At 45.2% G+C, this 70179-nt stretch overlaps 2 long non-coding RNA genes across 2 annotated transcripts; one reads left to right on the top strand and one right to left on the bottom strand.

The window, feature by feature from the left end:
• The first annotated feature begins 15967 nt into the window (after positions 1-15967).
• Positions 15968-40809, top strand: LOC143443966 (uncharacterized). Its single transcript, XR_013113424.1, has 2 exons — positions 15968-16019; positions 38413-40809. It is a non-coding gene; the product is annotated as an uncharacterized LOC143443966 (long non-coding RNA).
• A 4453-nt stretch (positions 40810-45262) lies between these two features.
• On the bottom strand, positions 45263-61741 carry LOC143443965 (uncharacterized). Its single transcript, XR_013113423.1, has 3 exons — positions 61608-61741; positions 53372-53499; positions 45263-45919 (listed from the first exon to the last, which is right to left on the bottom strand). It is a non-coding gene; the product is annotated as an uncharacterized LOC143443965 (long non-coding RNA).
• Positions 61742-70179: the final 8438 nt, after the last annotated feature.

Below are 70179 nucleotides of genomic sequence, written 5' to 3'. Positions count from 1 at the left end.
CTGAATCAAGTCATTTGCATCTTCCTCCTTGTTGAAGACTGGCCACAAATGAACATGCTGTCCTTGTCCTCTCTATGGCCATCATTGCTGTGGCTGATGTCACCCTGTGGGTTACTTATACTTTCTACCTTAAGGGGACAGAGGGCCTTGGCTTCCTGCAGAGGCAAGCAGATGGCCCCTGTTAGGGTATTCTAGGGATGAAGCAGGTCTGCTCCCCAGAGCCTCCGTATGTCTATTGAGCAAGTCTGTGTCTGTTCTTCCTCAAGGGTAGTTGGTAAAGACACCACTGGCTACTTCTCTGTCCCCCTGTTCCCCTTCACTAAATATGTCACCCAGCACATCTTCATTTTAAATATTGACTCCCTCAGAGAGGATGTGGCCATGTGGACCTCAGATCTACCAGCTGAAACCCCTTCTTTCTTATGTGAACTTTACAGCACTGTCCCATCCAACAAGGGACAAAGACAGCACGTCATGTAATGTCTTCCCAGACAGCAAGTTGGCAATTTTGATCAGTGACATGAAGTGTTTCTATCTCAGCTCGGCACTTAAAATCCCAGGAGTTAAAGCCCAGGAGCAGGGCGGGTCTGTGAGCACTGGCTTCCATTTTTAAACATATGGAAAATAAACAATTTTAATATCTAAGATAGAGGCATCAACAATAAATTCTGTTATGTATATACATAAAATATTTTAAAGCTATTAAAATTGATTTAGGGACTTGGAAGCTATTCCAGTTGGTGAATCTAGACTCGATCTGCAAGCAGGAAGACCTGGGTTCAGATTCCCCAGCATAAATGTAAACACTGGGCATGTTGTACATCTATAATTCCAGTGCTGGGGGTAGGGGTGCTACAGGGAGTAGACACAGACAAATTACTAGAGCTTGATGGACAGCCAGTCTAGCCAATCGGTGAGCATAAGTTCAGCGAGAGATCTTGTCTCTAAAATGATCCAGGAAATCATCTGACATTGAGTTCTGGTCTCAATGTACACCTGCATTCACATGTATGCATATGCACACAAACACACAGATGAAAGTTAAACTATTATATATAATAAAACATGTACAAATATATATATGGCATCTATATTAACTCATGAAGAAAAGAGATGGGGAAAGAGAGAGAGATAAAAAGAGAAAGAGAGAGAGAGAGAGAGAGAGAGAGAGAGAGAGAGAGAGAGAGACTGACTCTTACATGAACTTTCTGGATAGTGACCACATGTGGGCTGGTGGGCTCATAAGGTTAATATGGAGCTGGAAAATTCCTATCAGCCAGTAGCAGCTTGGTCACATTCTCTGTAGTTCAACCCACTGCTTAAATTGCTTATGCATTTGTCATCAGAAGCTTGGCTGCATATATGAATACTTAACATTGCATTACAGCTGCCTACAGCATCCAGTGTGACACCACTGTATGGGTGTCCAGCTTAAGAGAAATGGGCTGTGCTGTGCAGCTGAGGCATGCGGCACTGTCCCGTCTAGCTTGGTGTGAGTACACTCTGGGGAGTTTACACAGACACAATTGTGTAACGTCCATTTCTCAGGATGGATTTCTATCATTAATATATGCACAGCTGTATGTATTTGTGTGTCTCTGTGACTGTGTGTGTGTGTGAGTGTGTGTGTGTGTGAGTGTGCATCATGTGTCTGTGTGCCTCTTTCTGTGTATGTGTAAGGAAGAATATACCAAGACATGGAGAATGGCTCTACCTGGCCAAGAAACATTTGTAACCAATTTCCTTTTCCTTTCCCAGAATGCTCTGCTTTCCCTGAATTTTCTAAAATGATGTCTGACCTAGAAAATATTTCCAATTGATTCAACTCACAGAAATGACTCAGCCACTGAGAATGCAGTGTGTGTCATTCCAGATCTCTTTCATGGAAACCTCTGGAGCTTGGTCCCTCACCCTGGTGTTGTGGACTTAGGCAAAGGTGGGCTCCAAAAGCCACTGCTCCCAGACATCTGGGGCCAGAATGAGAACTGGCCTCCTGGCTTCTGCCTCCTTCTCTGGACCAGTTATGGATCCAGAGGGCAGTTAGAAACAGAGAGGAACACACTGTGGATCTAGCCAAGTCTGAGCTGGCATCCCAGCCCCATCGATAAATGGTCTCTTATCTCCTAAGGCCTTGCCTCATCTATAAATTTGTGAGTAATTCCACACATAGAATCAAAATGAGAGGGGAAATAAGAGTTCAGCACTATCCCCATACAGCAACTAGCCTGTGTGTGTACAAGCATTCCTGCAGGTATCTGTGTGCTCTCTCATCTGATAAAGGGTCCTAGACGGGTTTTGGCATGTACTTCTGAAAGCTTTGGATAAAATTATGAATTCTATTTTATAACTTGCTGGCTCTGTACTAGGAGAGGGTTATGGGAGTCTCTTGGTTCTGTGGGAACTGGTTCATTTCTTCAATGTTCTCTGAATTTGCTTTCTTGCCTGTCTGTGATGTGTGCCTGTGTGGAGATCAGAGGACAACCTCCAGTGTGAATTGATCCTCACCTTCTACTTCATGTGAAACAGGGTCTCTTATTGCCTGTCCCTGTGTGTGCCAAGCTTCTGGCTCGCACGCTTCTAGCATTCTCCTTCTCACACCTCCCCCTCACTGTAGAAGTGATGGGATTGATTATAGATTAATGCTACCATTTTTGGCTTTACATGGGCTCTGGGGACTCAAATGTAGGTTCTTTTATTTGTATAGTAAACACATTACCCACTGAGCCACCTTTTCAACTCTGAATCTACTCGGAAGATTTCATGCACCTCAGCCTAGGTGCATTTGATCAGTGGAAAAGGCAATAAGCAATCGCAAAGACGCACTCACTGTCCCCAGTGAGAAAAGAGGGGACCTTAGGAAGGCTAACACCATTGGCATCACCTATACGCCATCATCATCACCAACAGTATCTCCTGCATCATCAGCAGCATCATCACCATCAAAACATGATGACCACATGACATCGAGTGGAAGGCTTCACTGGAAACGTCCATTTGGTCCTTGGTTCTGCACCCCAAGTACTTGGAAGCTGTCACATACTCACCTCACAGTACCCCTTTAGAGACCAGTGTCATTGCAGTTAGGTGACTTGGCCAGGAAGGAGGGCATATGGGTGATGGGACTGTCCTGGCAAGGAGTGTGTGCGCCACTGCAGAGTAATCCTGCACTGGCACCACCGGGGCAATGTGGGCAAGAACAACACAGCACAAGGCCAAGTGCAAATTGTTTTAAAATGCACAAACGAGCTTGGTTCAGGTGCTGCCAAAGAATTCTCCATTTCAGCAGAGAGTTATTTTGTACACTTTTACTACGCTTATCCAATAAAAGCACAACTGTTCATGGAGTCATTAAGCTGTGCTTTTAGGAGATGCCGTCAAGGAAAGCAGGCCACAAATTGAGCCTGATTTGCTCAACTGGTTTGAGTCGCTTTTTGTCAAACCCACATCAAACCTGCAATCTGCGGGCTCCCCTTCCCTTGTGAAATTGTCACTCTGAACACTTGGAATCTTTTTTTTTTTTTTTTTTTTATCTTTTTGGTTCTAGGAGACCTGTCGTCATTCAAGTGCGCTCAGGCCTGTGACATGGCTCCTGACTTCAGGGAGCCATGAAGGAAGCAGGATGCCAGAGGAAAACAGGTGGTGTGGGGCGTGGCTACTGGGGGGTGGGGAAGCAGGGCATGACGTCGTCTATTAGAAACCTTTCTCTCTGGGGCTTCACTTCAGTGTTGTGCTGTAACAGTGTAATGGACTGTTCCATGGTTATCACAGACCTAGCTGTCGAAAGCAGGATGAAGGTTATCGGGGAGGATGGGAAGACATTCTGAGACCCGCTTTATCTCGTTTTGTCCAGAAAAGAAAGTTTTGTATGCAATCACCCAGATCTTTGGTCTCTTGGCCAAAGCTGGGTGACATTCTATACTGCTAGCTACAGGGAGGCTGGGAGAGAGCAGCAAGAATAGTAATAATACCTTGACCAATTGTGCCCAGCACTCGGGGCTTGGTCCATGGCCTCTCTGACCCAAAGAGGATTCTTCTAGCTAGGAACAAGGGACCAGAGGTTATCAAGTAGACAAGTGATGTCCACCACAGTTTGCAAATAGTTTGGGATGAGGGAGGTGTTTATAACAGGTACATAGGTAGGGTTTTGGGTCTCCACTGAAGGATCAAGAAGAGGGATTAGGGACCTGAAATCCTTTCTTATACAAATAAAACTAGATCATGCTGCCCTGAATGTGCCTGATCTCAACTGCTGGGGTGAGGAGACTCTAAGGACTGCAACTCTTCATCTCCAAGGCCTACCATGTGGAGGCCTCTCACGAACTGTTTGCTGAAAGGACAGATACATCTGTACTACTGGCAAGGGGTTCTTCTTAAAGAGAATGGTAGCGGGAAGCCAGGAAGCCCTGAGATGGTATGCTGGGTGGGAATGGGGAGCCAATTCACACACCCCTGGGATAGAGGTGTGTTAGCAGCTGGCCCAGGTCAAGTCCCTCAGCCTCTCTGTGCCTACATTTCCTCATCTGTAAGGAGAGACAGCAGTGCATCATGGGAAGATCGAATGAGCAGGTGTGCATTGTATATCATGTACCTGGCACAGAGCTGGCATGCCAGACACAGCAGCTGTCTGTATTTTAAGCTAGACACTTGTGAGCAATGAGGAGGACTCAGCTTTTTGCAGCAACAGGATCTCTCAGCCACCAGCAGGCCCCAGTGACAGTACTCTGGCAGCATTTGGAGATTATAAAGCTATCCTGGGTGTTACTTTGGGTGTCTGTCACTGGGGGAAGTCATATGCTGACCTTAGTGAGCAAAGATGCATTTCAGATGAGGTGCCCCTTGCTCTTGGGGTTTGGTACTAGCTGCTCAGTCTACGGAAAGTCTAAGGACTCACTCTACCATATAGATTGAGGTCTCCGAGCAGGGTGAAAGACTGTCCTTGCTGCCTGCTGGCTCTGTCCCCAGTGGCTGGCCCTCTCATTTTATACCACTTATTCCCATCCTGACATCCCTACTCTTCCCCTTAGTTGGACCGCCTTAAAGTTTAATTGCAAGCAATAGAAACCAAGTGTTCCATTATTGTAACCCAATTCTGAAAAAGAGAATCAAGAGGAATGGGCATCTCCACAGGGTGTTAGCAACAGCAAAGGCTAACTTAATCAAAGAGCAGCTTTGAGGCATGGGCAGGAAGTGAAACAGCTTTCAATGGCAAACATTTCTCAACCATTCAGTCGACAAGTAGTCTTGGCATGCTTACCCCATTGTCCCCTTAAAGGAAGAGTGCATACACAGCTAAGGTAAGCTGGGGGACAGAACAGAGTCCCATGTTGCCACTGAGCTCCCTGGGAAGCTGGTCTTCTCTCCCAGGAGCTCCTAGGAGGCTCAGTGGTTCAGGAACATAGAGTCTCCGGCATTTTTAATCAGGTGGCCCGAGCCCCCGAGTGGTTTTGGCATATTGTCCAGTTCGTATTGGTTCCACCCACCAACTGGTCCTCCCAAATCTGTTGTGAATGGGGATACTTTATCAGTGGGAACCACTACCATAGCTCATAAGTGCACCCCCATTCGCTGGGGATGGAGGAAAACTAGTCTCCGTTGAAGTCATTCACCGCTCTTGCCAAATGCTGCTGCTCTGATTTCTTCCACAAGTCAGGTTCTTTGCACAGAAAATAAAGCTCCAGGGAAGTGTGACCGGCTAGATATTTTCCTGAGGAATTTATTTCCGGGGCTCCACACACTGACAGAAATACGGACGTGGAAAGGAAAAGCAGACGGTGGTGCTACTGGTCGCCTTTTCCTTAGCTGCATTTCTACAGATTTATTTACAGATGTCAAACAGGATATGGCACCTGGGAGGAGCTCAGTAAATACTCCTTAATTGATTACAACACGAAAATCTATCTGAAGATCTTGAAGGAAATAGGTTACTTTGGTTGTTTATTTTTTTCAAAGTAGTCCTCGATTTTAATCAGCAGCAGAAGTGGCAGTACGTAGAGGTGCGCTGCTTCAGCCAAAAGCAGAGAGAGCACGAAATAGCCTGCAAAGGTAAAGAGTGGCCTTAGTATTTTTCTTAAAAATTCTCACAGTGGATGAGAGCGCCTTCTCCTGAACTTTACTTCTGGTTCTATATTATTGGACAGCAGGCATTCTAATCTCTCTCTCTCTCTCTCTCTCTCTCTCTCTCTCTCTCTCTCTGGTATGGTGTGTGTGTCTGTGATATGTGTACACGTGTGATATGTGGTGTGTGTGGTATGTATGGTGTGTGTAGTGTGGTATGTGGTGTGTGTATGTACAAGGTGAGTGCCTGAGAACTTCTGGGGAATTCTCCTGTCCCCTCCTCCAGTGTCACCTTAGAAACACGTGATTATAGGCATTTGCCACCATGCCAGCTCTAAGTGGGTTCTGAGGCCTCTAACTCAGGCCCTCACACATGCGCAGGTAAGCACTTTACCCATTGCCCTGGCTTCCGTGGAGGACATTCAAATGAGGCCCAGGGACTGGAGGGGCTAGAACTCTCACTGCCGCACTTCTGGTAGTACCCTCCCTAACCCTGTAGTGAGATCCCTTGGCCTTGGCCTTGAACTTCCAAGTGTAGCCACGGGCTCCCCCTCCTCTTGTTCATGTGCTGGTATTCACCCTGGAACTGCTCCCCACGAGCCCAGAACAGAGTCACATGTATTAATACCCAGTTGTTCCCATAGTGTCAGGCAGGGAAGAGTTTATTTAATAAATTCTGGGTGGATGAATGCAGAGCAGATCAGGTCCTTGGGGAAGCACCTCATTTCGCTTCTTGGCCCTGGTGGTTTATTTCCAGCTTTGCATTCTGCTTTCCTGAAGACAATAGCAAATCCAGATTCCTCACCTTGTGGAAGGTTAAACTTACGAAAGCTGTTTTAAGGGTTCTTTTGAGAGACATCTTCCCTAGGGAGAAGCCTAGGTGAGGGGTTGGCAAACGTTGCTGGCCAAGCAAAAAGAACTTGTCCTTGAAGTTGAATGAAAGGGGTTTGTGTCTTTGTCCTTTAGTTTCAATCCCTGCCATTGTCCTTTGTCTGGCAGGGCTGGGAAAGCCTGGTGCTCACAGCACCTCGACTCCCTGTGTCCAGATAGAGTTGATGATTTGCCCCATCGATTTTCCTGCCAAATTACACTTAAAATGACCACCTCGAATATGACACAGGCCAGTGGCTAGCAGGTGACCCTGGTTAGGTTCAAGTAACCTTTTTTCTTTTCTTTTCTTTTCTTTTCTTTTCTTTTCTTTTCCCTTCCCTTCCCTTCCCTTCCCTTCCCTTCCCTTCCCTTCCCTTCCCTTCCCTTCCCTTCCCTTCCCTTCCCATCTTTCTTCTTTTTTTTTTTTCTTAACCATGACAAGAAGTGGCTGCATCCTCAGGTAAAGCTATTGTAGAAACCCTGAAACAAATGACCACACTGGCTCATAGTGTTCCTGAAGCTACCCACAGGCCAGGGTCTGACATCCTGGCCTGTTGATGTCCTTCTTACTTCAGTCTGGCAGATGATTCCAGTGTTCATCAGACCTGATGCTCTGCCTGATAAAACCCCAACCGTTAAGGGGAAGTATTTGTCATCTCAGCACCTGGTTTCAGGAACAAAGTTCTCGGCTTGCTGCCCTGCAAGCCATTGCAAAATCACCTTTGCTCAGAGATCTCTGGTGTCCAAGTGCAGTGGGGACTATCCTAGGAGCTGGCTGGGTAGGTGGTGGTGGGGAGTTCAGGTGAGCAGGACTTTTAGGTTGCCATGGAGATTATCAATCATTCCAGGAAACCTGCTGGGAAGGGTGGGAGGTGAGAAACCCTGAGCTAGTCATCTGCCATTTACCAGTTTCTTGGCACCTGGTGTATGCAGGCTGGATCTGGGCTGTCTCTGGTCTTTGTTGGTGGCTACTTGGCCACTGGATTCTGGGAACAAAAGGGAAGCTAAGCATTGTGACTTCTCTTGAGAAATGTGCCAAATTCATACTTCTGGTTCTCTCGCAATTCTTCAGGGGCCCACAGAAACCAAGGGTGATTTTGTGGGTGCCTAGGAAGGGGAAGGTGCCTCTCTCCAAATTTCGTCTGTGGGGCCCAACTCCCAACTGGCCCTGAGAATCTCACCTTCAGAATTTCCAGTCACTCACTCTAGTTAGGGGACCTCACCACGATGATGATCATTCATTCCAGTATTAATAGCTGTGATGGTCAATATTGACCATCAACGTGACAGGATCTTAAATCGCCTTGGAGCAAGTTTCTAGATGACCTGACGTGAGAAGATAGACCCAAAATATGGGCAGTACCATTCCATTTCCATAGGTAGGGTCCTGAACCGACTGAATATAAATGAGAGAGAGAGAGAGAGAGAGAGACAGAGACAGAGAAGCACCAGCAAACATGTTTCTTTGCCTGCAGATGTCATGTAGTCATCTGCTTCCTGTCCCTGCTGCAGGACTTACTGCGCCTCACACCATGAGTCAGAAGAAACGTTTCCTTCCTTCAGCTGCGTGTGTCAGGTCGTTTGTTACAGTACTGATAGAACTGCTAGCATCATGGAAAGCTCTGCCTACATTGTCTCCTGAATTATGGCGTCTTGAGGAGGTAGCTGTTAGTATTAACCTCATTTTACAGCGGTGAGAACAGAAGTCCACAGGACAGAAAGCCACTTCAAAGTCTCAGATCTTCCAGCTCTCTGAGCAGCAACCATCTTGCTGTCTCCGCCATAGCACCTGCTCAGAGGCATGCCAGAGGGCCCCGCCCCTCGCTTCTCCCCCCTGGGTGGGCTTTGTTTCTAACAGCAGCTGCCTTGGATCCTTGGGGCTGACCTCGTCCACCCCTTGTCCTAACCAATTCTCTGTAGCTTTTGTCTTTTGCTACATTTCCACTTCCTTAAAGGGACCAGCCAGGCCCGGTTCACCAAGTAACACCTGGTCAGGAAGCTCAGGTGCTGGCCACCTGGGCACTGGCAAGGGCCAGGTACACGTGATTAGCCAACTGCGCTTGGGTTTTGGGGAAGAGCTGGCCTGGAACCCGAGGCCCTGGCTCTGTAGGATGTCTTCCAGCTGAGAAGGTCTGTGCTTGGATTGGTTTTTTTTTTTTTTTTTTTTTTTTTTTTTCTTTCCTGGATGCTGTAGATTTTGAATCTGAAGAGGCAGGCATCGTAATTTAGAGCAGTAGTTTGTAGTTTGAGAGCAGTTAGCCCCAGCCCCAGGGAAGGGATGATGGCCCCACAGTGAGGTCCCTGCTGATTGAACTTAGATTCCTTTGTCCTGAACTTTGTCCTGTCCACTGACAGGTTTCGAGCCAGCCAGGCTTCTAAGAGTCGTCTTATGACAGAGGGAGGCAAAGCCAGGGGCCTCTCTGACATACCAATGGGCCTTGGCAAGGAGTCTTGGAAAAGCATGTTCTTTCTTCCAGAGCCACAAAGGGCACTGCTGGGAGAGGGCTATGGAGAGGCAGGGTGCCAGATAGCCCTGGCTCTCCCAGAGTTGGGGGTGGGGGACAGAAAACATTTATACCTTAGCCTCATTCTTTTGAAAAAAGAGAAAGAAGATAGAAAAGAAAGAAGTGGATTGTTTTTAACAGTTCTTTGAGAATTTACATGTTCTAACTTCATGCCCCACCCCCACCTTCATTCCAAATTGTGCTGCCTATGAAGGCAGCAAATTGAAACGAGTTCAATTTACCAGGGGCCACACCCTTAAAAAAACACAAGATCCTACATCCCTCCACCAGCAGTCACCAACTGCCAGTAGCTCCTCAGGTACAGGCAGGGGCTCAGGAGCCCTGTAGAATGTCTTACAGCTGTGATCCGTGCTGGAAGTGTCAGACTGACTTGATCTTGTGCAGGTCTTGTGCAGGCAACTGCAGCTTCTGTGGGTTCATGGGTGCAGCAGTCTCATCATATCCAGAAACCAGAGGTTTATTCTGGTCCTTCCTGACCTCTGGCTCTAGCTCTTAGAATGTTTTTGCTCCCTCTTCCACAATGGTCCCTGAGCCTTAGTATGCATGTGTGATTGCACACTGCAGGGGAGTGTTTGAGTATGTGTGTGTGTGTGTGTGTGTGTGTGCGCGCGCGCGAGAGAGAGAGAGAGAGAGAGAGAGAGAGAGAGAGAGAGAGAGAGAGAGACAGAGACAGAGATGTTCCATTTCTGCATTAACTTCCATCTACCGTAGGAAGAAACTTTCTGCTGATGTCTGAGAGCTCAGTCTCAGTACGTCTGTAACCAGGGAGTGAGAATGTCCATGTTCCCAGGGTAAAGACCAAAAGAACTCACCACCAAGCAGAGGCTCCACTGCCATTGCTACTGTTGCTGGTATGAATGAAGGTGAGGGGCTTGAAGTTAGAACACGTAATATTCTCAAAGAACTGATAATCTCATGCTGTCCACTGCTCCAGGGCCCCCTGAGCTCCTGGGAGCTAAATGGGCTCAGCTTTGAAGTTTCTTTCCACACCCAGGAAGCAGTCAGCTCCCCCCCTCTGTCTGTCTGTCTCTGCAGCACTTTGTCTGGCTACAGAATCTGTGAGCCACCTTGTAATAGAGAGGGTGTATCATTTGACTATTAAATTGAGGCTGACAGACGTCAAGGGCTAAGAACAATAAGCCGAGATTCAAACAGTGACCCATAATCATTTATCCTAGGAAAATGGGAGAAATAGTGTCAGGTGGCAGTTTCAAGTTCTCTCAACTTGAGGACTCTTCTTTACCTTTGAGGTAGAAACTGGAGGGTCTGGACCATCTCACACTGGACCCAGGGGACAGGCCAGACCCCCTGTCTCCAACACACTTCACATCTTATAAAGAACTCACTGACTTTGCTGGTTTCCTTGCTAGTAGATAGTGGGGTTTGGAAAGCTCCCCAAGATTCAAGTGTCAAAACAGTAGATAGCACATGTACAGGGAAGTGCTCTGAAGGTGTGGGGGCCCACAGGAAGTGGAAGCTGTTTCTATCATGAAGGATGTGGCTCAAGACAAGGTCTGAGAAATGAAAGTCAAGAAGGGAGAAGAAGTGGGATCCTGAGGTGCCTCGAGGACAAGGAAGTGGCTTTGTTGGCAAAGGTAGGCAAAACAAGCAGCTGAGTGAAGGTCTGAGGTGAGTGTGGCCGCCATTTTCCTTCTAGTGAGGGATTTCTGAGGAAGATATTGGCACCTGGAGATTGGACATTTGCATGTGGAGATTCTCAGGCAATTCTCAGAGCCCCTTCACAGAGACCACACCTGAGGAGAAATGTAACTGGTAATATGCTTCATTAATAGCCTCTAATCAAGTTGAGGATTGAAATGGAGCATAGTAGCCACAGAAGGCCAACTTTCAAGGAGTCACTCAGAACCGCTGTTCAATAGCACAGCAATCTTAAAGGTTTCTCCTGCTTCTACTAAGTCTATTGACGATTTTCTCCTCTGCTCCAACAGTACTTAAAAAAAAAATGTTCCTTCATGGAGAACCATAGGCTCAAAAGAGTTTACACAACAGTCTCCAGGCTACCTGTTCATCGGGTAGTAGAGTTCCTTTTTTTTTTTTTTTTTTTTTCAGGACTCAGTTCATGGGGACATATTTGCTCCACTGGTACTCAATACGCTAAGTGGATTGCACATAGTTTCCCCTGTGCTCCCAGGTCCTGGCAGGCAAGATACCTTTAGTGGGCAGGCGTGCAGGCTTTGATAGCACAGAGGCACTAACCTTAAGAAGAAGGAATAGACGGCGGTTATGATGAGAGCAAAGGGCTCTGGTTCAGGTTGCATAGGTAGGATGGATCTCTGCCTCTGGGAATGGACCAGAAATAAGGGTCATTAACCACTGTGATGGTTGGTGTTGTAGGCTTGACAGACTCTGCAGTCACCTGAGAGATGGGCCTCTGGACATGACTGTGAGAGTTATCTTGGTTAAATTAGCAGGAGTGAGAAGACCCACCTACTATGGGTCACAGCATTCCCTGTGGGACACTGACTCTATGAATGGAGAAAGGGGGCTGAGTAACCATGTATTCATCTCTCTTTGCTTCCTGGCTATGGATGCCACGTGACCAACTGCTTCAAGCTCTTGCGTCCTTGACTTCTCTGCCATGACAGACTGTACCTCTGAGCTGTGAGGCAGAATCAACCATTTCTGCCTTCAGTTGCTTTTGTTAGAATGTTTCTTTTTAATTTTAATTTTTATTGTTTTTAATCACAGTTCTTATCCAAAGAAATGGAGACAGCACCCTAAGGACTAGAGGAGATGTTTAGGATTTGAAGACACTTCATGAGGTAGGCAAGGTGCCGGGAGCCAAGCCCAGGAAATTACCTGCTGCTTTAGAAAGTCAAGTACAAGGTTAAGAAAGGACGTTCACAGGTCTCAGGTCCCAGGAACCTAAAGAACGTCTGGCATTTCCTTGGAGCAGGTTATGACAGTGGGATGGTCTAGGGCAATAAGGTTATGACAGTGGGATGGTCTAGGGCAATAAGGTTATGACAGTGGACTGGTCTTAGACAGTAAGGATTCCATAGTAAGATAGCCCTAAGCAATGACCCTCGCCCAAACTTCCTGGTTTGCTGTGTCTTTATAACCTGCCCCCAAAATTAAAGTTTCAGAGCTTGATCAGAACCCAGACTTGCTCTCATTCTTTGTGTCTCTTGTCCTTTCATTCGTTCGCCCCCTTCCCTAAGGTCTCGTCGAATCCCCGCGGGCCGGGGCAGCAAGGGACAAACTTAGAAGGAAGTGGGACTAAAATGCAGGAAGCAGACCCCGGAAGAAGGAGACAGTAACTCCAGCCTCTGAAAGAGATGCCATGTGGAGCTGTAGGCAACTTGTAGGTGTCTCATATCCTGTGGTATTCTTCTCTTCCTCTAGCCCTCTCCCTCTCTTTCTCAGACATGTAGTGACAGATGAGGTACTTTGGAAGTTGTAAGAGCAGGAGTCAGCATCTTACTTTCTGGGCTCTTCACCTCAGAGACCGATGTGGTTAGACATCAAACTCAGCCACGTAGCTTTTGACAGCTGCTCTTTCTTCTCAGGTACGGCCCCTTCTCAGTTAGACTACAGTCGGCCTTGCAATGAATGGGTCCAGGCTACCATGATTAGCTAGGCAGCCACAGACAACAGAGTCATTCAGCTTCTGCCTCCTTCCTGAGACCAATCTGCTGGACCTTGCAGATAGGCCTTCTTCACACTTCACATCCCCCAAACTGGAACTTGCTCGTATTAAGAGTTAAATTATAATTTGCAGTAAAGAACTGAAAACAACTTCTAAACACATATCAACTACAGCTGTTTGGGAAAGAAGGTCTTAGGAACCCCTAACCATAAATTTATTTTTATTGATACTTCAAAACTGCAATTTTGCTACTGAACAGTGTCTCAGTTTCTAAGAACAATATGTGTTTTCTAAACATTGATACCTACAGATTGAGGACTGCTGGTTTAGATAAAGAAATATGGAGAGGAAAAACACAGGAGAAAGTCTTTCAACATTGGATGAGGGACATGACCTAAGTATGTCTGTCAGTCTGTCTGTCTATATATGTATATGTGTACATATATATGTATACACACACACACACACACACACATATATATATATAAATGATATATCAAGTTACTGAACTTGGTGCTACAATTATAATCCTTGGGTAATAAACATAAACACAGTTATATACTGTGGGATATTTGTAACAAATACAAAAAGTGAAGAATAAGTGCTAAGAATGTCAGTTAAGCCCAATGCTAGATGTTCGGTTCGTGATACAGTTCTCTGGGAATACACACAGAGGACAGAAAGCAGGGCCGGGTAGGTCTTTAATACTCACAGGAGTGTTAGCATTGGAAACAGTGGAAACAAGCCAGGTGAATGAGTAGACAGACTGGGTCTGAGTCAGCCTGCTGGCAGAGGGGTACCCTGACCCATGCTTCAACATGGGTGGACCTTGAAGACACTGCTCCATGAAGACACACGGTCACAAGAAGTATTGCATGAATCTACTTCTAGTTCAGTTCATGGAGAAGGAAAACCTGAAAGACCAGTCAAGACAGGAGAACATGTTCACCCCAGGGAGACAGATGCACAGCAAATCAACAATGTGATTGTATCTCACACCTATCAGATTACAAATCCCAGGTCTCCCAATGCCTGGAGATGGGGCGTGAAGCAATGAGAGATGTCACATGTCATGTGTGATACGTGAAGAAGCAACTCCCTACACACTTTTTGCAGGACAATTTGGCAATATCTGGAAGATATAGAGAAAGGCACACCTCTGTATCAGCATCCCCTTCCAGGGACATACTCTAGAGAGTTTCTCACACCTGTGGGTAGAATTATGCACACTGAGGAAAATTTGAAACCATACTCACCAGTGCTAGGATGAAGGATAAACAACTTGTCATTAAGTAGTAGAATACTATGCAGAAGTTAAGATGTCCTATGCATGGTCTGCCTGTATGTGGACAGATCTTTCAAACACAATATTTGATAAAGACAGACAGGACATGGGAGGAATGGAGAGATACTATTTGGTTGGGACAGAGTTTCAGTTTAGGAAGATGAAAGTTTCAGTTTGGAGATGAATGATCTCTTAAGGTTTCCATTGCTGTAAAGAAACACTATGACCACGGTAACTCTTACAAAGGAAAACATTTAATTCTGGCTGGCTTACCATTCAGAAGTTTAGTTTATTATCATCATGGCAGGAAACATTGTGGCATGCAGGCAGACATGGTGCTGGAAAAGGAGCTGAGAGTTCTACATCTTGATCTACAGGCAGCAGAAGCAAAGTGTAGTGTAGTGTACCCCACATTGGGTGTAGCTTGAACATACGTGACTTCAAAGCCCACTTCCACAGTGACATACTTCCTCTAACAAGGCTACATCCCCTGATAGTGCTACTCCCAATGTCCAAGCATTCAAATACATGAGTCTATGGGGGCTATACCTCCTCAAACTACCACATTCCACTCCCTGGCCCCCATAGGCTTGTAGCCATAACACAATGCAAAATGCATTCAGTTCAACTTCAAAAGTCCCCACAGTCTATTACAGTCTCAAATTTATTCAAGAGTCCAAAAGTTTGAAGTCTTTCGTGAGATTCATGCCATCTCTCGACTGTGATCCTCTGTAAAATCAAAAAGCAGATGACATACTTCCAATATCTAATGGCCCAGGGTATATCTGAGTAATTATGACTATCAGAAAGCATGTGCATTTATTGAGTATATAGTAATAAGAATGTGTGGGATGAATAATAATAACGACAATAAAGAGAGCATGTGACAAAATGCATTGGAGACTTGCTTTTCTGTTCACTGAAAGTTGAACCTTTTCTCTATAATGTCTTTGATGCTGGCTAAACCATAACATTCATTCTAAACTTAAATTAGAATGTATAAATGTGTAGCATAGCCATATAGAAAAATCCTTTCGAAATAAAGACTGCTGGGAAAATAATGTCTCTAAAACTGGCCTGTAGAGTCTGTGCAAAACCATTAATATTATAAAAGTCTTACTCAAGAGTGCTATAAATGGGGGCTGAGAAGATTGCATGGTGGGTCAGATTGCTTGCTGGGATAGCATGTGGACCTGAGATTTCTAGGATTCTGATATCCATAAAAGCTGGGCATGGCCATGCATGTGCATGTGACCATGCATGTGCTGGGGGTCACCAGAGTTTGAAGGATTGAGGAGGCTTTGCTCTAGGTGTGAGACTCTCTCTGAAGGGAATGGGGTGAGGGTGAGATTTGGGCACATTATGCCATCCTCTGACCTCTGCATGGTAGATTTACAGGGTTGGAGGGCAGGTCTGCCCACTACTGCCTGGGCTCAGATACACACGAATGGATGAGTGTGTCCAGTGTGACCACCTGAAGTAGGTGTGCTCTGAAGGAGGGTTAGGCCCATCAGTGACTGCCTCTGGCAGATGTGCTCTGATGGAGGGGTGGATGCAGGGTGATGGGGAGTTGAAAGCAATAGCAGAGAACTCATGGTCTTTTTTTTTTTTTTCAGAGCCTTGCTCCAGAGAATAAAGAGAAGAGCAGGACTGATCCAAGTCTGCCCCATCACAGGTACTGAAACTCTGAGAGTTGGGTGCTTTCTGTTCTCAGAAAGTGGTAGGATGTCTTGGCAGAGAGAAGAACATTTCTCTCCTAGGAGAACTGATCCACCTTACGTTTTGCTAGGTTAGCATGTTATGTCATATGCATGTGTGCCTCTTGGTCACTGCTCAGACTCTCCAAGCCTTCAACTGTCACCCCTCTCATTTTATTCTTTATGAGAGGATGGCCCTTAAGCCTCCATTTTCCTTTAGATGAGTCAAAGACTGGTCAGCATAATCTGTCTTGAGCTTTGTCTCCATAATTAAACTGGAGCTGTTGAAAGTCCACACAGACTTTAATGACAAGTTTGAGGGCCATGGGAATCACCACAGCTCCACCCTCAGCCTCAGTAATAGTAGCTCTCCATACCCAGCACCTGTTGTGGCCCAAAGCAGAGGAGTAGGTCATACAGACATGAGAGCTCATTTAAGTCACCCAAGCAAGGTGACTGAAGTTGAAGAGAGTTCGGTGGAGTGGTTTACTTAGACTCACTCTGCTCTCCAGACTCAAAGAAGGTCATGGCCAGAAGCATTTCTTTTGTGTTTTTATTCAATCTACTTTCAGGTGCCAAGTAGCCATGACATTATACACTGTGGGTCACCCACCAACATTCTCTGAGTTTAACTCACAGTTAAGTAGTAACTTTAACTCTGGCATCTTCTGTATGCACAGGATGGTGCACAATGCTGATAACCCCAACATCTTCTGTAAGATGTCACACAGTAGTCATATAGGGTTGCACACAGCCATCAGTGCCCCAACATCTTCTATCTTCATCTTCAAGAAAAGACAAAATTAGCTTTCCAGGGTGATCAAACTTGCCCGGGCCTTGTCTAGTTGATACCAGTTGGCCTGACCTAGGTCCTAGTACTACCCATAGACCAGTTCTTCTGGTGTAGGAGATGACATGAATAAACCACAAGTTCAGTTCCAGTATGGACCAGTTGGTGGGTGACTGATAAGGGCAAGGATCATTTTTCCATAGAAAATGAGAGGCTCTGCACATCATTAAAAAATGATAGAGACCTGGGAAGAGCTAGTGCCATGCACTGGATCTAGTGTGCATAGGGAACCTCCCAGAAAGCACCAAAAATGCAGAGTCCTGCCCTCAGACTTCTGGAAGAGTTCATAGGATCCAGTGTTGTAAGTAGCCCTGTGATATAAATGTTCCTGGTGATATAAATACCCCCTGGTGATAACCATGATGGCACCTTGAGTTATGGAGAGGACCAGCATTCTGTCCTGCTGTTGGGGGATGCTGGAGATACAAGTAGACTCCATCCAGCTTGATTGAGTTTACTCTTCAGACCACCTCTGGGGATGGTGGTCAGGGTTAGTCCAAGAAAGCGTTTCCTTTTCCTCTCTGCCTTAGGCTTTGGGTTTCTTTCCAGGATCCACATCCCATCCTGTGTATTTAGGTAGATGATATAAAACATCGCAATACAGCTTTGCCTACTCTTTCTCTCTTTAAAGTTCTCAACAAGCATCCTTGGGAAGGCGGGACTCACCACCACACTGCTGTAAGGAAGGCAGGGTAAATTCCTGCCAGCTAGGGATAATGCTCTCACCAGCTGACTTTTCTGCAGTTTCCTCTGTCTGCTTACAAAGGAACTGCCAGTTAGAGACTGACAGTGGTTGGAAAGAGCTAAGCCACCATCTGGTGGGGGCTTAGTGCTTCTCCAAGTGTCTAGCACTACACCTGGTTCCCTTGGGCAGGACCCAGTAAAGAGAAAGACATAAAGACATTGGCCCTGCCCACTACCATCCACTTAGGGAGACCAGAATAACCCACATGCAACCGTGGGGAACAGACAAGACAGGCTTATAATTAAATGCTAATTTGAAGGTCTAGAAGTGATGTTGGGATCCAAAGCGGAAGGAATGAGGAGAAGGCTGGAAGAGGCGACAGAGGCTCTTTGGAGAAGGTGGGACCCCGTGGAAGTTTTAAAAGATTGGCAGGTTGGAGCAAGGTAGGGGAATTTGGGGCCAGGACAACATCAGTCCTTCACTGCCTACCTCTTGTCTAAGAGCTGTACTGTGGCACCATTTGTGTTGGGGTCTGTGATGTCAGGGTAGGTAAGCTCCTTAGCTGTTGAAAGGGACTATATATTTACCAAGACTCCAAACTGGTAACAGCAGTTTCCAGAAATTTTCTTTGGATAACAATTAGTTTGGAAGGTCTGGTTCTTTTCTTCTTTTTCTTCTTTTCATATATATGTGTGCTTGTGCATGTATATGCAAGTGTGTGTGTGTGTGTGTGTGTGTGTGTGTGTGTGTGTGTGTGTGTGTGTATTTAATGGAAAGGAGTCTGCAAGTCAACAACTCAGTTGCTCATTGTCCTCCTGATGGGGACAGGACTATGGAGGGGAAGGAATGAAGATTCACTGTTGAGAAACAGTCAGGGGTAGGCTTGGAATCCTCTCCAAAGAGAGGGGTAGACCTTGTCTTCAAGGCAGGAAGCCTCAGGCAGGTAGCAAGTCTATGTTGTTAGACTAAGGGGCTTTTGGCTGAACTTCAAGGAGAGGAGGCAGACTGGGTGAGAGAAAAGGGAAGGCTCTTGTTGCTATAGACGTCAACAGCCAGGGAATGGTGCGAGGGACAGTGTGGGGTGGGAAATGGCGTCATAGTAGTGGGTATGACCAAATGTACTATGTCTCACGGGCAGAGCCCAAGACAGTGTCAATTTTTGAAAGAGTTCTCAGGAAGGAAAGTCAACAAATGAGTTTTTTTCTCCCTCACTGTGTCCTGTTCCTGCAGCATCTCTTATCCTTTGATGATCTAATAATGACAGCTGCTCATGTCCAGCTTCCCTGACAAAATTAAAGGTAGACGTCCTGGCTGGTTTTATGTCAACTTGACACAAGCTAGAGTCATCTGAAAGGAGGGAACCTCAATTGAGGAAATGGCTCCATAAGATCCAGGTGAAACATTTTCTTAATTACTGAGTGATGGTGGGTGGGGCCATCTCTGGGCTGGTGGTCCTGGGTTCTATAAGAAGTCAGGCAGAGCGAGCCATGGGGGGGTGGGGGGGGTTAGTAAGCAGTATCCCTCTGTGGCCTCTGCATCAGCTCCTGACTCCGGGTTCCTGTCCTGTTTGAGTTCCTGTTCTGACTTCCTTCCATGATGAACAGAAATGTGGAAGTGTAAGTTAAACAAGCCCTGTTTTTCCAAGCTTGGTTTTTTGGTCATGGTGTTTCATTGCTGCAATAGAAACCCTAAGACAATAGAATTTTTGTGACTTTTTTTTAATGCAGTAATCTACAAAAGTTTCAAACTCCCTCCTCCTCAGTAGCTGCTTAGGAACACACACACACACACACACACACACACACACACACACAAGAACAGCCAAGAAAGGAGACAATTGACAATATCCCTGTTGATTCTTTTCTTTCTTTCTCTTTGTCTTTCTTTCTTTTTTTTTTTTTTTGTTTGTTTTTTGTTTTTTGTTTTTTGTTTTTTGTTTTTCTAGACAGGGCTTCTCTGTGTAGCCCTGGCTGTCCTGGAACTCACTCTGTAGACCAGGCTGGCCTCGAACTCAGAAATCCGCCTGCCTCTGCCTCCCAAGTGCTGGGATTAAAGGCCTGCGCCACCACCCGGCATGATTCTTTTCTTTATACTTGGGTTTTTTCATTCACATAGCAAATACTTCCTGGCCCTGGAATGTGTGCTTCTTACTCAGCCTGGACCAGGAAAACTTTTGAGGCCCAGAAGGCTGATGAACACAGCTGTTCTGTGAGCCCTTTTGTTGGTTTGAGGACTCTGGGCCTTGTGTTGGTTTGAGGACTCTGGGTCAGTACCTTCTGGTGTCCTCAGGGAGGTACTTTTCTATCCATCAGACAGGCCTGTCCTCATACATGGAATTCCTCCAGGATAAGCAGAGGTATTGAGCATGAGAGAACCAGGAACCCACACCAAGCTCCCTGATTAGGATGTTCACCTGTGGCGACCTAGGGAGACTGGGAATGGAACCTGTTCGTGTCTGTGGTTGACAGAATGGTTACTGGGCTCCAAACAGGAGCCACATACTGTTGATAGACAAAGCTGAGTGACTCAGGGATGACACTGTTTCAGTGCAGCAAGGGCCAAATGAAATTGAGAACTGGCCCAAAGTCATTGCTCGTCATTTCTGAGTGCCGCAGATCACTGGTGAGTTTGCTGTGCTGGATGCCTGTGTGCCTGCACGCATGGCCAGACATTGCACCCGAAAGGAGATTCTGACAGAGAAGAGGTGCATGTGCCATGTGGAGAACCAGACAAAAGTCTGAGACTCACTGTGGCTTTTGAGAAGTTCATTTGTAGGAATGGTCTAGCCAATGGTCCTTGCCTCAAAGCGCTGTCTGGTTCTGTCAGTGTGTTTTGCAACTGGGACTCAGGGGTGAGGTGGGTGGGATTTCATAACAAATATCTCACGCCTGGAGGTGTAGGTTTGAATCCTGACATTATTTCAGTTAGTGGTCCGTTACGCCAGTGTACAGAGGCCAAGCCGAGGATCTGGTGTGGGTGTGAAGCTGGTTCTGCCCTTGGCATCTGGAAGCATAGGAGTCCCGTAAACTCATGTCCTGCCCCCATACCACAGAGCATGTTGTAATGGCGCAAGTAAGCTAATAAACCTCATTTTAGTATGAAATACGGCATGCACACAAAAAGAACCTGTGAGACTAGAGACGCAGGCAGGCAAATAAATGGTTAGTTAGCCTGCAGTGTGACCCCATTAAAGTAGCTGCCCTTCCCACCTGGAGGAATAAAGGCAAAGGCAGAGAATGGAGAACGTTTGCCCTGTGGGTCTTCAAACCGCTCACACAGCACATTTAAAATGCATTCATCCCCCCAGTTGGAAATGAAGATTTTTCAAGCAAATCCATCAAAAATCAATGTGACAAATACTGAAACGGAGGGTCAGGATCCCCAAGAGTTCAAGGAAGCATCAGACACTGACAGCAAATGCAAGGTACTTTCCCTGCCTTGGACCACAGTACTTAACTTTTATGCTGATTACACAATTATTATTCAATGTTATTTAACACCTGGAAAGTTGATTTGACCTGTTCAGACGGCAGACAGTGGGATGGGCTGGGTCAGAAGAGCTCAAAGTCTTAAATGGGCTTTCAAGCTGCTGCCTTAGAGGTAATAGAGGGAGGTAATAAGGAAGAATAAACAAACAACTAACTTAATAAAAACAACCAACAGAAAGGGCTAGAAACCCAATGGGCTCCTACATAGAGTTCAGCAGGCAATAAGGATAACTATTTCTAGCGGGGGGGGGGGGGGGGGGGAAGCCAAGAAGATAAGCACCAGGTAGGCTGCACCTGTCTTTCTTAGGTAACCTCTGAAGAATGCAATCACTGGTTCCTGTTTATCCACACCTCCAGCTCTGCGCTCCCCCCTGTGGAGCCTCTCCGCCCAGCCTCGCAACCTTTATTTTACTTTCTGGCAGTCTACAGAGGCTGCTCAAACCTGAGCTGTGTGTGTGTGCACGCACGGGCACTCCGCTGTCACTTGCCACTTTGAGATCTTCCCCTATGACCTTGCTTATTTCTCCACACGTTCTCTTGCTTTCTAAAAGGATTGAACTTAAGCCAGGCCCAGAATGACAAATGCCATTCTGCAAATCAGGAATTGAATCCTCCCTTCTCATTGTTAACCATGCCTGTCGAGGTGGGAGTAAATGTGGATAAAGGGAAGGGGTAGGAATGACAATAGAATACATTACACATTAACTGTAAGGGGGATCTTGGAGGCAAAAGGGTGGGTAGGGGGCACTGGAGCATGGGGCATGGAAATGGGAGGGAGGGGTACAAGAATCAGTTACAAAAAAAATGCATGTTTGCAAATGCTATCAGAGAACCAGTTACTTGTAAGCCAATTAAATAAATAAATGAATATATTCTAAAAATAAAGCTGCAAACTTCCTTGTATACTTAGATCACAGGTATAGTCCTGTGTGCTCTTTGTTGTCTTCAGAATGTTTGGTTGGGGCAGAAGATTGCACTTTGGGCCTAGCGTCTCCCTGCCTGGTCTGCCCTCACCCCCACCTCCTCCCCACCAGTCCCCACCTCCGCATCCTGTCCTGTCCTGGGTCCCACCGCTTGCACAGATGGGTGTAGGCGGAGGCGGAGCCAGGCGCTGCTGGCAGGACTGGGGCCTTTGGGGGAAGGGTGGGGGAGAAGAGGGCTCCCAGCTGCAAGGCAGGTGCTGCTGTCACCAGAGGCGTGGGTGCAGCCAGAAGACAGCCTTGCATGCCCCACCAAGGTCCCTTAACCCCATGTCCCTACTCCCTTCCCTCTCTGAGCCTCAGCCACCTGCCTAGGAGCAGTTTCCACGCCTGGAGGGCGTGCCAGGGCTGAGTCTGGACAAGAGCTGGCTGGGTGGACCCTTCCACTCACTCCCCCACGACGCCAGCACTGCGCCAAGAGCTGTTGATTCAGGTGACCTGCTCTAAGAGTCCTGTCAATTCCGAGCCCACATTCTACAAACTGGACAGATTGGAGGCCCTCGGCGCTGAATTGTACAATCACACTGTAGGCCATGCTGCTGCTCCAGGGCCTGGCTAAGACACTCTAGGGTAACAGGTGTCCTTGGCTGGACACCATCTTCAGTCTTGCCTGACAGTGTCCACAGTGCATCTAAGCCCCTAGGATTTTTGAGTCCCTCATGCCCTTTGGTGCTGGAGAGCAACTTGCGCCACGCCTATCTCTCTAAGCCAGATCTCTGGAGCCAGCAAGGGAACTGGGTCCGAGTTTGAGCTTCCAGGTTGAAGTTTAGATACCTGAGCCTCTATCTGAGGGGCTGCTCCTCACAACTGCCTTCCCGAAACAGTATCCTCCCTTCTTTCTGGGCGTCCAGTGGGTGGTGGGTTACCTGTGAAAGGCAGAGTGAAGAGGGCACCCTGAACTTGCCTGCCTCCTGCACAGGGTACCGAAAGCCTTTGAAGGGCTTCATGCGGGGCCGGTTGGAGATGCGTAGGCCCGGAGCCCCTGCAAGCACGCGCTTTGTTTTCGTTCTCTTGGTCGCCTTCATCAAGATACAACATTCTTCGACATTTCCTGCTCAGAAATCTTTGAATCGCGGTTCTTTGTCCTGACAGCAGGTGCAGACAACCGAGCTCTAAGAAGGCGCGCTTTTAGACGCCCGCGGGTTACTCAGTCTCAAACCACAGAAGATTGTATGCTTCTTCAGGGAGATCCAGTGATGTGGGATCGAGTCAAGTCCAGAATGCCCCCTGACATCTCCATGTTCAAGTGTCAGAGTGTCTGTCTTGTTCAGAAGCCAGGAAGCCAAGTTCTAGGTCCTCAACAGACAGGCATCAGCCTGCTTGCCATTCTGTTCCTTGCTTTGACTTCTAGAACTGAGCAGTGCACCCTCACTGTCCCTGTTAGGAGCAGTGGGGATTGTGCATTTGAGGATAAGTGAAAACGTTAAATTGCTGGGGATCGGAGGAGAGTAGGAAGATTTTCCCATCAACCTCATGAATTCTTCCTGAGTGCTGTAAATGGACAGATCTTGGAAGGACAGTCTTACTTTCTGTCTTGGTAATCCATCCTTGCGCATTTTCAAACAGGAGATCGTGGCTGGGGATGTGCTGTTAGTCCAGCTTGTGATGAATGAGGTACCAGGGTGGTGGTGGTCCCCTCTCACTGGTAATGGTTTGCAGCAAGACGCATCCAGACTTCCGCCAGTGGCCTTTCCTTCTTAGGCACTGGCCTACAGATGCCACAGCTGATGCCCACAGGATATTGGGCTCAACAGGTTTCATCCTGAAATTTTTATAAGACAATGCTGGACTGAGGGGGACATTAAAGCCATTAACTCCTGTGGTTTTCATAAAGGAAGTGCCCCACTTCCTCTGCCACAGCCCCAGTGGCTCTGGATGAAGACAGATTACAATCCTCACGCATCTTAACAATGAACACCACGGTTTCCTCTTTGCATGTGCCTGGCATCGTGCCACATGGAATGGAGGAGAGCCTGAGTCACAAACCTCAGGGACTTCAGGGCCATGCAATTTCATTCTTTTTGTGCCTTAGTTTCCCTCCTTTTGTCTAGTAGGGGCGGTGAATAAGAGTAACAGCTGTATAGAATCTATGAGGAAGAAATGAATCGTAAATCTCTTCAGAATAGAGCCTGGTACCAGTCAGTATGGAAGTGGGGCTCCTGGCTGTTTATCTTATGATTGGGTCATTTGACTGAGCAATGTTGATCTCAATCCAGCTATTGGTGTGTTACTAAAAGTTTTCTTTTTCTTTCTTTTAACAAGATGGAAAGATGGGAAAAGAGAGAAAGATGGAGAAAGAGAGGGGGAGGGACAGTGAAAAGAGGCTGTGGGAAGGAGAATATAACTAGGAGAATAATAGTCTACTAGTGACTTCTAAGCCAAGGAGAAGCCATTGGCTAAAGTGGGCTCCAGGGTTCCTAACTCCTTAGTGGGTCCACACTGGAATGACCAACTGCTTTTAACTAGTGTGACATAGTGAGACTGAGGTCTGGAGGAAACTGGATTGGTGCCGGACGACTGTCAAGTCTTGCACTGGCATAACCTCTACTGAAGGCTTGGGTTGTGGTTTAGTCAGTGCTTCCTGCTTCAACTTTATATAAAATGCAATTTTAGGTTATCCATCAAACTGCCACTAAGAACTTAGGACTACTGAAACATAAGAAAGCTAGCTGCGTTGTCTGCTCAGTCTGAGCATCTGAACGCGGCATGACTCAAAGAGAAGTCTCTGAAATACCGAGCTGAAGCCAGGGCTGCACAAAGGTTTGTGGAATACTCTAACCAATGTGGGTGCTGGCTGGCAAGTCAGGCTGGGAAGCAGCCAGCAGGAAATATGCATGCAGCCCCACAAGGCTGCACCTGCCTGTCCTTGGAACGCCTCCTGCAGTTGAAAGCATCTCAGGTCAGGTCCTTTCCGAAATTCCTTCCCAGGAAGGCCCCCTGAAGGTTCTTCTGAACTGAGAGCTTTAAGGAGTGGGCTTGGGACTATGCATTGACTCCAGGCGGTGACTGGGGAGAGCTGTGCAAAGCCCTTGTCCGTGTAGCATCTGTCTTGAGCTATAACTCATCGCAACTGTGCTACAGGCTGGGTCCAGGTGAGACTGAAGTGGTCTGGGTTGTTTTTCTGGAAATGGAAATGGCACCTGCTGAGTCATCCAAACTCTTACCAGATGGCTTTTGTTAGCAACCATTTGTATTTCCTAGGCCCCCCGGTTTTTTTTTTTTTTTTTTTTTTTTTTTAATAAATGTCAATCTTTCTTAACCCCTTCTTCTCCACAGAACCTGTGTGGTCATCTCCTCACTGACAGTGTATGAGTGTGAGAGCTGGCAGCCTCTGAAGGTCAGGTGGCAGTCTTATGATGCTTCAGGAGTATCTGACAGTGATACAAAGAGTCAGATTTTAAGGGTAGTTGCTGCTTATGCCATGACAATTAGACTCGATTTCTTGTAAGCTCTTCCTCTTCTTCTTCTTCCTCCTCTTCCTCCTCTTCCTCCTCCTCCTATCTGCCATCTTCATAGCAACCCAGCAGAACAAATGCTGCTTTGCCCTATGTAGATAACACAGCTGATAGGGGAGAAGTTCATTTGGATACAGCTCAACCCTTGTAGAAAATACTGACAGTCCACTCATGGGCACAGTGGTTTGGTCTTGTTGCTCTCTTTTTTTTTTGAAACCCAGTCTCACACAAGCCACAGGCTGGCCCGGTACTTTATAAGTAGCTAAGGATAACCTTGAACTGTTGATTCTTCTGTCTCTACCCACCACGTCCTGGGCCTGTCCTTTCATGTCCAGACATTTGCAGCCAGTGTTCTATCTGTGATGGGTGATAGCTCTATTTCTTTAGTATCCATTGCTTGCCATGCCTTTCCTGTGAGTCTCGAATTCGTGTCTGGGTCAGTGTGGGGCTGAAGGGTGACAACAGGACATGCCATGTTAAAGGAGGCCAGGTAACAGGCCCAGTGAGGGGTTTTCTTTATCTTGGTAAGGGTGAATGATATTTGACCTATTGCATTTTACAGCTTGTGGGGTTGAGGATGGTGTGGGGAGGTGGACTGGACAGAAGAGCTGAAGGAGTCTTTGCTTCAGGTCTGGAGAATAGCTAATCCTGAGGTAGGCTGTGTTCTCTGTTCCCGATGGATTAAACAAAAGTTCCAGAGCCCCAGAGAATCATACACAAACACACACACACACACACACACACACACACACACACACACACACACACACAGAGAGAGAGAAACAGAGAGAGACAGAGACAGAGAGACACAGAGAGAGACAGAGACGGAGACAGAGAGACAGAGAGATCTGAGGGTGCCTAGGTCTTCACATGGTATGCTTGTTTGGAAAGTCAAGAGGGCTCCTACTGACCCCCCCCCCCCCCCGTGTTAGGTTGTTAGAAAAGCAACCCTAATTTTCAGTGTCTATGTCCCAGGACTGGAGTAGAATGCAGAACATGAGTGGTCACTATTTGACTCAATGAACTAAGACCAAGCCACAGGTGATGCCAGTGATACAAGAATGATGGTCAGTGAGATAGAAAAAACTTATGGAGCAACAGAATTGGACGTAGGGGCAGGCAATAGGGTTCAGCAGGTAAAGTGCTTGCCATGCAGGCCTGGTGACCTGAGTTCTATCCCTGGAACCCATGTGGAAGTAGAAGGACCCAGCTCCAATAAAGGTGGCCTCTGACTTCCACATGTGAACCATGGCACGTGACCCCACACCAAAATTCATACAACAATAATTTTAGAAACGGACAAAGGACTGCCCATAGCTGGCTTGTTGACCTGTACACAAGTTTAAGACAATAAAGGGAATTTGTTATGAGGGGTGTGTGTCACGTTGGTCTGTGAAAACGGAAGGCATTTTTCACCTACGAAATTAGGCCAGCGGTGTGACTTGGGAAGTCAGGGTTGGTTCATTTAAAATAGATGCCAGATTGGAAGAAAGGTATCTAATATTATAGAGCAGTGGTCCCCAAGCATGGCAATAGAATCATCTGGGAGACTTAAAAGCTTCCGGATGCTCAGACTATGCCTCAAATATCATCTCCCTCAGGGAAGAGACCGGCTATCAGTGGTTCCAACAAGACCACAGGGGACTCCAGTTAAAAACACAAAAATTGGATCCTGAGCTGCAGGAAGGGATTGTACCTCCACCCTCATGTAGCCAGAACTTGGCTCAGCACTTAAAAAAAAAATGATATCCTTTGAAAATTTAATCAATAATAATTTTAAAGCCACCATGTATAAGTATAAACTAGCCTAATTGGCAAGCCCTAGACCACACACACACACAGACAACATATAGGAAATACTATCTTACAAAGTAAGGTGGATGTGTTTGAGAAACATCTGAGGTAGGTCTCTGACCTCTGCATACATGTATGTATACACCACACACACACACACACACACACACACACACACACGCACGCACGCGCACACACACACACACACACACACACACACACTGGTAGAGTGGAGTGGGGAAAGAATGTTCTTCAAGACCAGCTTAGTGTTGTTCATTACTAAGGAAACCCAGTGTTTTGTACCCTCCTAGGCTGGATTTCACGCCCTGCTGGAGCTGCTTCTGTGCTTAGGAGGGCAATGAATTTTACAGCAGAGCAGAGTGGAGGTGGGGGTACCACTCACTCCAAAACCCTGTCAGATGCCACAGGTGTGGCAGGCCAAATCTTTTAATACCATTTCCACTCCTGGGAATTAAATTCATTCTCTGTGAGCAGGGATTCATAAATCCTGGCCCTGCCTCTGAACAGCAGTGTGATTTCACCAGGGTGATAAATTGCTCCTATCAAAACAGACATCGAATCTCCCAGGGACATAATGGGCTCCCACGGTACAAAGTGTCACGTCTTAAGTGCCTGTGATCAAGCCTGGTGCTGAAGAATCAAGTCTTGGGAAATCAATGATAGTATTTTTTTTTTCTTTGAGCCTCTCTCAAGTTGAGAGAGGTAGAGAAGAGTGGATGACCAGGATGTGATTGAATTAGGAAAAAAAAAAATCTATCATAAAAATGTTCTCCCGAGCGAGCCCATCAGCTGTGGGTTATAGGGTGAGGCTGGGGTTTGGATGGTTGGAGGAGAAGTGTGGGGCTAGCTTTTACAGTCTCCCTGGCTAAATGTGAAATGTGGGTGGGTGAGGAAGTGTGCTGTCAGGGAAGGTGATTTATGGGCCCAGTGGTTCTCCCTGACTGAGAAACTTGCCTGCTTACCAGCCCAGATTGCCTGCTGTTCCCCCAGAGCTGAGGGGCAGAGGCAGAATCCCCCTGACAGAAATGCAACTGTCACCTGGGAAGAGAAACCCATTAAGCCATCAGCAGCTCTCAGCCTTTTATCTTTAATCATGCCCCACCCACCCACCCCCAAATTCCTGACCCCTTGCACTGACCTACAAGTCAATGGAGGTGTGGACACCAGGGTCCCGTACTCTGTCAATTCTTGTGTCTCACTTAGACTCTTGACTTTGCAGAAAAGGACACAGCACCTTTCCCCGAATCATATTGGATCTGGCTCAGAGTCTGCGTTGGGTGCATTCTTTAGGACCTGACTGACTTGTCACCTCTCTCAGAAACCTTCCTGGATGCTGACTGTGGCTCTCCCAGCTCTCATGGGAGTAGATGACAATCCTTCTGATGTATAGATGGGTAATATCCTTACATGCATTCACTCAACAAACGTTTATCAAGTTCTAGTTCAAGCTCAAGTTCTTGTTGCTTTGCCACATGTGTGAGAGTCAAGGCAGGTCTTGTTCTAGGAGATTCCCAGGTACAATTGCACTGTGAGCCTCAGGGAACCTGGGTTCTGACCCCTGTTTTCTGAAAGCCATGGGGGAGTGGAAGAGCACAGAGAGAAGGGTTTAGTGGTGGGGGTCAGCTCTCCTGGTGTTCGCTCTCCTGGTGTTTGCTCTTTATTGGTGGACTGACAACACTGGGTAGATACTTCATGTTTTGAGAGTTGTATGAATTGGAGTAATCTAAAACAACAACTGGTGCTCAGAAATATCCTTTGTACTTTAGAAATCCTTATAAGAAAGAAAGGAAACCGTCATTCCACCATTTGGAATAACCATCACGAACGGTGAACTTCTGTAATTAAACTTCTCTTGTGCATATAGTCCCCCGAGAGACCATGAGTAGCTTCTGTTTTGTTTTTCATTTAATTCCCATAGGTTATGCTTTTTTTCCCCCAAAAGTTCTTCTTCCTCTTTAGCCTGAATTTGATGGTTTAGAGCAATGATTGTGGTCATTATTGTTATTACTCTTATTGCTATGGAGCATTTATCAAATATTTACGAATTGCTGGGCACTGGGCCAGGTGGTTTAGAGTGGAGGTCTTTAAATCCCTGTTGAACAGATGAGGTAGGTCCTGTGATCCCAATTTTCAGATGCAGAGGCTGACAGTGCTTAAGCAAATGACTGCAGGTCACAACCTTGAACGTTGTCCCTGTGGTGAACCCAGATGTCCAGGGATTCCTGGCAACCTGTGGCTGCACTCACCCCAGAGTGTCCTCAGTTTAAAATTCATGCTAAAAGTTTATAATACTCTGCTCTCATTTTTGCTGGATCAAATCCTTAGAGGTGGAATCACAACGTGGAGGACTCAGCTAACTTTCACACCTATGCTGCCAAGCCACTATTCTTGCAACTAGAGGCTGCAACAGAAGTGTACCTGGATATTGTAGATAAAAGTATGCGAGGGTATTCAGAGGAAGAGAACCAAAGGTAGATATTCTGGGAGGGATTGAGGGTAGAAGGTGTGGGGTGGGTGTGAGGAGGCAACTCATGAAGGGTGGCTCCACTTCTGAAGCCCCAGTTAGCCCAGAGACTGTCCTCAGTCTCTAGAGTACTGATATATCCATCCATAGCAGGCAGAAATGATGACCTTCTAGGTTCTGGGTTGGCGGTGCTATAGAACGAAGAGTTAGTCATGTCAAACAATTGCTACCCTTCCATTTCCCTTGGGGGAAAGAAAAAAAAAATACCACCCACAAAAAGCATGCCTCTGTTGTCTTCGTCTGCTAATCCCAGCCCAAGGCTTGTGCCAACTTTTCCCATGTAAAGATGTTAGATGAAATTCCAGTGCCATCAAATGAGACCTTTCTTCTCCCACCTGCACATTATGACTCTAATAAACTCGTTATCAGCTCGTGAAAAATGATGGCAAACAGCTGACTGAAGGATCTGATAAGTCAGCAGTAAAGATTAACAGTTCTTTTCGGAGAAAGCCGTGAAGAGGGTTCCCTATTTAAAACAATTGTGGCATGCGAATTCGCAGCACTTAAATCATTATCGGCAATTAGTCCTTGTCAAAAAGGTTGCAGCTGGCTCCAATTACAGGTAAGATTTTTTATAATTTGAACTTAGTGCATCTGAGAAGTCCGACTTGGAGGAACACTTTCAAGAGAGACTTGTGAATTGATAAAAAACTTCGAGGCATTTCAGAATTTAAATGTTCATTATCTCCAGAGCCACGCTTTGTTATTGACATCTTATTGAAAATAAGTTTCTAGAACACTTCCCATAAACATCATCCTTCAGCTGTCTGTATTCTAACAGAAAAATTAATGCTGATTTTAAAAACGTTTTTAAAAGTAATATGCATCAAACAAAAAGAGGAACAAAGAAGGGTATCGAATAAAAACAGTTGGATATCCCCGCCCTCCAGTGTCCATAAAGATAAGCACTTTTGTTAGATTCTTCTAGGAGATACCATCATCACTTTGCCTAGAATTGTTTTTGCTTTACAGTCTTGATGTGTTTGAATTCTTCATTGAATTTCTAAGCTGGGCATTGTGTCACATACCTTTAATCCTAGCATTGGGGAGACAGAAGCAGGTGGATATCTGAGTTCAAGCCAGCCTGATTTATAGAGAGAGTTCCAGGACAGCCAGGGCTACACAGAGAAACCCAATCTCCCAAAACAAAAACAAGCAAATAATAATAATAATAATAAAAAGAACTTAGAGTCTACCTGCCTTCCTCATCTCTTTTGTGTGTGTTGATTATATACTTAAAAAAAAAATTCATTGGTAGCCTTACAGATTTAAGTGATATATATATATATCAATGGTATATATATATATACCATTGATTTAAATCTGCTGTAAGGTCAATTAAACATTCTCCTACCCAAGATGTGTTGAATTACAGCGTTTTATCACAGCACTGGAAATCCCAAGGCACTAATGCACCATTTGTAGAAGCGACAATGCATCTTTTATACTCCCCAGGTTCTCAGTCACACACTCTGTGGGCCTGTCTTGAAGATATCCTTCCATGGTCCTTAGCTTTCCCTGGGACTCTGCCCACAGCTGTGTAGGCCCACTGCAGAGCTGGCAGCCTCAGCTCTCTATGATCAGTCTCCTGCTTGGCTCACTGTGAGTTCAACCTTATGGTGAGACAGGTCTCTTACTAAAGTCAGAGCTCACAGATTCCATTAGACTTCCTATCCATCAAGCCTCTAGCTATCTAACGCTCTCTTTTAGAGTATGCTGCTGTTTTTTTTGTTTGTTTGTTTGTTTTTTTTTAAAGATTTATTTATTTATATTATGTATGTGAGTACACTGTCACTTTCTTCAAACACACCAGAAGAGGGAATTAGATCTTATTACAGATGGTTGTGAGCCACCATGTGGTTGCTGGGAATTGAACTCAGGACCTCTGGAAGAGCAGTCAGTGCCCTTAACCACTGGGCCATCTCTCCAGCTCCCTATGCTGCTGTTTTGATTCCCTATCTTGATTCATGCTTTAGTTATTTGTCCCATTTCTGTGACAAAATACCCATCAGAAACAGCTTGGGCTAGGGTTTACTTTGAGATCCAGTCCATCGTAGTGGGGAAGGCATGGCAGCAGGAGCAGGAGGCAGCTGGTCACATGGTATCCACAGACAGGAAGTAGAGATGAGCACTGGCGCTCAGCTCACACTCTCCTTTATATTCAGTCTGAAATCCTACCCCATGGAAGATGCTGCCCATAATTAGGATCTGTCCTATTTCAATTAATCCAATCTTGAAACTCCTTCATAGGCAAGGTGATGTTAGATTCTATCAGGTTGACAATGCCGCCCATCACACTGTGAGTGTGTGTGTGTGTGTGTGGTTGGTGGGTGAGGTGGGAGCATTTTAGTGGCTTTGTCTTTTCCCCTTGGGCTATTCTTGCCACCTGCTCCAAGGACTTAGATCATACATTATGACAAATCCCCAAGTCTCTCTTTTTTTTTTTTTTTTTTGCAGCTGAGGGAATGTCCACTGTGGGTCTGGGGACCAATGGGAGGCATTCTGAGCCAGACATAGCCAGGCCTTTCTTTAAATCAATCCCCACATTCTTCCACCTTAGCTGGGGACTCAGTCACCAGTGACATCACGTAATGTCTCAGGTCTTGAGCTACTGGTGTCCTCTCAGATCCTGTGCCTGGCAGTCCTCAAACCGCCCACATCACCCCTTTCTTCAGGATACCAGCATCTGCTTAACTGACTGTGGAAGATCACTGAAAACCATCACTATATACCCTTACTGTGGTCTAGGGGATCACTCCTTTGGGGACTCCTCTCTCACTCAGCAGATTCTGTGTCTGAAAACTGCCCAGGTCTAGGCACCAGGTCCAGAGCTGATGTTTGACTTTTTATTGGGCAGGTTCTTTAGCCTCTTGACCATTTTCCCTCTTGGAAAAAATATTTTGGGGTATGTATATTTGAACAGTGCCTTCTCTGGCTGCCCAGATCATAGTCCTGGGTATGCCTATGGGTTGTTCCTCCTTGGAGGGCTTTTGGCTCCCTGCTCATTAAAATGGTACCCACCTCAATTTTAAGAAAATGTGACACTGGCTTCCATTAGGGAGTCTCTTGTTTTGTAATGCCAGATGGTCACCACTGGTGGTGTCTTTTTGAGCAGGGGAGGCTTCTTCACCAAGTTCACAATTGGAGTGGCTTAGGGATAATACTGAAGGACACACTTGGTGTCTGGGAAGGTGAATCTGAATTTGCTACACAACGGTCATTGCTGGGTAAAATGGCACGTGCCTGTGATCCTCATGCTGGCGGACTCCCTGGGGCTTGATGGTTAACAGTCTAAACAGGTCAGTGAGCTCCAAGTTCAGTGAGAGACTCTGACTCAAAAATAAGGTGGAGAACAATTGATTAAGAAAGATACCTGAGGTCAGCCCCTGGCCTCCACACTTGTGCATATGCACACTGCCACACACGTAGGTGCCCCGTTCTCATACACAAAGAGCACGTGTTGTTTTCTGACCTTCAGTTTTCACCTACAGTGAATGTCTGCCCTGGAGTGCTATGAACCCAGGTCCTTTCTTCTTCTATTGTCTAGATGGCTTCCTGGTTTCTACCTTATCCACTGGACTTCATTGCTCTCAGCACCTCCCCAATTCTTTGTCAGAATTAAATACCCAGTGTCATGCAGGAGGCCTGCATTGATCAAGTCTCCCTGCTTCAACCCTATGATCTTCCCCTCTTGACCCAGCGCCCTCAGAGGTCCCACCTGGTCTGGATGTTGCTCATCTTCTCAGCCAGGCCTTCCTTGAAATATATCTCTCTCTTGAAGTTTCTCTCTCTCTCCTTCTCTCTCTCTTCCTTTGTAGGAGGTCCCAAATCAACAATTGTTCACCCTAATTTGGTGGTTAGAAATGTAAAATAAAATAAATTCCAAGTTTTCCTTTCCCAGCCCTAGCTTCCAGAATGGCAACTCTGAGACTAATTATTTATTATTAAGTGCCTAGGCCATAAGCTTTGGCTCATTCCTTGACTAGCTCATAATTTCTTTAACCCATTCAAATTATTCTATGTCTTTCACTTGGTTAGCTACCTCTCCTTCAGTCCCAGCCCACCTTTTCCTTAGCATCTTCCTCAGGGTCTCTCTCAGCGTCTCCCTTGAATCTCTCCCGGCATCTCCCCCTATGTTTCCTTTCACTCTCTTATTATTTCCCAGAACCCTCTCTCTTCCTGCCAGTGTCTTACCTTCTACTTCCTGCCTCAGCTCATTGGCCATTGGCTTTTGTATTGGGAGGTGCTGCTTATAAGAGATTCTCTGTACATAGAAACTCTTGGTCTTTCTTAAATTTTCTAGTGGATGACCCACTCTTGTCCTTAGAATGACCTTTTTCCAGCTCTTCACTAATGCCCAGGGTCTTGTTCTCTGCAGTGTGTGTGCTTCCTCCTGTCTCTGGGATCTGCTTGCTCCATTACTGGGAAGTACTAACATTTGCCCTCTGCAGCCAGATGAGGGTGTCCAGCATGGCATCTATGCTAGCTCTGGGGACTTTGCTGGCCTTGCCCTACATGCAATGGCACTGAGATGGCAATTTCTACTTGTTTCCAAAAGGGTGGTGCTGGATACCTTAGAACTGTGGAAAAGAGGCCTCTTCTCAGATCTATTCTGGTAAAGAGAGCAGGACCCGTGGGCATGCTGTGAAACCCACATAGGTCTGTGGAGAGCTGGCGGTATCTCTTGCTTGCCCTGCTGAAGGGAGGACCTGGCTGAGATGCAGCAGATGTGGAGAGCTGAGGTTTAGAAGATCACTAGCCAGGAGAGGGGATCCTCCTAAGACTCTCGAATGCACTGTTTGAAACGACAGAAGTGGCTACACAGTTAAATGGAGATAAAGACACAAGTCAAAGAGCCTACTAAATTGATATAGACTTCTTGTCTCATAGCAATTGACATTTATTCAAGAGATTTTAGAAAGCATACAATCTTTATTTCTAACCAACAAGTCAATGAATAAGGCTGCACTACCCTCTAACCATGTGGTTGTAAGACATCTTCATATTTCTCTTCTGTTTCTCTCCATACCATCCATTCTACATGGTTCTCCCCTTCTCTTCCCCCTTCCTCCCCTCTCTCCTCTCTCTCCATCTTCTTTCTTCTTCCCTCTCTTTCCTTACCCCCTCTAATTCTCCTCATCCCCTTTTCACAACTTTCTGTATTTTCTCCCTTCCTTCTTTCCTCGCCTTCCCCCATGCTCTTCTTCTTTTTTTTTTTTTTCCAGTATTTGTTAATTCCTCACCCTATGGCAGGCTTTAGTTTAAGGAGCACACAGCAGGGAGGGGCCATTTTGTCTCTTCAGTATGGGGTTTCTTGGCAGAGGTTGAGATTTCCAGGTGTGCCCTGTCACATGCCTCTCTGTACCTCTAGGCTTCTTCGAGGGTCTCCCTGGTGCAAGACCAACAGGCTTCAAGGTCTCTGGATGCTTGCTCTGAGATGTGTGTCTGTAGACAACTTGGGTTGCTTTGAAAGCATCACAGTGTGCGCTTTTATAAACTAAGACCCTATGGCAGAGGTTCTCAATCTGTGGGTCTCGATCTCTTTTGGGACAGACTGGCCCTTTCATGGGGGTAGCCTACAGCCATCAGAAAACACAGACAATTACATTAGGATTCATAACAGTAGCAAAATTACAGATAAGGAGTAGAAATGAAAAAATTGTAATGGTCGGGAGGTCACCACAACATGAAGAACTGTATTAAACATAGCTTTAGGAATGTTGAGAGCCACTGGCCAGTGAGGTCACGGATGGTCTAATGCTCACTGAGATGTCGTTACATTATTCACAACATGCATATTTACATTAATTTTAAGAATACTAGTTAGTATTTTAGAGTGTGTTGTTGAACAAGTAGAGTGTAAATGAAACAAATGTGAATTGAGATTTGGATACGTGTTCCTGTGTCTCAGTGATTTCCAGTATGCTGAGGCATTGTGGGTATGAAATGTTACCAACTACATATGCTTCTTCACATTTAAAAGATGCTTCATTATAGAAAACTCATACTTTTAGCTTTATCCTTTCTGCAGGAAATCACAGAGAAGCAGGCAAGGGAGCTGTTTCTATGCAAAAGTCAATGCATATAGTAATTAATCTTTTGTTTGCCTGAAACTTTCACACTCGCGATGTTTAACTTCTACATCCACACTCCTGTTCCTTTGTCACGGAACAGTGGTGGTGCCACAGTTAATTAGGCAGCCTACGTGCAAGTTTGGGAGACAGTCTGGCTGCCCCCTTCTTTTAAGTGTTCATTGGAAGCAGAATTCCTGTTTCCATTCATTCTGGCCTCACAATGTGGGGCTCAAGCACATCTTCACTTTCTCTTCAGCCTTGGTCCTGTGTCTAAACACCACAGTGTAGGCATGGGACCCTTCAAGATTCCTAAGGTCAGGATTGATATTTGTAACAGTCATGTAGGGCCAGATTTTAAAATGACAACAACAGACAACAGAAGTGTTGTCCAAAGAGCCTCCCGTGGGAGCATTGGTCTGGCCACATGGCTCAAAAATGACCCAGCAATATCCGAGGCATTTGCTACTCTCCCCTGCATCTCCCGAAGATTTATTTTGGAGCACATTCCTTTAATTAAGTTTGCTCAGCTCTAGGAAGCAGACAAGCTTGATTAGCATCCTTGGGAAAGTAGTGACCCAAGCAAGGACCAAGGTTCCTCCCCAGAGTGTTTGACTCATGGCAAGATGGGAGCCTCACATCCAGTATTTGATGTGGGTTGTATATGTGGGGCTCTGCTGTAAACTCAAATACAAAACCAAAACCAACAAAGCAACACCCCCTACCCCCAACCAAAAGAACAGACAATTAACAGAGAGAATGAGTAAAAAAGAGGTGTATGTATCCTATCCAGTGGGCTGGGATTTTACTTTAACTTGATTGACTTCCCCATAAGGACTACAGTTTTTCCTTTCTGAAGACGCAGTCTGCTTTGGTGTCAGTGACTCCAGCGCAATGGTGAAAGAGGCTGGATGTTGTTGGTCATGAGAGCAAACAGTTAAAGATAAATTGTTAAGGGCTGGCATAACACTTTCCCTAACATGCAGAAAGTCCTAGAGCATCAACCTTCCAGATGCTGTGACCCTTTTACACACTTCCTCATGTTGTGGTGACCTCCCCCAACCATAAAATTAGTTTCATTGCTACCTCATAACCATAATTTTTGCTACTGCTGTGAATCATAGTGTAAATATCAGTGTTCTCTGAAGGTCTTAAGTGACCCCCATGAAAAAGTCATTTGACTTTAAAGGGGTCACAACCCAATGGTAAGCACCACAAAACTGGGCATGGTAGTACATGATCATAATTGCAATGACTGGGAGGTGGAGGCAGAAGGATGAGAAGTTCGTGTTCATCTTCTTCTACCTAGAAAGTCTGAGGCCAGCCTGGGCTACATGAGACCCTGTTTTTTTTTAAAAAAAATAATAATAATAATAAAAAGATTTAAGTTCCTATTGCTGTCTTAATAAATCCTTCACCTTGGTAGCTAAAGTCTTCAGTTGGTTGGTTACTCTGTCTCAGTTCTAAACACCAAAAGTCTGTAGCAAGTGCCAGTTACTTGAAGTCAGGGTATCAGGAGCTGCATGTTTTCAGGAGACTCTTGGTGAGACTCCTTCCCAGACTCCTCCTCCTTCTGGTGGCAGCTGTCCAAAGACAGTGGCCAAGATGAGCACAATGTCTGGTGGTTGATGTGAATTAAATGTGTAGTGATGTGTTTTGTGGTGCTAAACAAAAGCAAAAACAAACAAACAAACAAACAAACAAACAAACAAACGTGATACCCATGGGGCTAGGAATTGGGCATAGATGCATTTTGGGGGTGGAGAATTATTTTGCCTACTGAAAATGGCTCACACTGTTGGTGTTGACTGTCAGTCAAGAGTGATGAGGAGCTTATGGCCTTTATTACAGTTAATGCTTTTATTCTGGTGGATGTTGGACACTAAAGCAGAGCTGTCAGCAGGGACCCTCCTTATAGCGTCTGTGTTCCGAGCAACACTGTCTGTATCTACTGCAGTAACTCTGTGCTCTGATGGATATCAGCTCTTACAGGTGGTTTTTGAAAGGTCGTCTGCCTCGCTGTTGTTTGCTGATGGATGGATGATGGTCTTTGGTGGATGCTATTTCTGAGTTTCTCTCTTTTACCTGTTTGCATATCTTTGGGCCATGGATTGATTATGTGTTGTTCTGTCTTCTTTAACACTTCCGGGTCTTTGGGAATTTGGAATGATCAAAGGCTAGCCCCATTTTGGGAGCCTCTTAGCTTCATGTCAGCTGTTCCTTTGGGATGTTTTAGGATTCATCCACTTGGGAGCTACGTGCCTAGTCCTCTGCTTGCTGGGACCCTTGCCATGGAAGTCCTTGAGGTTCTCCTACTTGAATCTCTCCTGACTCTGCTGTCTTCTTCCCATTTTCTTCTGTCTTATGGAGTCTAGGAAGCCTTTGTCTATACCAATGTGGTTGTATTCCTGGCTTTTAAACCACACTGTGTTCCGTAAGATCCCAAAGTGTAGTTTTGTGGATAAAATACAAACACTTGCTCCTTTCTCTCTATCTTCCTGAGGTACCAGTCCTGCTGGGAGACATGGCTGCCTCCATTTTGAGCCACTTGGATCAGAAGAGCTTTATGAGGAATGCCATTGGAAGCCACTGTGGTTAAACAGAAGTATGGGGACAGGAAGTCTCCCTGGCCATCATGTTGATCTTGACTGTATATTTCAGGAGTCCCAACATGACCTCTTCCCACGAATCTGATTGCATCATCTGCTATCAAATATCCACAGCTGAGCCACTCAGGCCAAAGGAAACCCTTCAGTGTTTGGCATGTGACTTTCTGTTATCTCCACCTGGAAGTTCTGTCTATCTATACCCTCATCTTTCTTTCACAGGGACTAGCCCGAGTTTCTTTGCTTTTGAAAAGAAATTCAGTATTTATCTCGAAACTGCCATCAGGATGGTAGAAATCAACAGAAGACCTAAAAGGCAATATGCGTCTCATAGTTACATAAAAATGATGGGAAGCTTCTATGGGGAAGAAGGTTAAGGCTTCAGGAATGGAGGGAGAGATGGCATTTGGGCATTGAAATAGTGACTTTGTGAAGTTAGTGCTCTTTCCAAATAATTGTCACAGCAAATGCAATGTAAATCCAAGTCATTCAGAATATGGAATCCCCAAACCACCACTGAAGTGTTACATACAAAGACAAAGTGGGGAGAGCCAACGAGATGATAGAGCAGGAGGATGGGAGAGGTCTTCACACCACAGCTTCAACCTTAAGTTCACAAAACAAGATGCTGTTTGACAGAGTGGTGTAGAAAAGCTGGACAGGTAAATGAAACCTGAAGGAAAGGGATATGAAGGGTCAGCAAAGGAAACGCTTAAGGGGCCAGCACAGGAGTTCTGACTTGAGGGGCATGGTGGCACATGCCTATAATCCCAACAATCAAGAGGCAGAGGCACGTGAATTTGAAAAATGAATTAAAGGCTAGTCCATGTAGCAAGAAAAGCAAATAAAAACAAAACAAAACCCCACCAACCAAACAAAAATTTCTAATCATTCATCACCATCTTCCCTTTGAAAGATACCATCACAATGAACTCAATCATACACAACAACTATTCCAGAGGGATTTTGTGCTAGATCTAAACACAGTACTGTAGAACCTGACCAAAACAAAACGAAACAAAACCCATGAAGAGAGTTTTATCACATAGGTAAATATCAAAGATAGTCATGGTCATGGTCAAGAATAACCCCTTCGTGACCATTGAGGTTATAAGCTGCTAAGTTTAACTAGTATTAAACATTCTTAAGACTCAACACATGGAAGAAGCTGCAGGTTGAGGAGCTAGCTAGCTAGCTAGCTAGATAGATAGATAGAGACAGAGAGAGACAGAGAGACAGAGACAGAGAGACACAGAGAGACATAGAGAGGCAGAGAGAGACAGAGACACAGAGAGACAGAGATATAGAGAGGCAGAGAGACAGAGACACAGAGAGACACACAGAGAGATATAGAGAGGCAGAGAGACAGAGAGAGACAGAGAGACAGAGACACAGAGAGACAGAGATATAGAGAGGCAGAGAGACAGAGAGAGACAGAGAGAGACAGAGAGAGACAGAGAGAGACAGAGACACAGAGAGACACAGAGAGACAGAGATATAGAGAGGCAGAGAGACAGAGACAGAGAGAGAGACTGAGACACAGAGAGACACAGAGAGACAGAGATATAGAGAGGCAGAAGACAGAGACACAGAGAGACAGACAGAAATGGGTAAAGGACATGAAGAATTGGGTAGATAGAAAACAAAATGTCTAATGATATAGACACTGGTGTTCAAAGTACTAGGAAAGTAAGCTATCAAGATTAAACATAATGGCAGAAGTTGACAAAAATTTAGGTATAATGGTTTCAAGTTAAGGTGGGGAGATTTGGAGCCTCATCAGCCATTCTCTAGTAATGAAAAATGCGCATGCTTGATAATGACTCTGCAGTACCATTTCTAGGAATATAGTTTGGGAAAACACTGCTCCACGTGCATAAAGACACAGGGATGGAGAATTGATTGCAATATTATTGCAATAAAAAGTTCTTTTCATGGTGTGCATGTGAATGTGTATGTGTGTGTGTGTGTGTGTGTGGTGGTGGTGGTGTTCTCAACCAGATGTAAATATGCAGTTAGTAAAAGACTTTAGTAGCTTATGAAATGGGGACATCTCATAACTAAAGTTGCAAGCAGACAAGAGAGAAAGTTGAACAAGATGCAACAAAGCCCACAAAGAACAGTGTTCTATTGTTTATGGAGACAGATGTGTGCATGTGGTCATGTGGAGAGCTGTTACCCAGAGACAAGTTGGGGTGACTGGATGGAGAGGGGTCTCTACTCATGTATATGTAACTCTTCCTGTCTTCCTCTTTTTCTCTTCTCTCCTTCTCTTCCTTTAATAAAAACGTTATGCATATTATTTTTATAGTGAAAACCTAAATGCATAAAAAATTCAAATCTGAACAAAATATTGGCAGTTGCTAATTTGGGGTGTTGAGAATTTGGGTGTAGTATATGTCCATCCTACCCTGAACACACTCCATCCGTTGTCATCTAATCTCTGAAGCTTATCAGGGCACGGTTAGCATGTAGTTGGGAGAACATGGTGTCTCTGTAGTGTTTCTTTTACTTTTCAGTATTCTAAGCATCCTTAAAATTAATAATGCCAGGAACACTCACATAAAGTAGGGGGAGGGGAGAAGGAATCTCTTGAGAAAATGGAGATGTGACTTGCGATTGTGGTACATGTGTCTCTCTGTGTGTGTTTGTGTGTGATGGTTTTGTTTGTGCACATGTATGTGCAGATGCATGTATACTCTTGTATACACGGAGGCACATGAGTGTGTTTCTCTATTGCTTTCTACCCTGTTACCTCAAGACAAGGTCTCTCACTGAACCCAAAGCTCCTGTTTCAATTATTGTCTGATTAGCAAGCTTCTGTTATTTCTGCCTCCCAATCATGTACGGTCACACTTGGCTACACATGAGTTTTACTTGATGCAGGGATTCAAACCTAGGTCCTCATGTTTGAACAGTGAGTGTTCTTACCTGCTGAGCCATATCTACACACCATGGCTTTTAATTTTAACAACAGCTAAGTCCCTGAGCCTCAAGTCTTCTCCTCTGAGCTCTGTGTTTGCCATCCGTCTTTCTAGATATGTGTTCCTCCTAGTGACCCTACACACTATTGTCTAGGATGCTATTGTCTTCCATAACTTGCTTTGTCAAAGGATGTCTACAATGCCTGGGAGGTTGATCTACCCTGCTCCCAGTAGATGTTGCATCTCCATCAAATTCCTTCCACATGCCAGGGCTCTGCTAGCAACAGCAGTGAAGGAGAGCTCCCAGCGTACTGATCTGCAGAACTTCTAAAACCCCAGAGACCCCTTGAAAAGAAGAAAGAAAATCATAGTCACCAAGTGAGGTAGGAAATGAGTTCTGTACATACAAACACGCATCTGGGAATCTACCTTTCTATGCATGTAGTTCTGAGTCTATAAAGCCAAACGTTTCCAAATAAAGCACACGCCAGACTGAAAAGCACACATTTTGGCTTGGGATGCTCCTGGCTCACATGCCTATGTCAGGGTTCAGAGGAATTTAGCTTTTGTGAGCTGGGTGACTCTGCTCTCCAGCAGGGTCCTCTGTTGGGACTTTTATGGAGCTTCTAGTACTCTGTTATGTACCTGGCCATTCTTCTGGCTCCCCTGTGTTTCTAAAGTCTGGCATCACCCCTTGTTGTCTCCAGATTCAGTGCCCAAGAAGACAGAGCTGTGTGAATCCCTCGAGGCAGACACAGGGGACAGAGTAGTGAAATAGGCCATCAGGCTGTGGATGGAACAAGATTCTTACAGTGGAAGCAGCTGATTGTGGGGTTTTCAGATCTGATTCACTGTCTGTGGAGACATACTAGTGTCCATCCTATTAAACACCAAGGTCTGACTCTGACTCATATTATGGTCCAGGTCCCACTTTCTTTTTTGTTTTCACCCTGGTTCTTCTCACCATGGCCTGACCTGTGTTTTGACCACACAGTTTTGTGACTCTGTTCACACTGATCTCATTTTTCAAGGTAGAACGTCTATTTCCCCTTGGTGCTGTTGAAATGTTCTCATCCTTTGGAGGCCTTGGTTCTCTGCTTGGTTCTTTTTATCCTGGCAATGATGGTGAGAGCCTGCTGCAATATATCTGTCTCATTCCTCATGTAGTGTTCTTGGAGGTTGCTCACAACCATCTATGATACCCTGCAGTGTTTGAACACACAAGGGCCCAATATTGCCTTTGAAGCTGTTTGGGGTTTGATTTCCATTGTGGATCACCATGCAATTGAAGAGATACTACATAGGGTCTGGGCTTAGAACCTGTTGCCTCCATGTCTCTAGACTGTGTGCCATAAAACCTTACCACACTGACATGATGGGGAATACCCAAGACTGTTGAGAGGGGCATATTCTATTACAGGCTCTGTGTATTTGTATGTTTGTGAGTATGTGTTTGCATGTGAGAGTGTATATTTGTGAGTATGTATGTATGTATGCATGTATGTATACATGTATGTATGTATGTATTTGTGGTTTTTATTATATTTTGTATATTTGTAAATATGTATGAATGTATTTGCATGTTTGTTTGCAAGCACATTTGTATGTGTGTTTTAGGTTTGTATTTTTTGAGTGTATTATGTGTGTGTGTATGTGCTTACCATATTTTAACAGGTAACCATAGTAGTGGGATATTGTAGCTACAGGAAGACACTCTGTCTCCAGTTACCCCATACTCCTTCTGCTATTTTGTCCCCTTACCCTCCCCCCTCGAGGGGCTAGTGATAAATATAAGAGGCAGAAAGATACTTTTCTGAAATATTCTTATCAGTGGTGCTATTTACAATGGATTGTGTGAAGCGTTTTTCAGGGTGAGCTATTTTAGGACACTATCCTTTGATGTAGGGTACTTTAATCACACCCCTGGGCATTCAGCTCTCATCTCTCAAAGCACCTCTCATTCCTAGTGGTGTGATTCTATCTTTTACTGTTCACAGTTTCTTTTTCTTTTTTTCCATACTGGTGTAAGAAAATCAATTATTTAAGGTGATTGCTTTGATCATTAGCTGTGGGTTTTCACTGGAAAAAAAAAAAAACCCTCAGCTGTGCAGTTCCCTGCCAGTCTCTGCCCTCTCAGTATGGAAGCAGCCCTTCTGAGGGCCACCTTGGTGTCTCTGTGTTCTGTCACTGCCTGTCATGAGCAACAGTCAGCCAGGCTCCTCACTGAACACAGCCTGCTGTGATTGTGGAATTCCCATAGTCCCTTTCATCTGACAGCACTGCCCAGTCTCTGTTAAGTGGCCACTCAAGGTCTGAGTGAAGACTCTTATCTAGGCCTCTTCAAAGAGGCTGGACAGTGGAATCATTCCCTGTCTGCCTTGCCTGGGCATCTTAGTGGTATTTCCTAATACGATGTGTTCCTGAGCTGGGTGGAAAGAATTGGAGGTCGCGAGGGAGCTGTGTAAATTTGCATTTATGTCATATTAATGAGGTGCTAATTGCTCTTGCAACCTTTTAAATGCAAATGACTCTAGTCTGGTTTTCATTGTCCTGTACCCGGCCTCTAGCCTTCCAGCCTCTCTACTGTTGTCAAAGCAATTATTAGTATCCGTGTTAATAAAGAACAAGTTTCATGTCTGGGCTGCTACATGCAGGAGATCCTGTGAGGCTAACAAGGTCATTTCAACATTGTTAAGGTCATTTTAAAAATCACAGTGTCTCTGAAAAGACAGGGCCATTTGCAAAGTGTGCACAGCTAACTTTGTGTGCTAACAACTGTGTGCTGAGTAAGTGTGGAAGGGGTTCGCCCACAGGAAGCTGTGAAGTCACTAACGCAATCTAGTGTTCTCATGGCTCAGTTTCTGGTCTCCTTTCTGCAGCAGCAACATGGTATGGTGTGGAGGGTGGAGCCACAAACTGGATTCAAGGCCAAACGAAGAACACATGAACGCTCCTTGTCATATCTTAACTCGAAAGGCAGAAAAAGAACAGAAATTCTACCATAAACACAAGTAGCTATGAAGTCCAGCATTGTCCATTGTCACCACTGTCAGCACTGCCAAAGATACCTAGAACAGACACAAAGGCCACAGGGGCCTGGGAACCATGCTGATCAAAAACCCTGTGTTTTTTAACCTTGGTATTCTTAAATTAAAATTTCAAATTCCTTGGTCTCTGTTTTCTTAACAGCTGATGAGAATAAGGTATATCTGGAAGGGGCTACAAAGATGACAGAAACAGTCTGTGCAAAGAAGCATGCTCACACGGGAACCTGCCCATTGGCAGTTCTCCTCTTCTTTCACGGGAAGAGAACCCTTATTTTCACAAACATTTGTTCAATTCTGGGTTCCCCAAGTTGAAGAACCAACGACTGCCAAGTATGCTTTTGAGTAAGCTTGAATTTAAGGTTAGTATTAGTATGGTGTGTGTACAGAAGACTAAGGATGGATGAGGTGGGTTTGTGGGTAAGAGTGCCGTGAGGCATGTGTGGAGGTCAGAGGACAACCGTGTGGCGTCAGTTCTCTCCTTCCACCTTCATGGGGTCCTGGGGACCAAACTCAGGCTGCCAGGCTTACATGACAAGCACCTTTGCAGGCTGAGACATCTCATCTTGCTTGCTCAGCTTTAAAGTTTTTTTTTTTTTTTTTTTTTTTTTGTTTTTCGAGACAGGGTTTCTCTGTCCTGGCTGTCCTGGAACTCACTCTGTAGACCAGGCTGGCCTCGAACTCAGAAATCTGCCTGCCTCTGCCTCCCAAGTGCTGGGATTAAAGGCATGTGCCACCATCGCCCGGCAGCTTTAAAGTTTTATTTTATTTCTCTCTCTTTTTCAATTAATTACATCATTTCCCACTTCCCTGTCCTTCCCCCCCCCACACACAAGTCTTTCCATGTACCCTGTTGCTGTCTTTCATGTTCATGGCCTCTTTTGCTTTAATTGTTGTTACATATGTGTGTGTATGTGGATTTGTATATTCCTAAATATATACAAAAGAACCTGCTCAGTCTGTATAATGTTACTTGTATGTACATGTTTTTTGGGCTGACCACTAGGTATTGGATACCCAACTGGTGTGCTCTTCCCTGGGGAAGATTATTTCTCCTGCTCTCAGCATTGCTTGGTTGTCAGTAGTTCTTTGTGTAGGACTGGAGCCTCCTGAAGTGTTTCTTTCCATGTTAGCTTTTCTTTCCAAGTTAGCATGTCCATTGGTGTCATCTGTGTTTGGGATTTGTTTAGGCAGCCACTTTGGTGAGACTTCACGGGTTTAGTTTCCGACCTTTCTAGGAGACATAGTCTCACACTAAACCTTCTGTCCCTCTGCCTCTTCCAATCTTTCTGATCTCTCTTCCACAATGAACCTTGAGCCTTAGGAGTGGAAGTTGTTTTGCAGATGTGTCAGGTGTTGAAAGGGCTTCACTCCTTTGCATTTCGATTGGCTGGGCTTCTCTGCAATGCTTTTTATCTGTTGCAGATAGAAGATGCCTGGAAGAGGGACAAAGAATATACTCATCCGTGGGTATAAGGATAAATATTTAGAATGTCGTTAGAGATTATCTGGGTTAGTAAAGTGGCAGTTGTAGGTTCTCCTCCTCCAAGATCCAACACTTTACTAGCCCCAGGTAGTCTAGATGTCTAGTACTAAGCATGCATGATTTCATTCTTGTTGAGTGGGCCTCCTGTATACTTAGAGAATTGTTGGTTAACTGCCAAAGTATGCATGCCACTGTTACACCCTTTGGGATTTTTGGACCACATTGATTATAGTTGTGGTTCGTAAGTATAATATCTGGATATGTCTCCTGTTGCTTCCCCACCATTTGTACAGCCCATTGACAGACTTGAACTAGACACCTCTTCCTGATTCCTAGCCACAGTGTAGAAGCTTCTATCATACCACTGGTTCACTTCATACCATTATTCCATCAATGCCTCTCCTCTACTAAGACATGGATGTCTCAACACCCATAATTTTTTCATGACACTTTACAACTTGTTTGCAGAAGATGCCTTTAATGAAGAAGGTCCTTTTATTGTGTTTCTGTTGTATGAGCCTATCCTCCAAGCCACCACCTTCTGGAATTCAGCTCAAGTTGTTATAAAACATCACGATAGCTGGGCTCCTCAACATCTCCTCATAGAAGGAGTTGTTGGAGGTCATGGAGCTGTTACCTGAACATCTAGCAACCCAACCTCTCCCAACTAGTTGTATGCAATTCCACCCTGATCGCACTTGAACTGCAGGTCTCTGGGGAGGTTTAGAGTATATAGGTCAGAAAGACTAGGGGAGGAGGCCTCATCTATACAACCATGGGGTAGTCATCATTCATGCTGGATTCAGACCTGCTAATGTGGCTGCTTTAGGTCACCTGTGCTCTTGTCTGTAACCCCCTGTAAATAAACCTAATGATATTAATGCTTTCCCATAGTAAACTTAGCGGAACTTCACCTTAATCTATTGTTGGGACTAAAAAAAGAGGAACAGACTTGCTTATGTCTTCTCTTTGGAAGGTTTATACTTTCCCACATGGATTTAGGTGGGTGCTTCAAACAATTTCTCAGCTATACAAATTTAGGATTTCACTATGACTCCAACTGTCTCCCTGTTTTGAGTCAGAATTGAGTTTTGAGCTCATGCGTGTGTCTGACTACCCGTTGTCTTTATGCTGCCCAGATAGCAGGTCAGTGTGGTGTTGAGGTGTAAAGCCCTCACAGAGTGCCTGACTGTCGGTCAGTGGTTTACTTTGGCAGCCCAGCGCCCTGCCTGTCACTCTCTAGCCCCATAGCTTCCTTGTCTATTCCTCTGCACATGCATTGTGGCAACTGTCCAGGCTAATCTCCAAGCCCCTTCCTGTGTTGGCCCGCAGTTGTTTTCACAAGAAGTAAGCAGATGTATGGAGGCTTAAAAGCAACCCCAGAAATCCTTGTATGGAAAGAGAAAGAACACCTCATGTTTTTCTCTACCAATGTCTTGCAATCATTAGAATCCTTCTCAGATGACAGCAAGTTGGACTCAAGTATGAATTTAACAACAGGGATTCATTAGCGCTCAGTAAGCCCCCTCCCTTGTGAGTCATGAGTTAGGAGTGGTATCTGCTTCAAAGAACTGATAATTGATTAAATATAGATTTAGATAAAGAGATGATATGGCATATCTACAGAGTGTGCTGGGTGCTAGGCTCTGGGGACTCATCATGCAATCTTTATCCTCACATACACACATCCCAGTAGGATAGATGTTATTATTACTATTATTATCATTATTACTGTTATATCTGAATAACCAAGACATAGAAGGTTGGTACCCCCTCTCCCAAGTTCTATGGCGAGCAGTTAGAAAGTCCAGAATCAAAGATGTATTTGATGGTGTGAAGCCTGTATCACTTCCCATACACGGGTATCTATCTGGTCTTTCCCCGTTTCCCTGCTCCGCTCCACCTTCTCATCTCTGAAGTGAGTCAGGATGTGGCTGACCCATTCATTGATTGAGCAAGGTCCTGTTGGAGAGACAGTGGACACAATGTACTTTTGGTGGCTATCAGGCCCCTGTTTCGGCTTGTTTTTAGGTCATTGATGTTTTTGAAGCTCTGGGGGAAGGGCAGGGTAGTGAGTGAGTGAGACGGGTTATCTCTTGTTGGTGGTAGCACCACATACCACAGATAAGCCAGCCCCCCCCCCATCAATTCCAGTTATTAACCTTGAGCACACACTGGCAGGGCGAAACCTTTTCAAGGACACGTTTTCTTGTCACATAGATCAGAATCAACTGGAGTCTGAATGTAGAAAGTTATTCAAGATTAAGAAACAGATCAAACCTTGGAAATGAAATGGATCAGGGATAGGAAAATGTAGAGGTTTGCTCATAATTTAGAAGATGGGGGGGGGTGGGCAGAAGGGGATCTATATCACCGTTTTTGTTAGGATCCTACTTGTGTAATAACAAGTTGATTTACTTGCTTATGATCGAGGCATTCTTCTGCTTGCTGGGGCAAAGACCTTGTGCCTAATCATTTCCGAGAGACCCTAGCTCCTCACATCCAACCAGCAATGAGTTCTAGGGACCACGTTCAAACCACAGCACACTCTGGACTTTCCTTGCCTCCCTCTTGAATCTCCTGCAGGACACGGAGACACGAGGGGAGTATGATGGGAAGTTGTTCAGTTCCTGCAGAGGAAGTAGCTCCAGCCACACTCCTTATTGGGAGCTCACAGAGAACACTTTGAAATTATTGTTGTTTATTAAGACACAGATCCTTTCCGTTTCAAACAGAGGGAGGTGGCACTCATTTGAGATAACCAGGGAGGCACCTATCTAAATGAATATTAGACTGTTTGAATGAATCCTGAGAAACACAACTAAGTTACCAACTGTGCCTTTCTGTAGTGATCACCTGTGAGGGAGTTCCTGGGGTGGGTGGAAGCAGCGCTCACTGATGTGCTTGGGTGCTCTCCTGCTGTGCTGGTTAGTTTTGTCAACTTGATACAATCTAGAGTCTGGGAGGAAGGAACCTCAACTGAGGAGTCACCGCCATCAGATTGGCCTTTGTGTATGCGGGGGGGGGGGGGGGGCGTTTCTTTTTTTTTTAAAAATTAATCAAACATTTTAAATTAAATTTGATTTTAATTTAATTAAAATTAATTTATTTCAATAATGCAGGAGGGTTTAGCCCACCGTTGGCAGTGCCAAGCCTGGGAGCCATAGAGAGCCATGGAGAGCAAGTCAGTAAGCAGGTCCCTGCGTCCACTCTGGCTTCTAGGTTCCTACCTTGGTTTCCTTTGATGGATTATTATAAGCTGTAAACTGAAATAAACCCTTTTCTCCCCAAGCTATTTTGGCCATGGTGCCTGTCACAGCAGCAGAGACCAAAGTGGGGCACGCCCCTCCCCCTACGCTGTTGACAGTTTAAATTGCTGTGTCAGGGAAAGCTTGTCCCGAGTAAGGCCAAACTTCAGCTTAGTGTGAAATACTCCAAATTGGGTATTCCATGGCAATGCCATGTTGTCCCCCTTTCCTGTCCCCGTCAAACATGAACTGTACATGTGTAAGTGGAAGTGGAGGAGGCAATCTTTTGGGGACAATTGGACTTTGTGGGGGTGACGAGTGAAAAATGGAATTAGAGAGCTCTCTTCTAATCTCTTCCTCCACGGCCACACTTCTAGATGCAAATTCTGGAAGTGGGCAGGCCTGACTGCTGTCAGCAACCTTCTCTTTGCTTGGTGTTTCCATCTGAGGATGCCAATTCAGCTAGTCCAGTTTTTCAGGCATGCCTATATTTTCTTTGCTGGTGAAGGATACAGGAGAAGAAAAAAAAATTGGAGGAAGGGGGAAAAAAAGCCCAAGCCAACCAAACAAACTAAAAACCAGAAGAGAGGTGGCTGCAAGAAACCACTATGTTTGTTTTCCTTTCCTGCTGTTTACTAAATTTGTTTGTTTTTAAATGCTAGCTACATTGGCTTCAGATTCCTCAGGGACCTTTTATCTGAAGTGGGCCTAGGCTTGACGTGATCTTGATGTGACCACTACACCATGGAAGTTCTGGAGACCCTAGTGAAATTCCCTGGCAGAGTTGATGCATTCTGTTTTCTTTCTCAACTCTGTCAGAAGCCATCATTGGGATATAGATAACCTTTGTCCTTTGGGCTTCACCTCTCCAGCTTCTATTTCAAGAGAGGAAAGTGGGGCATGGCAGGTCCTTTGTAGGAGGTTCTTTTGAGTCCCCAAAGGCAGTGAGCATGCTGCTTGCTGAATGTTTCCTGCTTTGCAGAGCATGCTAGCATGTTGAAAGAGTTTCACAAGGGTTCTGGCCCATTTCTCTGATGGTCCTTCCCATTTTCATTGCCTGCTTTTGCTGATAGCAGATGCCCATGTGAGGAACTAGGTGTGGTGGCACATACTTGTAATCTGACTACTAGGAAGCACTCAGAAGGCAAAAGGCAGGAGGATTAGGAGTTCAAGGCCAGCCTTGGCTATAGCGCCAGGCTCATCTGGGCTACACGAGACCCTCTATAGCAAAAAAGCAAGCTAACAAGTGACACAGTTTATGTGATGTGGGTTGGGAAAAGTCAGAAGTAAACTAAACTAAGTCTAGGAAGGGTGATGTTTGAAAAAGTCTTGGCATTTGAAACTTCTGGACTTCTCTTCCCATGGGATGTGCTTCCCCATCATGAGGCACCTCGCTCACCTAGAGCCCGCCAGTGTGATTTGTGCTGGGTTGCCCAGATGTTATTAGCAACAACTTCTATTCTGACATACAGCCTGGGTTGGACCACACTTTACCTGGTCCTCTACTTAGGACCCACCCTTGATACCTCTGCTCACAAATGTTCTGAAAAGCTGACATGTTCTCTCAGTTTCTCCAAACAGTGTTTGCTCTGTATCCTTGAAGGTGCACCTTACTACTGGTCCTAGGAGAGGAAGCATCCTATTAACTCCAAAGTCACCTGTGGTAGAGTGAAAAGCTCTGACTCAAGCATGTTCACACACACACACACACACACACACACACACACACACACACACACACACACAAATAGATGTCCTCCTTCACATACATAGATGTACACACATGTACACATATATATATACGTGTAACATACCTCATACATGTATAGTAGTGATGGTTAACCTTGGTAGTCAATGTGACTGGATCTAAAATCAACTAAGAGACAAACTTCTGCAAGGGCTTTTATTGATCAGGCTATTTGAAGTGGATGCTCCATCCTAAGTATGGGTGGTACCTCTCATTGCCAGCTTAGATAAAAAGAGATCCTCTGGGGAAAGTTCTGGGTTTTGCCTCATTCCTATAATATCTTGCTAGTGAGTTTATCTACCCTGTCACTGCTGTACCCTGTCACTGTTGCTCCCGCCACCATTGCCACTGCTGGAGCAACAGCTACATTTCTTCATTGATCTCAGAACCCAAAGCCATTGCCTTCCAAGCCCCCGAAGGCAAGGGGCTCTCCAGGAACCTGCCAGGCCTTCAGCCCAGGTTGGGACAGCTGAGAGATCCAGTCTTGTAGACTGAGCAGCTACTGAGTTCTTCGCTTCTTCTCCAGTCTGCAGACGGCTACTGTTAGGACAACCCAGCCCACCGCATGTAAACCAGTCTTATTCTGTTCCTATAGAGAACCCTAATGTGTGTGTGTGTATACAGTGTGTATATGTGCATATGAGCATGTGTATGTGTGTGTGCTCATGTGTGTACACACACATGTACACCTGTTTTCTGTCTGTTTCCTCTTGATTTTTGGCTGTAAGCTTAGAATAGGAAGTATGCTTCTTATTGTCACACTTTGTCCTCTTCCATAGAAATGTTGTTGTTGCTGTTGTACTTTTTGTTTTGAGCTAGCATGTCAATTTAGGGTCTCACTATGTAGCTCTAGCTGGCCTTGAATGTGGAAATATACCTGCCCTTGCCTCCAGAGTACTGGGATAAAAGCTAAAAGTGGCATGTGCCATTGGCTAAAACTGTTTTCTCTGAAGAGCATGTTGAGGGAGCTGACAATACTCGGGGTTTGGATATATTCCAGAGGCCCTTCAGCCTGTTCCTATGCCCAGTCTAGCCAGATTTCTAATTAGTCTCTATGCCCCCAGGATCTATCTAGGTGACATAGGTATCCCTTAATGCCTTTGGGACATACCTGTCCTGTCTGCTATATAGAAAAAAAATTTCCCATACAATATTTTTGTGGACATATACTTCTGTCACTGTGAAGTAATGGTGGGCTTGTTACTTTAGATTGCTGTCTGTTGCAGTTTTATGATGCTATTTCTCCGTATCATGTTAGAGAGGTCTCATTCCATAGCTCTCTGGGTACCTGGGGTGGAGGGGCTCTTTAGTCTGTGTCCCTCCCCCTACCCCTTTTGTCACTCACTGCCCTCTGAACTTTCTCTGGCTGCTCCCACTGCCAGCCAGCCCTGACAGATTCCTAGTGGGTATTAGTTGCTTTTTCCTTGTGCTAATCCAGACTGTTCTGTGGCAATTATGGTCCTTAATCACCAGGAGAAATTGAAATGAAAGGCAAACTCTAAAGCCCTGTTTATGAGCCTGAGGAGGAAGTGAGTCTGGCAGGAAAATAAAGAGAAACCAGCAAGCAAAGTCTAGCCACTCCTCACAAGCCAACGTGTGGCATGTTCTAGGAAGTCCTGGGGAAATAAAACCCAAAGGGAAGAATGAGCTGGCATGTAGATGTCCCCACTGCTGCTGGCATTGTATATATGTCATGATTGGGACTCCACCCATCCTTCCAGGTTAATTCATTGTTAACAGATACTGATATCAGACTGAGTAAGGGGGAGGAGACTCTGCAAGGAATAGGAAACCATTGCTGGCTTAAGCGGACTATGACATGCATAGAAAGAACAGCAAGAAATGCTCTCAGCAGAGAAAGGAGGCCTATTTAATGTGGTTACTTTGCAGAGAGAAACAAAGAGGTCTAAAGACCCCCCCCACCATTTTTGGGGTCCTTATACGGTTGGTGTTTAAATAGAGCAAGAGGTGTACATCATGAACCAGTCTCAGTCAAGGTGATGGAACGGAATGAAATCTCTTTCTAGGAGACAGGCTCCCCCATTAGCTGGCACCAGGCACCGACGATCCTTTTCCTTCCCCAGTACGAGACTCCTAAGGATGTTTGGTTCCTCCAGGACTATGATTTCAGTAGTCTGATGGCTAAAGGGAAGGGCGCAAGTGTTTCTCCTTAGAGTAGATTCCCTCCTGCTAGGTGGCTATACTGCATGACAAGGAAACTGCATCTCAAAGTGACCCCTCTATCCTAAGGGGGCACCAGATGCTGCTCCAGATGTGCTGCCTGTAGGCTGCCCGCCTCCTCTCTTCAGGCATGCTGCCAAAGGCACCTGGCCGGGCTACCTTGTCCAGCTCCCAAGACTTCCACCACAACTCCCCTCCTATCTCCGGCAGTTGAAGTCCTGCTCACCTTGAAGGCTCCTGGAAGATTTCAGTTTCCCTGGAAGCATCTCCTAGCGGGGAATTCGTAAACAGGTACACTGCATACGTCTTCCCCATGTCTTGCAGTTCTAAGAGGTTGAGAACTCCGTGTATCTACTTGGATCCAAATAAGGAAAACAAGGTCTTAGATGCTTTTTTTTTTTGTTTTTTTTGTTTTTTTTTTTTGTTTTTGTTTTGTTTTTTTTTTTTGTTTTTGTCCTCCAACTTTCCCTTCAAAGGAACATTTCCAAGGGAACCTCTTTGCAACCTGTCTCTCTGCCCCTATGGTTCTTTTTCCTCGCCCCTTAGATCAGGCTGTTGTTAGTCTGCCGGACATAATGTGAAATGGCTCTCTCTCCGTGTTTCTCACTGGACTCTAAGTCTTTGGGGGCTTGGCTCTGCCACTGAGTGCCAAGTCCAGCGCCTGGTACATAGTAAAGGCTAATGAGGGGCAGCAGGTGGGAGGCAGCGTGAGTCCCCTGGGAACATTGCTAGCCTCCTCTCCCTGTTGCCACCAGACCCCCCACTTCTCCCTGGGCCAATCAGCTGCGGCATCTCATCTCATGCTAATGAGGGTAGCAGGTGGCCCAGCCACATTCCTTGTCCCCTTTGTGATACTTCTTGGTCCTCCCAGCCTCCCCTGCTCCAGGCCCTCAGGATCACACATGATGTTAGGATGATATGGGTTTTGGCCATGATCAAAGCTGAGAACTGCAGCTGAGACCTGAACCAGCAGATAAATTAGCAAAGACTTATTTCAGCCAGTTGGGCCAGATTCTGCAATTGTGTGGAGCCAGAAGCCTGTGCCATGGTTCTGAGGCAGAGCTGTCTTAGCCATGCCTTAGCTGTGTATCACATAGGAGAAGGCTGTAGTGGTACAGATGTAGGGTTTTCTCTGAAGGGCTCCTGACATCCAGCGTGGGGAAGGGGCAACTGATAGCTCTCCAACTTCCATTCTTAATAAAAGATGAAGAGGAGTTTATGAGAGGGAGGGAGGAAGAGAGAGAGAGAGAGAGAAAGAGAGAGAGAGAGAGAGAGAGAGAGAGAGAACCCTGCATGTCTTTGTTACTCATTTTCAATGTAAATATGACAGGCAAGCTCATTAGGGCAATATTTTCAGTGGAAAGATGTATTTCTGCTGGACACAATGCAAGGATTTTTTTTCCTGTCATGGAATTTTTACTTAACAATGGAGGAAAAAAAAAGTTATTTTCATGCAGGCAGTTTTGGCTCCAGATATGGCTTTGACAAGTGTTTTCCCCAATGCCACCAGGACCGGAGAACACAGCTGCGATGGAAATTTTAATGCTCTCCAAATAACCCCAGACGCATCAAAGATCACAAAGTCGCACGTTTAAATTGTGCTTTCTGTCGTGTCGACAGTATTCAACCGTTGCCATTTGAGAATTTCAGGGATCTTGTCTGAAAAGCCTTGAACAGTTTATAAGTGGTTGGACTTTTTGTCCTTTTATTTAGCATCAAGGTGACAAGTGAGCTGCCTGTGTGGTGAGCTTCACATCCTCGTCACTATGAATTTTACTTTCTGTTCTTCTCATGTTAATGTTTGGGTTTTCAGAGCAGAGAGCAATTATTGAATATGAAACTCACATATCCCTGGTGTGACCTCTATTGAAGTCATGGCACCTGTCACCCAGCATTTGTTAAGAGCCCAGCATTGTCTCTTTCCTCCTCTCCACTGTGACTTCTGGTTAGTCCAATGACGTCAGGGTAATGCATGTCATCAAAGTCAGGAGGCTGTGCTTTCCACTGTGCTTGGTGACATCACCAACTTGCCTAAGTGATGCTGGTCACCACAGGGCAGGGGTGTGGCTGGCTGGTCCACAGGAGAAGAGGCCTCGTGGACTGATGATCCCTGTGGCTTTGCTGGGAACTTCCATAGGCCTGAAACTGGCAAACAATTGAGTCAAAATGACCCCACTCTCTTATGACTATATTTTTTAAAGTGAGTTTTCTTTATTCAGGTTTCAGACTGGTTCTCTCTCACTTCCTTCTCAATGATCTTATTTACTTCAGAACCTGAAAGCATGGCTCAATATGAAATTGGCTTACATGTTGAAGACTTTTCTTTTCTTTCTTTCTTTTTTAAAGGTGACTTTCCCTTCCTCCTACTTAAATAAGACCTAGCGGAAAAGGTCCATGCCAACAGTCCAAAGTCTCTTGTAGCCTGGATCTACATTGTCTTCCAAGGGCTCCCATGACAAAAGCTTGATGCTGATGGGAGGTGGTGGAATCTTTAAAAGGCGGGGCTTAGTGGGAGGCCTTAGATGTGGAATGCATCCCTCAAGGAGACACAGGCCCCTGATGATGGCAGGGGTGTGATCCCATTTGTTGTTGTTATTACTTTTATAGGTAAACACCTGTAAACGCCCATCTAATCTGTAAAAATGATGCCCAGTCAGCAGGAAGAACACTGATTTAGGGCCTGAAAGTCTCAGTTGTCACCAAATATGTAGTTACTATTAAAAACAAAACTCCGGTTCTGGGAGGGCTAACTTGGCATGTTTCTGTGAATGTATACAAAGTGTGCCACCAGGACAGAGGTGCTCCTCTCTGGATATCACATCTCCAGCGGGTACAGTCGGTGGGTTGTCTCCTGCTTCAGGGCTTGTACTTCTCAACAAAGTTTTGTTAATATTTATAAAGAAGATGTAATGCCTCTTTGGTGTTAAAAAAAAATAATCTAAATGAACATTGCTAGCGGTGGCACTGGATCTCCCCAAGCATAATCACTGTTTGGGGATTGGCAAAGTTTGCAAAATAAATCTTAGCTGATGCCACAGGCTGGCGGCACTGTTTATCTCGGGACACCCTGTGCTAGTGGAATTCTTGATGCTGCGGTGCTGACTTCAGCAAACAAATTTCACAGCTTAGAAGTAAATAGTTTCACAGAGATGCTGTAACTTTGTTTCCTTATAGCAGGACAGAATTAGGAAGGCAGACAATAAAAACCCTGTGGAGGCTAGCACAGAATACTCCCCACTGAACATCACTGCAATAATGCCAACTTAACTGGCAGCTGGGGATGAGTGGAGTTTAAAAATTTGGGGCTCCTTTGGCTCAGAGCTTCTCTGTGCCAGAACACAGGTCATTTCAATTTCCTGTTCTATTGCACAGTTGTGGAGGGACATGTGTTTAATGGCCCGTTTTTACCCTAAATGAACTCTAAGAGGAACTGTACCAATAGAGTCTGAGGGGATATTTTGGAAATGGGAGGATGTGGTCCAAGAAGATGGCAAAGACGGATTCCTTTCCTGGTGAAGCTGTTTGCACAGGGATGGAACTGGGGACATCAGGCTCCCGAGCCTATGAACATCTGTAGACGGTGCCTTCTTTCCTGCCATTACAGAGCAGCGTGAAGAAGCCTGTCCCTTGGGTACATGAACTAGTAGTGTCTCCTGGCTCTTGTGTCTTTGTAGCTTTGGCCTCAGCACGTGGCAGTGTGAAGGCTTTCTGTATTGGAATCCTGGAGAGTGTGCTGTAGGATTCTGCAATCTGGAGGAAGAGGTATGGAAGGAGGGAGAGATGAGGGATATGGTAAGATGGGTGGAGGGAGAAGGAGAAGAAAGAAGGAGAGGGAGAGGGCTATGTTTCCAAGCCTTTGCTTGGCATTTGAGACACTCATGGATTCTGAGGTACCATTGCTTCTGAAGGTGGCTCCTGTTCATGGCTTCTAAGGGACTCCTGAGGTGTCTGTTGGTCCTTCAGAGGAAAGCTGTCCCTGGGGCAGTGCAGCATCACAACAAGATCATCACGCAGGCTCACCATGGCTTGCAGCTCTCAGCACAGCACACACAAGGCTTTCTCAAAGGAAGAATTTACTTGGCATTTCCATATTTAGGTTATGAAACCAACTCAATGAGAGAGAGAGAGAGAGAGAGAGAGAGAGAGAGAGAGAGAGAGAGAGAGAGAGAGAGAGAGAGATTCTGATTTGAAAGTGAAGATTTCTAGTAGAAAAATGATCATCTTGTAATGGCCTCTCTCTGGGGTTCTTCAGGATTTCAAATATCTGTGTTTGTTAACTCAACACATCCTTACTGGGCATCTACTACTGGAATTCACTCTGTTATTCCATTAGGGTTTTTACTCCACAGGGTTTTTATTGTCTGCCTTCCTAATAGAATAACAGAGTGATTCCTAATAGAATAACTCTGCTGATAGATAGCAGAGACTGAGAGGAAAGTGAGATAGTCTTATTGTCATAAGTTTCTAATCTAGAAGAAACTCTAAGCTGCCTCATGTAAGTCAATGAACAGTATTTTTCCTTCCAGGAGGTAATGGGAACCTCAGATCTGTTGCAGGTAGTCTATGATAGAGCTTACCCATGATGTTGTGCATGAATTGAGAGAGTTAATGTGTTGCAGTTTAGAATAGCATCCATACCATGAGAGGTCCATAGATGTTGTAATTTATATAACTGTATTCCATAGCCTTGTAAGATGTGCCTTTGATCAGAATTTTGCATGTGAGCAAACTAAGGCCCAGGGCAGAATGTTCTGCTTGCCTGTGACAAGCCTCAGCCTTGTCCACTGAAGCGTGTCTGCATAGCAGCCTTTTTGGTGTAACGTCATCCTGGGAGAGTACACCTGTACACATGAGTAATGTGTCACCTGCCACTGTCTTTCTCTATGTCTGATGTGCCCCATTTAAGTATTGGCTGCAACATCAAGACATATACCAGCACTGGGGACCCCCAACCTACTTTGTAAAGACCTTTTTTTCCCCTTCTATATTTTCCCTTCAAATCAGAAGAGTGCTGTTTTCTCTATTTAAAAGTTTAATCTAGTCGGGCAGTGGTGGTGCACACCTTTAATCCCAGCACTTTGGAGGCAGAGAGAGACAGGCGGATTTCTGAGTTCAAGGCCAGCCTGGTCTACAGAGTGAATTCCAGGACAGCAAGAACTACACAGAGAAACCCTGTCTCAAAAAACCAAACCAAACCAAACCAAACCAAACCAAACCAAACCAAACCAAACCAAACCAAACCAAAAAGTTTAATCTATTTTCTTCCCCAAATACACCTTGTAGCCTACTTTAATGTCCTTGCTCCAGAAGCAATTACACAATTACACCCTGGTCCATGAAAGCACCAATCAAAGACAGAGTAAGGAGAAGAGAAACCACACCAACAGGCATGGCTTTAAGCATCCTCCCCTTCTGGCTGCACAAACTTCATTACTCCTGAGTATTGCTGTCTCTCGAGGTGTTGCTTTAAATCTTGGATTGATCTGAGGTGTGTTGGCCCTGGCCTTCTCACCAGTGAAAGGGAGACTGACAGGACTGCCCTCTTTAGCAGGTGTCTAAGCACCAGATACTAGGGGCATATACAATATTTATGACAATTGCTGTTTTGTGGCTATGGCGGCATGAGCAACGAGTCATCTCTCTGCCTACCATGTCTAAGTCCAAGCAGAATCTGGGTCCAGCGCATTCCTGAGACTTCCCTCACACCCTTGCAGCCTCAGTCTGGGATGTGAAGAGACAGTGAACCAGTTAAGTCTGGTAAAGGAGTTAAGTTGCAATGGTGATTTCCTTTCTTGCCAGCTTCCTCATCAATTTTTTGCTTACTGAGGGTGAAGAAGCCCTAGGAGGCTTACCTTATCATGAGGGTCATGATTGGTCTCTGTTGGATCCCAGATCATCTAGCTGATATCTCTCTGAGAAATCAGGCTACACCTACTCTTCTCAGTCTCCTCTCTCGACGGAACAGCTGAACTCTCCCTTTCCTTTATAGCTGAAAGCAAGAGCTGCTTCCCTCTGCATCGCCCAGACTCAAGGCAACCTTGAATTGGAACTCCTATCTAGTGCCATGCCCATCCTAGTGCATGGAAGGCAGAGTAGGTCACGTGGAATGGAACTTAGCTCCCTCTTCAACAGAGGCCTACAAGAGCAAGTCATTGTCTTTGTTCCCTTAAAGCTGAAGGCTCCTTCTGTCTCCTTCTAGACTCCATCGTGTTGTCTGTGATACAAGGCTGTACCTCCTGACCTTTATAGCTAAAGGGAACGAATGTCTCTCTGTTCAGCATCACTGTCATGCTAGACATGACAACTGTCCATACCTAATGCTCTCCTACTTCAGAGTCCCTTCATGGCTGCCTATGGCCACGATGCCGTAAGTCTTCTAAACTGGTTGTTTTGAAGAAGAATTTCATCTCAGTTTTGTTTGTACCACCAGTAATATCATCTATGAGTTAAAAAAGGTTCCATCACTCTCCTACAAGGTCATGAAGTACCTTGCTGAAGGAAGTTGGGGAGGGAATGAGCGAATGACTGTGCCTGAGGCTTGACAACCCTCCAGCTCTTCTGGTTAAGCACCAAGACCCTTCTGTTACCTCATGACCACACTTTTTAAAATTTACCTTTTTTTTGACACAGGGTTTTATGCACCTCAGGCTGCCCTTGACATCTCTTCATAGCCAAGGATGACCTTAAATGTCTAGTCCCCTGCCTCCACTTCTTGAGTGCTAGAATCACAGGCATGCACCACCACACCTATTTTAGTCAGTATGGCATCGAACCCAGAGATTCGTCTGCGATAGGCAAGCACTGGCCGAGCAGCATCCCAGATCTAATATTAACAACTACCAATTTCTGTAGAATATTGAGTCTCAGATCCCACTTTTTCCTGTGAACGCAGAAAGGTTTGGCTATGGATCCTTGGCTGGCAGTGAGGGTGAAAAGGAATCAAGTTACACTCTTTGGAAGACCCCACTTCTGTTTATAGCACCCTGGTGGCTTCCCTTTATTAGAAGAGGGTAGAAAATCACAGTCCACATAAGGCAAGCAGTTCCTTTGTGATCCTGCTGTATCCCCAAGACCCCTTTTCTCTTGCATTTTTCCTGTTTGTCTCTCCTGATCATTCCATGATAGGAGTTTTCTCACCATCAAGAGTTTATATCTGTACCTTCACAGAGTACTTGTTTGGATAGATTTAGGTCAGATAAAGATCTAAAAATAGCATGACTTCTTTTTTTCTCTAGACAAAGACCCAAGGGAAATGTAACGAGTAGCATGTGGGGCATTGCCGTTGCTGTGTGGCTAGCTTACTTTTTTTTTTTTTTTTTTTTTTTTTTTTTTTTTACCCTGTGGACCTCAGAAAACCTAGGTCCTTTTGCTTTTGAGATAGGGTCTCCCAAAATAGTCCAGGTTGGTCTTGAACTTACAATCTTCCTGTCTTACCTTCCCATTCCAAGTGCTGGAATTATAGGCATGTGCCCAATAGGCTGTTCTTTTATTTTTTTTTAATTACATTTATGTATGTATGTATGTGTGTATGTATGTATGTATGTATGTATGTATGTATGTATGTGTGTGTACATGCACTGGTACATGTGTGCCATGGGATGTGTGTGGAGGTGAGAAGACAATTCGTGGAAGGTTGTTCTCTTTCTTTACTATGTGATTCTTGGGGATGGAACTCAGGTCATTAGGCCTGGCAGCAGTTGCCTTCTCCCATTGAGCCATCTCACCAGCCCCTAAGGTCTTTGCCGGTAAAGAAGTAAAAGGACGTAAAGAAACTGTGAGCCTCTTGAGTGAACTGACGGGTCCTTGACTCTTCCTGTTGTATTGAGAGGGAGGCCAGCTAGCTAGCAGTTGGGAAGGCTCCTGAGAGAACACAAAGAACTTTGCCCCCAGTCTGTGTGAAGCAGGTGAAGGCGTTAGTCAGAACCCGTTGCTTTCAGTCAGTTTCACAATGGCTGCTCTCTGCCAGGGAACTTCCTCTACTAACCTGACTGCGGTTGCAGGTGGCACTGCGTGTCTGGAGAAGCTTGAGTCACAGCTCACCACCGTGGGCCCTTCCAATAACCACCGGGCCAGTCTGGAAGTGCAACTCCAGGTCTGGTGGAAGTGAAAGCTGTCTCAGGAGCCACCCAGGTCTATTTCGGGGGTTCCGCCTGAGCTCACCCCTCACCTATCTGAAGGGCTGGCTTGATGCGGTTTCCTTTCTACCTTTCTTTACAGAAATTAGCAAAGGCTTCCTCATGACCTTACCATTTGGTCCTCAGAAGCTTTGTGGACACTGGGAATCTCCATTGCTTTTTCAGAACTGATATTTTGCTTCAAGTCTTATGGCCACTGCTAGAATGTCCCTGAGTCCCGGTCTTACTGCCTGGAGGTGCCCTGAGTCTCAGGCTGTTGGGAGTTTCAGAGACTAGGGATTCTGACCTGATAGGATCTGGTTCCTGGATCAAATCTTCCATGCTTACCAGTGCTCCATGGTACTTTCTGCCCCCTCTTGTCTCCTCTGTCCTTCAGGAAGGGCGAAGCTATAGCTGAAGCAGCTGGAAGGTGATTGGAATATTTAATCGTGGCTTCTATTTCTGGTTTTTTGACTTTTCTTGCCTGAGGTACAGTGAGAATGTAATACAAAATTTGATTAGAGGAAAACTAGTGTAACCGGTTCAGCCTCTTGAGATAAAAATGTGGTAATATTACTTTTATATTTCTAATAAATGTATTCCACTCACGTATGCCCTTGCAAAGCACTCTCTTAAAGGTCTTCCATGTATCAACACACACTTGTGGTGGGGAATTGGTCCCTCAACACGAAGGCTCAATCAATACTAAGCCATAAGAGGAAAGCAGCTCAGTGCCTTCTGATGCAGTTGTATATCCCTCCTGCTGTGTGTCACTCTTGGAGGTAGATGGTCCTGCACAGCTCCACAGTGGCCCACATACTAGACGGCTGAGGTCCCATGCTCTCCATTCCTGTAGAGACAAAGATGATGGCCCATGGTGACTATACAAAGATACGGTTCTCTCAGGTCTTGAGTTTTACCTGAAACAGGGCTCTGTATTGGTGCTATACTCAGAGGAGGTACCTGGATAAACTATGCTTATAGCATCCCCACCCTGGGATATATGAGAGGCACCACAGCTGGCTTCAGGCTTTGGATTGAGCCTATGTTGACACCTGGCTCTCAGTGACTCTCTGGTGTCTTCCTCTTTGGAACTCATGGGGTTTTCTCTCACAGGCCTTGGGGGCTGGGCTTCTGGTCCTTCTGATTGACCTTCATTTTCAATGTCTGCATCTGTCTTTCCCCCTTATTTCTCTTATGAATCTGTGAAGCTCTTTTTCAGTACCACTTTTTCATACCATGAGAAGAGGCTGTTCACTTATGTTCAATAGAAAATATTCACTGGGTCTGGGAGGGCCCCTCCAGTGAATCTTCCCTGAGTGAAGAGGGATATTTGAAATGATGGTTATCTATTACCCTGACAAAGTGTGTGGCTGTGATTGCAGCCGGGGGGGGGGCGATGGAGGGGTAGGTGGCAAACAGTGTTTGGCATTCAGTTCTGGGAAATTCAAAGCCCATAGACTGAGATTTGCATGCCACATTGGCCTTGCTTTGTCTTCAGACCTTTCAAGGCCAAAAATCTTTCAGTCTTCACTGGCTGGCAAGTTAACTTATGTCTCTGAAATTCCAAAGTTGGTTTCTGGGGTTGAAACCATTCCTTTCCCAAATGATTCAAAATGTGAAGGAATATTTATTTAAAAATTGTATTTGAAATTTAATATTAAAGACTGACATATTTAGATTAAAGGACAGTTTTTGAAAAGATTAAAGTCATGACTCATAGAAATACAAATAGATACCTAAAAATAAAAATGAAGCTTTAGTTCATCTCATTAATCAAAGAACCAATAAAAGACTGCTATTAATTTAAAAAAGAATCCAACATGCGTGGATACACACACGTGTGCGCGTGTGCACACACACACACACACACACACAGAGGAGAGAGAGAGAGAGAGAGAGAGAGAGAGAGAGAGAGAGAGAGAGAGACAGAATCATTACAGGGAATTTACAAATAGTTGTGAATTGCTCAAAAAGCCATAGAACATGACCCCAAACATAATTTGCATGTCTATCGACATGAATCAGGTATTTTTAAAATACAAAGATAAGTTTTCTATAATTTATAGGTGTAAAATGATTCAAACATAAGGAAAGTGAACCATAACTTGGAATACTTTGGCAAGACAAAGAATAGTGTCTTTAGTTTTTGGCCACTCCAGAGTTTGACATGATTTTCATAGATACTCATTTGTTTCTGAGTCCACAGAGGGATGATGGGCTCCTGGCATCTGTACCACAAAGAAGAGACTTACACAGATTCACAGGCACTTGCTTCAGGTTATTCTTAGGACCACACTATGCTCTGTTCCTCCTTTTTTGTACAGTGTGGTGCAGAAAGCCCAGACCTGAGAACAGGGCTGTGTTCTCAGTAGTGCGTGACTGACTTGCGATGCTTTTGCAGAGCACCTCTGGTTAGAAATTCAGTTCTCTCTGAAAAGATGTAGGTAGTATTTTAGAAACCTTACCACGTCTCTGCATCGAGGGATAAAGGAGATCTTCCCTTCTGACTGCCAAGAAGTTTCATGTTTACAAATCCATCTTTCACTTTAGAGCACATGAGCCTTACCTACACACACAGGCATTTACCGGCTCCATCATCCATTCAGCGCCGCCATCCAGAGGCCCCGTGTTCATGATTTTTCTTATTCTTCACATCTGCTCTAGCCCCAGCTCTTCTTAACTTTACTTCCAATGTACCTGTCCAGCTCAGCATCCTCAGAGTTTCCAACATCACTTCTGTGAGCCATGCCATGGCTGATCTTTCCTGGTTTACCCTCAGCATCTCTTAAACTCATGGAGTCTTTCTACATCCAGTCTGGCTCTCCAAACTTTCTGCAGAAATATTTAGGCTGACCTTCTAAAATATGCATGTCCGAGTGTAGTATCCTTGGACTTAAAATCTTTAATGGGTTTGCATTGCATCAATAAAAACGCAGCATCCCTCCTATGCCCTGAAATGCTGTGTGTTGTGTGTTGTGTGTGGCTTCCCTCTCCAACTCTGTGCCCTCCAGCTGGCAGGCTCCCTGATTCCAACCCCTGATGCTCTTCTGTTCTTGAGGGGGCCATGCTCACTCCTGCTGCAGGGACCCTGGGCCTGTTATACCCTCAGCCTAGGGTGTTCTTTCTGGGGACTCAGGTCTCAGCTCATCACCTTTTCAGCAGCCTTTTTTGACCGCCTTTGTGAGTTTATCACACTTCCTCTCACCGTCTTGGCTTTTCTCTTTCTGCTTATTTCTCACACCTTAGCCCATTCTTGTCTCCACCCTTGGTCTCTTACCTGCTTTCCCTGTTTGCTTGCCATCTCTTATTCAGCAGCCCACACCACACATCCATACCTCTGTGGCTTGCCTACTATTGTGCCTTTTACTGACAGAATTTTATATGCCTCATTCTTGATGTCAAAGTCGATGGACATGCTTATTCATATTTATTTATCTCTAAAAAGCTGCACACACCCAGCCAAGATAAATTGATATCAGCACGTTCATAGCTCTGTTTATACGTATCTCCCAACCCATGGCTCCTAGGAGGGGCGGAGAATCTCATTTGCTGTGCTAGATACATACTTTGTTCTTTGTTCTTATCCTTAAATCAAGAAACCCCAACACCACTCTTTTCTGTGATTAGAGAAACAAAATGAGTTTTTTTTTTTTTTTTTAAATAAGAACAGAATGTAATACACCTTGTGAGTTCTTCCATGTGACCTATTTCCCTTTGTTCGTCTCCACACTGACACATTTTCTTCTATAGTTTTTATCTTCTCCCCTAGGAAGATAAAACAGCCCTTCATGATACATATTAATTTTAGAATCATTAAGTAATTAGAAAAACCAGGTGCGATAAATATAGAAGTCATTAAAAAGTTCACAGAATAGTTTGACTTTAGAAGGACTTTGTGCTTAAAATGTCTCATTCTAACCATGAAAAATTGACTGGATGCAGATGACAGAAAAGGAAATTGGACAATAAAGGAAGGTGGGCCATGTGGATGGGGAAAGTCGCCCTTGCATGGCTAACACAAACCCTGGCTTAATTTCCACTGGGTAGTGTTATGTTTTAGGTGTAAAATGTCCCCCATGGGTTCTTTGTGCAGCTTGGTTCCCAGCTGCTACCGTTTTGACAGGTTATGGAGCCTGTGGGAAGTGGAGCCTAGCTGGAGGAAGTGGGAGACAGGCCTTGAGGTTTTATAGCTGAGCCTCACTTCCTGTTCTGCTGTGCTTCCTGGTCTGCAGATATGCAGCGAGCATCCTCAGGCTCCTGCTGCCATGCCTTCTCCACTGTGATGGACTGTGCTCTCAAGCAATGAGAGATTTGGGCACCAGATGGATTTCTCTTTAAGAATACACTGGAGGCAGGGGGCAAGGTAGGACCATACCAGCAGTGTCATGTAAGAACTGATAGAGCCCAGAATGATCCAAGCTAGAGAACACAGTCATCCTCAAATCTGGATTGATCCTCCGGTGTGCACTGCCTGCATCCAGCTACCCTTGTGCTCTGTCTTACTCATTCTCAAATCTACAGGACCAGTCTTGAATTTGAAGGAGAGAAGTGTAGAGACACTGGCTAAGTAGTGAAGGCTGCTCTCCTCTCAATCAAAGTTCACAGAGGCAAGGTTTTGTTTGGATGCTCATGCAGACTGGAAACTTCAGTCAAAGGGGATAATTCCAAGGAGCATGTAGTGCTTTTATATGGATTATGTTAAATAATGCACAAGATATGCGTGGCACAAATGAGGAAGAATTCTAAGGATCTGACTGTGGCCAGATGCATGTGATGATCTTACATGGTTATCTGTTTCTTATCTTCTTAGCAAATACGGTACTTATTCATTAGAAAATTAAAAAAATATTTATTAACTGGGGTCCACTGGTAACCAGGGCCTTCTCCAGTCAAGATTATAAATTAAACAGTTTGTGGAACCATTTCCTACCTTGCCACATTCCTAAAGGGCCGTGGTGCCCTGAAGGGCAGGGAGGGTGCAGAGTAACCAACCAGGTTTAGTGTGGGCTATCTCATATGGAACCCAAGAGCAGGGAAGGGAAGATTACTAATGGTTGTTTAGTTTGCATCTGTGTCGTGTGCTTACAAGGAGCAATGTTTCTCTGTAAGCTAAAAACCTTAATAAAAATAAACAAGAAGGCTTGCAAAAGCTCTGAGAGTTCCCGCCTTAGATACCTAGCGCATTTCTCCTGTGTCTGGCTCAAAACTGGGATGTGGCTTTGTGGGGAAAAGCATTCCCTAATGGATACCGAAGTGTTTTAATGTATACCTCTCAGAAGAACATATCCGCAGGGCTAGAAAGGAAATAAATTATAACCCCTCTGTCCTTTAGCTGGAAAATCAAAGTACTCCTTAAAGATTCCAGGTAGGGCTTGCCTCAGAGGGCACAGCTTTATAGGGATAGGTGGAGATCCTTCCCTCTTTCCCTCCTTCTATCTTTCCCTCTCCTCCTTTCCTTCCTCCTTAGATTCTTGAACATTGGAAACTAAGGTATGTACTCTGTGATGAGCTCCACCCATCCATTTGGTCTGGTCTTGAGCATCTGTAAAACGAACAGCATCAAAACTCAGCACTAAGATTTCAGGAACCCTGTCCTCCCGTGCACCTTTGAAGAATGCAGCTAGCTCTCATCCAGGCATAGCATCTGGGCTGCAGTCAATCACAGTGGCTGTTTGGATCAGGCTTCACACTAAGGCCAGCCCAGAGCTTGGACCAATGGAGCTCTCTCTGCATCCCATTCTCTTTCCTGTGCAGGTTTCCAGCTTCCAAATGTGGTCTGTCCAAGTCACTGAGCAAGTGTCTGATTAATCACTCTTGGTCTGTGTGTGACCTGATTCTTAATTCTTATTTTGTCAAGTTTGACTCTTTTAAATTTAATTCATGTGCAGTTTTTACTGAAATCATCCCAAGATGACCATTAATGGTGAGTAATACGTGCTGCTGTATATGCTCGGAGTCAAATGCCCCTTTGCAATGTGCAAGGTCTTGGGGTAGGCACCATTGTAAGCAGCTGGACTTTTGGAAAGATGGTAAGTCTTCAAGCCTATGTTCAGGGACGTGCTGTCTCTAATTTAGGCTTTGAGTACACGGCATTGACCTTTCTCTTGAAGGCTTCTTCTTTTAAGGAAAGTTTGTGGTCACTGTGGGTTGACCTACATCTTAGCCTTCACAAACACAAGCTATTACTTCTAGATACCCTCTGCCTGGTTTCTGGAGGTCTATGCAGCTGACATGGGAAATGTGTGACCTTGAACTCCTCTCCCACAATTCCCTACGGAGTACTTCCCAGGAAGGACCTTGCCTATTAGTTAGCCTCCTCTACACAGTGACAGAACCTGCTGCTGTTCTGTGCCCCCGGCCTCTGATTCCATGCAAGGCTGGGGTAAGTCCCTTTACTGGTTATAGGGGAGGGTCACAAGTGACACGTCTATATTCTCCCAGACAACAAAGTATGTAGGGAGCAAAGCCAAAGATGTCAATTTGACGCTTCCTAATCTACAAAATAAAAACAAGCCAGAACACAACTCACATGCTTATGCGGAAGTGGGTGGGAAGTCCCCATGGGAATGACTGGGAAGAACTGTGGAAGATGGCTATGCTGCCTCCTATGGCAGAAAGTCACCTTCCATCATTTATGAAAGGTAAGTGCTGGTACAGTTCTCAAGCCTGAAGTACCATGCTGCTGGCTAATTTATAGCAAAGAGACTGGCTATAAATCAGTCTCCTTTGTTTTAAGGAGTGGCTTCCACGCAGCAGATTAATTTTCATACAACAGAAATGAGCGAAAAATTGCAGTGTGTCATAATGTATGCAATACCACAGAAGTAGATTTCAAACTCGAACAAAGGGTTTTCACTGACAGCTTGCCCACCACTTCACGATGAGGGCCCCTGTGTGGAGCTCTTTGTGAGGCAGAGATAAGAGTGGGTGGCTGGATTTTGAGGTCAGTGGGAAGGTTGGCTGAAAGGCCCTGGGTGAAGGGCTTCCATGCTGGGAATTGAGGAATTAATGATGTCATTGTGACTAGATGACCAGAGCTTAGTGAGTCAAAAATCTTTGTTGATTATTGCTGTTCCTACCATATTTTGTCCTGAAGCACTGGGTTTTCAGTGTAGGAAAGAAAAGAGCTTGGGTGTGGGGGAAGAGTTGTCTCAGACACACTGGGGACACTGGAGATTCTAACATTTGTTGTAGTTGGTCATTTGATGATGTCCATGTCTCAGTCACTCACAGCTGTTTCATGTATGCCAACCTGTGTAGATCAAGATGTTGGTGCCCTTCTGAGCACAGAATGAAGATATGCGGTCCTCTTATTTTTTCTTCTTGACTCCTGGCACTTTGATGACAAGCAGAGTCTCGGATTGTACTTGTCAAATAAAGGAACAAGGGAAACTTGGAAGGGAAAATCAAAACAGTAAGTTTCCTTAAGGCCCTCTTTTCCATGATCAAATTTAGCTTCTTTGATGGTTCATCTTGTCAACTTGATGGGATTCAGACTTGATAGGTGTTATGGTTTGTATATGATCAGCCCAGGGAGTGGCACTTTTAGAAGCTATGGCCCTGTTAGAGTAGGTGTGGCCTTATTATAATAGCTGTGTTACTGTGTGTGTGGGCTTTAAGACCCTCATTGTAGCTGCCTGGAAGCCAGTATTTTGCTAGCAGCCTTTAGATGAAGATGTAGAACTCTCAGCTCCTCCTGTACCATGCCTGCCTGGATGCTGCCATGCTCCTGCCTTGATGATACTGGACTGAACCTTTGAACCTGTAAGCCAGCCCCAATGAAATGTTGTTCTTTATGTTGCCTTGGTCATGGTGTCTGTTCACAGTAGTAAAACCCTAACTAAGACAATAGGAAACAAATCCTAGTTCATTTAGATTAGGTTAAGTAAGGTAGGAAGACCCACCTTAGATATACGTGGGCTGGGGTCCTGGGCTAAATAGAAAGGAGAAGCGACCTGAGCTCTGCTCTTCACCTCTCTCTCTGCTTCCTGATTACAAATGAAATATATTCAGCTACCGCAAGCTCCTGCTGCCATGCATTTACTACTTTGAGGGATTGTACCCTCACAGTACCTCAAAGGTACTCTCTCTTCTTTCAGTGGCTTTGGTGAATATCTTAATCACACCGACAGGGAAAGTCAACTAATATTTTCTTTTTTACTTAGGCCTTTTATTTAAAGAAAAAAATACCACTAACATAAAAGAATACGATGCTAAGGCTTCTCTGTGCTTCTCCTACCTCTGGTTCCTAAAGGGTGAGGACCGTAAGAACGTGCTTAGCATAGTGTAGAAGGGAAGGGACAAAGGGCTTCAAGCCAGGGACAGAGGGTAGTGACCTAGGGTAATGGCTCAGGCAGATGCCTCCTTTTCTTGAATGTAGACTCACAGTCCACAGGTCACAGAAGCTTCTTTTGGGAATGGTTTGCCAGCGGGACAGCTCATCTCTACCATTTGCATATGTGGCTTCTCATTAGTACTCAGCAGGGTTTCAGGCTGAACTTAAAAGAGTCTGGTCTAGAGGGGACAGAAGGGGATTCCTCACAGGGAGTTGACAGTAAACCTCAGGGCCAGGTACCACAGAAGTCATCAGTATGCATTGCTGCAGATTTGGGTGTTTTGGAAAATTTCCATGCCTTTTCCCCTCTAGTCCTTTGAATGAATGCCAATGCTCTGATTCTAGTAGAGCTATAGCGCCCCAGATACCTCCCAATTGGTAACATGTACTAACTAGGTCTCCAGGTTTTTGCTGACAGAACCTAGAACCATCTCCTAGGTGGAGATGGTGCTAAGTAGATTTGGGGAGGGGTCGTGACAAACACTGTACATATCCCAGAGGAGGCAGAGGCTGAGCTGCACTTAGGGAGTGCTGGGAACTTTTGGAGCTGCTCGATTGTGTTTTCATTGGTTGCTTAGAGGT

Source organism: Arvicanthis niloticus, chromosome 11 (assembly GCF_011762505.2).
Source record: "Arvicanthis niloticus isolate mArvNil1 chromosome 11, mArvNil1.pat.X, whole genome shotgun sequence".
Classification (NCBI taxonomy): domain Eukaryota; kingdom Metazoa; phylum Chordata; class Mammalia; order Rodentia; family Muridae; genus Arvicanthis; species Arvicanthis niloticus.
Note: the sequence above shows the minus strand (reverse complement) of the source record. Positions and strands in the feature narration are given on the sequence as shown.